This window comes from Galendromus occidentalis, unplaced genomic scaffold, assembly GCF_000255335.2.
Source record: "Galendromus occidentalis unplaced genomic scaffold, Mocc_1.1 scf7180000077284, whole genome shotgun sequence".
In the NCBI taxonomy this organism is placed as follows: Eukaryota; Metazoa; Arthropoda; class Arachnida; order Mesostigmata; family Phytoseiidae; genus Galendromus; species Galendromus occidentalis.
Window position 1 is genome coordinate 501,641 of NW_003805272.1, and position 65,162 is coordinate 566,802.

Sequence of the window (65,162 nt, forward strand, 5' to 3'; positions counted from 1 at the left end):
TGCCGTCGTTTCCCGGGCTCCTGCTCGGCAGAGTATTTAAGCGAAGTTATTATATATGAATGAATGGGTGGGTAGCTGTATAGATGGATGGATAGGTGAACCGGCTCGCTTGGCCAGGCGAACGAACGTAGAGCGAGCCGTAGTTTTGGAACCATTACGTCGCTGGTGCCGGCAGCGATGAGCGCCCAGCTCAGCTCAGTAAACACAGATGGGAACACAGACGTTTTCTGTCGAGGCTCGTGATGTTCTCTGAGCGGTAGCTTAAGGTTGCGATCACCGCCATGGTCGATAACTGCTGGTCCCGTCGACGAATTTACCAGCGGAGCGACCACATGTGCCCTCGGCAGAGGTTGGACTAACTTGGATACCGAAAGTCGGACATTTACAACGTGCTCCTAAATCAGGTCCAACCAATAATCTCGCTAGGCTTCCGACAGGCCGACGGCGCAGCGATTCTACGATTTCCGTACGAACCGAAGCTTCTGAATGAGAGACATCGGCGCTGTGGATCCGCCTTCCGAGAGTTCCACAGAGACCCTCTGGTCGGATTTTTGGGTTGACTCGGGAGAAATCAGATCATCCCTGATTGTGAGACCTGGGCTGCCCGATTCCTCTCGAAGCTTCGCGCGATTCGGCGATCCGGACCATTATTCGGAATCTTCATCACTGAAGTGTCACGGGGCACAGATGTCACGTTATCGTTCATTGTCCGGCGGGTTATCGCTTTCGCGGATCAGCCAGACGAAGGAGGAGTCGACCAAGTTCACAACTACGATAAGAAAAGGAAATGCACTGCTGCTGCTTTGATTTTGTGATAAAATGAAATTACAAAACTGAATATACTTTTACGAAACACTGCGCGAGCTAAGTGAGGTATTATCTGATTTTTGCCACCCTCATAGCTGTCAGCTCTCCAGCCGAACAATGGAGGCGAGGTAAATTGATTCACCCTGAGTATCTATTCTTCAGCGAGGTACAGCTCTATGATCATTAATGTTTTTTTTATAAGATGGTGTTAATATACCGAGACACTCGACCTTGTTCGGCATTCGCAACTAGCGATGCTAGCGAGGCGAGACTGAGCTGAATAGTCCTCAAAACTACTGGCCGGTAATTGGCAATTTTCGTACATTGGAGTGAAAAGGACACAATTCTTGAATTGGAGAGGCAGCTCTCGGGTTCGCGTTTTTGGTGCATCCTTTCCACCTCGTTGCATGCACGCAATCACTCCATCCCGGGCGGGAGGACTTTCCTCAAATCATGCCGAACGAAGCTCGTTCGGGAATTGGACCCCTTGTGGTGAATATTCTTCCGCAGGCAGGAAATTGTGTGATACCTGAATTGAAACCTCGGGAACGAATCCTCAGATACCATCTAAGGACGGCGATCAGGCTACACCGGGAGCTTGAGCGATCGTTTTTCGAATTTCCGCGATATTTAGCGTTTTTTTTACCGTGTCGAAGCATGGAAATAACTCGGTCCACTGAAGCAAAAAAATATCTAGGCGATTTCGAGCGACATCCCAGCATATTTTCGACAGCGGATCGTTTCCAGGATCGGAATCTCCGCCAAGAGTCCGAGTCACAGGAGCCATCACCCATAATCCGATCGGCCTCCTCCGGAAGCCTCAAACGGGGGACTACGGAACATGCTTAGTGTATCTTGGCATCAGACTCCTCGGTGAAACGAGTAATTCGGTTCGAAATGCCGGATCGAGAGCTCCGCGATTGCGTTCAAGAAGTTCCTTACTGGAATCGTCCCGGTCCGAAGTGAAACGCTTGTGCGGATGGTAATCTTGCGAGCTTTGCCCCACCCGGCATTCTGTCGACGCTGCGCTGGTGCCCAGGCCGAAGTCGGCTGATGAAGGCGTTCGGCTTTTGAGTCTTTCTGACGTCTGTTCGACGCTTCTCTTCGCTGCTGCGGCCGCCGCCGAGTTGCCGGAGCTGCAGTCGACGGCGCGGATGGACTAGGAAGTGGAGGAAGAAAAAAAGGAGAACTGTTCCAGGGTCTGCATCTTCGGTGCGCAAGAGCCAAAGTTACGCGGCCGCACTGCCATCAGCCGAAGCAGAAAAATCTTGCCCGAACCACGGCTGCTTGCGCACACACGCCAAAACTTCAACGTCTGACGTTGTTCTGACGTACGCGCGGAGAAAATCCGCCTGAACGTTTAGGCCGAGCAAAAAAAGCTATCTGGTTCGTTGGCCATTCCAGTCGAGCCGGTGCGCTATTGGTGAACGCCAAAGAGCAAGACCACTACCGCTTTCAGGTTTGAGAAGTCAAGAAAGGAACTTCGTAAAGAGAATTTCTGACAAACTCATCCCACTCAAGAACGTTCCGCGGCAATCATCGTTGAGTTTTGACCTAGAAGTGATTGAGATGAATCACTAGTTCGCTCGAAGCCGGGCACTCGGGTTTGCTGAAGCTTTGGCTGTGGACAGAAATGCTGAGGATAATCGGCGAGCTCTTCCCGACCCTTCGGGGGGGCCCTCGTCGAACAAGGCTCCAGATCCGGAGCGGGATATTCCTGAGTTCACCGGGAAAATGGCTGACTTCGCTTTGGGCAGAGGAAATATACGTGCGGTGGGAATTCCGAAAAAGACAACTCCCGCGCTAGCGCCGGAATTCCTCTTCTCCCGTGATTCTGTTCCACGTCTAATCCATTCTTATCATCTCGCTTCATTTTTTCCCTACGGACCCGACGTGGAATCTAATGGTACAATTAAAATCGGCTACGAGCGAAAAACGTGCGCGATTACGGGCTCTCGAGGGAAATTTAGGAAGTCTGAGAAAGAAAAACTAACGAGAGGCGTAGCAGCCGACCGCGTTCCGCCGGCAAAGAAACATTTTCCTGTTTTGGTTTGGGCGACTCCCCCACCTTCTTCCTACGTTGCATCGTGAGCAGGTGGCCAGCAAAATGAGGAAATTAGAGGGAAACACTTTGATTCAGATATTTTGCAGATTCCGACGATTTTTTTGCCTTAGAAGATTCATTGACTTCCGGCCAGCGACTGAGAATGCCCATGATCGCTCGGGCGATGGAGTGCCTGGACCTCACAGCATTCGGAGACCGTCTTAAAGTTTCTCCTCTTCTTCGATTACCTTTGTTTCCGCGGACAAGGCTTGTGACTTGAGCCTATTTGCCTCCAGAAAAAAAACTCATGATCCATCACTAGGAATGTGGAGGTACGATTCTTGACAAACCGTAGCTTTCGAGGCAAAAGGGATTGTTTCAGAGACTCATGTAACAACGTTACGCAAGAAAATCGCAGAAAGCGACTGTCCGGCCCCAGAAAATTTCGAAATGAGATAAAAACATAGAAAAATCCCGGCTGGGCATCCGGATTGCTGTTCAACGTAGCACGACGTGTTCTCTGTTAAACTGTAGCTAATTTGATTCAATCCTCAGAAAAATAAGCCGAGCGAATTTTCTCTGTTGCATAGCCAGTCCGCAAGAAATCGGAGACGGATCTTCAAGACCTCCGAGAATATTCTTGGGGCGGGAAATACCCAGTCAGTCTATGAAACAGGGAGAAACGGTCTCCCGACAATGGTCTCGCTCCTTGCATTCATCCAGTGTGGTCAAGCAACGACGGGCGAAGTAGCTGATGGGCGAACGCAGAAACGAACGTTTGTGGACGAACAATGATCACCAATTAGGAAGAACCTTGAGCCACGTTGTGGGTCATCTTCCTGAAAGAAGAGCAGGCGAGAAAGCGAGCCGGTCTGCCGAAGGGCTGGCAATCCAGCTTTGATTTCACTGTTGTGGATGCCACCTTGTCGGTCAGAAAAGGCTCCCCCTACAAGCGTTGGTCGATGCGTTTCTTGGACGACCGCAATGTCGAGCAATGTTATGACGACTATGACAGACAGCGAACGCCTGACCGTGCTTCCTCGGCCAGGTATTTCTTACACAAGCACAATCAGAAGACTGGAACTGCTGAGAATTTTTCGTTAGGAAAACACTTCTGCCTGTAGTCAAGAGACTCAGAGGTTTGGGAAGGAATTTCGCCAACAGCAAAAACGACTCTACATATTAGCCGTGTGCTCGGTTCGTTGACCTGGCAACTTCTCGGAAACTTCTTTCTCCGCATCTCTCTGATTGAATCCGCGGACTCCAATTGCGGTCCGTCGAAGAATCAACAGGGAAGATATCGGGCGGGGGGAGGGGGAGGATTCTCGGGGGGGAGGTGCTCCGTTCTGTGATCACCTGAGTCCTCCCCTAGTCGTCCTTGCTCCTCCGAAGCTGACCGACGAGGCACAGTCTCGATGATGAAATTTCTTCTGAGCGATCTGTTCTGGAATTCTCTCATGGCCGCCGAAGCCAAAGGACGTTCCTGCTGATCCTCTCGCTCGTTCACAGTGCTCTCAATCGGTCTCTTTGTCTACAAGTCCGCGTGTGAATCGCCAATAACGACGGTGGCGAGCCTGCCGTCGATGATGAGAACGTACATTTGTCGTCACGAAGCTGTACGAGCGTGTGAGCAAGTCAAACGAGGGGGATTTTTTTTCGCCGCGTAGGGCGAGATGTTTGTGTGTCCGGCCGCCGCGCCGCTCGCTCCCAGCGCCCACTATCCGGTCGGCTGTCTCCGTTTTACGATCACGATGTAGGGAAGCCGCCGGGCTGTCAAGAGGTTCCCAGCGAACGGCTTGCGAGCGATTCACACGAAACTGCAGTCCTATGGAAGGCTCTCAGAAGAATGATGGCAACGAGAACAAATTCTTCGGATGTGCCATCTTCCCAGAAGCCTGGATGTTATGGATCCAGGGGTGGTGAAGATTCCCTGAGCGTGATGAAGGAGCCTGGGCGAGAACGCAGATTTTCGACTCCGAGCATTAAGGAGCCCGGAATCACGGCAAGATATGAAGCGTAAAGCCATGCCTGTCGGCAAAGAGCAATGAAGCCGCCCATAGGAGTAATTCCAGGGCTCACAAGGAGTGGATAGGACGAGGGAGCGCGGTGCCTGCCAGCATGAGAACCCGTCCTGGCCCCGTAGGCCCGTCCTGGTAGCCTCGCGTCTTATTCTCGCTCGTATCTCAACCCTGCTGATCACTTTTACGATTCGCTGCTTGCTCCAGAGCAAACGTGCGATGAGATCATGGAGACATGAGAAATGTCACAGTCATTCCCATTGTGCGCTCCAGTGATGACCGCTTTCACCACCGACGCGATGGAATTCCCCACGGGACGGGGAGAAAAGTCAAATTCGAATGCTTCTCTCGGTGTTTCCCCGAGATTTCGTTCCATTCAGGCGACGATTGGAATATTCCCTTGACCAAACCCTCGTTCGACGCTCCCTTTGCTTCTGGAAGGGTGATTTGGCAAACGTATATTACTGAACCGATTTGATAGCAACCAATTGAGTCCAGCGTCGGAAAACATCCGGTAGTCTCCACGATACGATGTGACAGTTTCCATGAGATTCCAAGATATCGAAGGGGTCTCCCGTGGGAACGATGCTCGTTAGACCAGCAAAACAAACAATATTCACTACGAAACGATTTCCGCTACAGTCAATTGGAAGTAGTGTGCCGCGGCGAGTGTCATCTTGGAATGCTGGGAACACGCCGTCAGGAAGTGACTTAAACAAGACCCAGACGCGGATTTTTGTCCTAACAAACCGGCCGAGCGACAATCCCACCGGATTTCAGGAGCGATGAAAGTCGGAAAGAAAATCTCATTCGTCATGACTCATGACACGCGACGATATCGGCAACGAACCGCAGCACGGACGAAAATATTTCGTGTACCCGATCGCCGACACAAGCGCAAAATTTCTGGAACTGGATTAGCGCCCATTCCCATCGTGCAAGATGACCAGGATCTCGAGCTCGATCCTAGCTCCACGCGAGCTCCGGTGCGGCTCGGGCTCGAACAGGTGTCCGCTCGCGCAAGTGGCAGGCCGCTCGGGATTGTTCAAGCGGTAATTTTCTCGCGCGACCACAGACACGACAATACTCTCCTTTTAGAAGAAAACAGAACGAAGCCTTGTCAAAGTGAAAACGACCGAGAGGGCGGTGCTTTTCCCCTGATTCTCGTTGGATTTGGGTTAACGCGCCAATTTCACAGCGGAGAAGAGGGGGAAAAGTTGGAAAAGACACGACTGCCACTCTTCATTTCACATCGGCGAAACTTCCGAAGGATGACAAGAGTTCGGCCCGAAAAAGGAATCTGCAACACCGAAATCCCCGTTGGATCACAAGCGATGACTAGATGAAGATTACCGAGATATGAATTCGGAGATCACTTATCGCAGCTCGGATGATTGAATGCGTTTGTGACGAAGGTTTAGATCATCCATTTATATAATGATTTTCATCTCGGGGAAGTAACATTGGTGAAAAGGAGCGGAGAAGTCTTTTGATGGCACTCAAGGCGCGAGTCGGGCGCAGAGCGGAGTCAAGCTCATTTTTTGGGCCTCGACTCCGTGATCGATCGGGAGAAGAGCATTGAACACTTCACCGTTAGCACGGCAGTCGCTAAGTGGAAGCCGCGAATCAGCGTTGAGTCGATGGGGAAGCCGGAGCTTTGAAGAAGCGAACGAATCAATTCGGAATGTCGTTTCCGAGCTAAAAGTTCCACTTGCGGTCGCGACGTCTCCGCGTGACTAGAGCGTGACTGCTCTACAATGAAGCCGTCTTCTCAACCCTTGTCTACGTCGTCATCGCTCTCGCCCGAGTCGCAGCCTATAGCCAAAACCTATGCGTTTTCTGGCGCGCGCGTCTCGACGATAATTTGAACAGATCCACGGAATTTCGGAGGATCTCGGTCAGTCGGTATCTGAAGTACCGCGGAGCGTGACCCGAGTACGGGACCCCATCTCCTTGCCAGCCTAATATATCGAAGTATTCGTGGCGGTGACGAGGCAGAAGTCGAGCGCCCTGAAGAATGCCTGCGGTGTCGAGCCGCGGTCGACGAGCTAGCGATTCCGCGACCGAGGCTTGTCTTTCGCTGTTCCCGCACTTCGTCCAGTCATTCCCCGGTTGCGGGTAGCTCTCTGTGTCGTCTCAATCAGCCGTAACGTTCCCGTCAGCCGATTCCTCTGTTCCGATCTCTCCCAAGCATCAATGGTTCGCTTGAGTGGGTCTCGATTTTTCTGCAGTCTGCTCCGTTGACGTTTCCACAAACAAGCGAGGAGTTTAAGGGACAAACAGAAGAGAGGGCGGTCGATAGGAAGACCAAGAGACGAATGGACACGGGAACGGACAAATACACAAACCCATAGTCGTCGAATCCGCCGAAGCGACCCACAGAATGTAAAGCTAGTCTGTCGGTCTGTCAATGAGGTAGTCTGTCAGTGAGTCAGCTAGCCAGCCAGCGAGCCGACCCAGCACACGGACAGTCAGTCACCCGGTCAGACTAGTGGTCAGCACAGAAACAACGGTTCCGACTGCGGCTGCCGCCGTTAGTCGGCGGTGACCGATATCCGCAGTTCGGAAACGCCGGCTGCCACTCAGAGACCTTTGTTTCTCGCACTCTGCACCAACTACCGTTTTTACGTTTACCCTCCCATTTGTTCAGACTTGAGTCAGAGCGAATCTCGCTGCAAACGCGATCGAAATACCCAAGTAGACCGTGTGTTTTCCGGGAAACCTTGAGGGATTCGATTCCTCGCCGAACCCATAGCTCACTGAAGTCGGAATTGTAGACGAGGATATTCTCGATCGTTTTCCACGTGCGGTAATTGTTTCTGGTCAAGGTCTCCAGACACACCTGTAGCGGGTTGATCGTGAAAAGTGACGTTCATCGCATCTCGATCCTTCATTGCATGGTCTTTGCGTGAAGTGACCCCGAGATGGGCGCTGTAAGCGGCTTCTTGGATCAGTATGCTCATCGCTCGGTTCTGGGCTGGACCGGTTTGAATATCATTTTCAATCCGCTGTTAACGATCCTTTGCATAGCGCGGCGGTGGTCTCGTCTTCAATCATTCTCCTCCCAGTTTGATCCTGACGCCCCACGTCGTATCCTTGTCGCATCGGGAAGCCCGTGACTGGAATCGGGAGACGTATGATATGTCGAAAAGATTCTGAGTCATTCTACGATGCTGCTTGCCAATATCGGATGAATCGGATGGGGCGACGAGGAAGAGGAGTTTTTTCTCCGGCGACAGATGCCCGATCGTCATGCATACATCAATCGTGGGTTCGTGAGTAATATCCGGAGTGGACTCCGGCGACCATCCGCATGGCATGGATGTCTGGCACCCACTCTGGAAATGCTTGGAGGATTCCGAAATTAGGCTTTGAGCTCTCGGGTTGTGTCCAAGATCTCCGTCGATCCAGTCCCTCGCAGCTTACGGATACGTCGGGGCGTATACGTGTGTTTCGAATGAAATTGGCGACCGTAAGCGATCGTCGGTAGCAGTCGATAATTATCATCTAATAATTTTCACGGAGAGAAAGTCCCGGGGAATTCCTATAAATCCGCGGCCGTTCGTCATGGCAAGGAAGAACATCGAATTGAGCAAAAACGACCCTGGTGACAAACGCATTTTGAATGATAGAACTAATTGGGAAGCTGCAGAAAGAGGAACATTCCTCAACATGATATGATAATAAGTCGCCGCATCGGAAGCGACGAGGAAAAAACAGTCCCCGGCGGTCGTCGCTCCGCCGAAACGCTTCCATTGCTTATATAATAGGAACGCTCGGATGGGCGTTCTGTGGGACGAACGTTTAACGAACTGCACCACTTCAATGGTTAATGGGCGCGGTTCATCCGCAACAATGATAACATCACTGTTGTCGTTGACGTCGCCGACATCATCACCATCATCATTGAGTCATAGTGATTTCCATCAACGCCATCGCTCCAGCGTTCGAAGACGCCGATATGGTTCTCACGCCGGCGCTGTCGAAGTCGCTTTTGTTGAACCCAAACGAGCGATCTGTCTCACGTTTGTTGAAGGAATTCCAAGATAGGAACGAGACATTATCTCATAGAAATATAATCTATGACATTGTTGGAAACTCTCCGACCCGGGAGCGACTGGGACTGGAATTGGCTTGGAGCCTCGCTTCCTGGAAAACATCCCAGAGCTGTGTTTAGCGCGCGAGAGCCGGCAGCCCACAGCGCCATTCCCCCTTTTTTCCCTCCGTCGTTTAGCGGTGAGGAACTCTCGGCCTAAATTCATTTTGCCAAATGACTTCACTCTCTCCAGCGAACCAGCGGATTGAACTCTTGACTGGGGCTCGCTCGTCGGGTTCTGGGTTCTCAGCACAAGCGATCCGGACCAGCCGCCCAGTTGCTTACGGTCGGTCCGTTCATACGAGGGTATTCCGATCGAGTTCGTAGTTTTTAGAGAATTCGGGAATTTTCTTTCGAGCAGGGAATCCATTTTCCGTCCTCATGCCCGAGCATTGATGGCCAGGCTTCGGTGCGATTAAATGACTCTGAATGGAGAATATATATCGGTGATTGGAGGAATGGATGGAGCGGCTCATGGGACGGCCACCACGGCGAATGACCAGCGGACAACAGAGCCGGGATGGAGCTGGGGGCCGGATGCTCAGATAGGAGGGCTGACCATCCGGTGTCAACAATGAATGCCTTGGCACCGAGACTCCAGCCTTTCGTGTTACTACGCCGGCCCCAACTCAGCAACGTCAAACTCGCCACCCAGAGACTTAATGGGGACGAGCAAACAGCTGCGGATAGATTCCGGTCGCGTTGACGCATCGACGCCGACGTAAAGTCAGCCTTCGAATCGTGTCGTCACAACAGAACTTGTCCTCTAATCCGTGTGGACAAACGAGCGCAGGCCCGGGATCAATGAAGGGACACCACCGGAATGACGGTGCATTGTTGGAAAATCTGTGGGATAAGCGGGAAATACTGGCAATTTGAAATATTGCGAGAATGTGCGGTATAAAACCCGCACGTGGGTCCGCGAGGCAGTCCGTCTGATGGCGCTTGACGGACCCGAGCACTCGAAATGGCAGCTGATAAACTTCGACGACAGATACACTTAATGCTGGATGTGGCATGGATTTCGCTCCGAGCAATCCTTTTCAACGTCCCAGAGAGAATTCCGTCCGCGACGGAGGAAAACTCAGAAACTTATGCGACGTTTCGGCGAGAAGTCGCTTTCTGAAGTTTTTTCACCGTTTAAGGTCCCGTTGGGGACAAGTCAAACATGGGGACATCCAGCGGCTTGTGTAGATGGATTCTTGAACACTCGAACCTCGCTGGGAATGAAGTTTCACCGCAAGCAATATTTTTTCCTCGATTTTTTTCCACGAGATGTCGAGGAGAACCGCATTGCCGCGATCAGCTGAGCGAGAATAACTGAACAAAAAGAACCATAGGTGGTAACGGCATAAAAAAAACTCAAGATGTAAATAAGAAATGTCATTCGCTCTCCAGGCGGATCTTCCGTTACTCGCATGCTTCGCAAGCATCTCCGCCTCTCTGCCTTCCGAGAGGCTCCTGAATGTACCATTGAATATGTCATGAATTGATCGGGCCGTCTAGACAAGGTGCGAATGGACTCTTGGTTGTGAACAGTTGCACCTTCAGTCATTGGTGGACAGTGTGAGACAAGGTCATTGCCTCATTTGATACATGGCCGTTCGGACCGGGTTTTCAGTCCCTGATGTCATTATCGGCTTACCTAAACGCGACGTTGGGGACGAGCGAAAAGTCCACAGTCTGCGAAAACGGAAGGGGGCGGAAAAAAACGAATGAGCAAGATTTGTACACGATGCGACTGAATACGAATCTTGTTCGATCTATCTCTGATTTCGTCATCTGTGCTTTGTGCGTCGAGATATTCTTCGTCATATGGCTGCCACCGCGAAAACTACGTCAAACACTTCTACAATGTACCGCTATTACAGAGACCTTACCCTAGACGGAGGAGCTGGTCGTCAGCTCTGACCAATTCATATGGAAGAACGAAAAAACAACACCGGAGGGATAACATCTCATCCCGAAACGGGCATCGCGGGGCCGACCCATTGTTTGAAGTTTACAATCACGAACCCTGAGGCTCGAAATTGAGACCATGATTTGCCGGTGTCGTTCGATTGTCTTTGAGGCAAGACATCGAAATGCATATTTCCGAATTCGACGGATTCGGTCATCCGGAGGAGTTTTGCAGGATTGCTTCGAGTGTTTCCTAATCAGTGGTCTAACAACATGGAGCAAACCCCTTGTTACGTAGAACATGTCGGAAGGCACTCTACAAGACGAAGCCGCCTTACTATGTGGAATATTTCCTGAGACAGCTGATGATCTCACAAGTCCCATGACTGGTCGATTCCGTTGATGAGTTCGGAGAGATACGGCATTTCAGGAACCGGAAAGAGCCTGCTGCGTCTCTGTCTCGCACATCCCGTGGCGTCTTCTTTGGTTGTCCATTCATATGGGCAGCTCGTTCAAGCCCCTCCGCTAGGTGCGCTCCGCCAGAGGAGTATAATATTTTCCACAAGACGTGACGGCTCTAACGATCGCTCGCATTGGCAGTCTGAGAAAAAAGATCCACGAGGTAGCCGATGTAGGATTTCCTCAAGCGCGGAGCTTCGTTCGTTCGGGGGAGAGAAACATGGGAAAATTCACACTGTTCGCGGAACTACTTGTTCGGTAGCGATTTCTCTTCTGAACAACTAAATTGAACAATAAACGGTCTAATCGAGGTAATCCGATGCAATTATCTCGCGTCGACGAAGATCGACTCCCGACCATTCACCGATTTGCCCACACTTCTGCTTGCCGTTGCGTCGCCGAGCAAGTCGCCGGCCTGCCTACCTGCCGGTTCGCCCGTCAGTCCGTCTCTCCTTCCGCGCGATGGTTCCCACACCCACCCGGGTAATTTTAGATAGTTGATCTACTTTGGCGACTGGGACTCGGGTCCACAGCGTGCGGCAGGCGCCGACCGCCTCGACTTCCACAGTTCTCTGGGACTTAAGTCGAGAAAGGACCGACCAGCGAGAAACTTCAGGTTGTTCCTTGAAATCATCGAAAAAAATGTTGCTCATTCTCGCGTGTCACCGTCCGCGACTCCGAATTACTGCCGATTCAAGCTCCCGAGCGACATCGATTTCGTGATCGTGACGGAAGTCAACACCGATTTATTCATCCTATTGTTTGTGATGACTCAGCGCCTCCGGGGGCACGATCCCGCAGGATCGCGATTATCAGAATTCTAATCCGAGCTTTTGTTTCTTTTCAGTCTTCTTTCGAGGTCGCTTCGTTCGCTTTCGAAGCTCTCGAAATCGAAGCATAGAGAGAGGAATTCGGGCAACGAGCACTTCGCGTCGGGGTAATCTGTCCGGGTCGTTTGAGTGCTTGCACTGTAAGCTCCATCATAAACGACACGGGTATGCAGAACCCGCAGCTGCGCAGCCAAGCGTGTGCACGGGGCGAGCGCCTCCGATCCATCCCTGAGGTCCCTTCAGGCCAGCGGAAATTGAAAGCACCGGCCCCTCCGCCACCGAAAGTGACTTCGAAGAAGTCTCTCAGTCCCTCGTCGTCGTCATCATCATCATCATCGTCGTCGTCGTCCTCGTCAACGGCATCGTCTCTATCCCCGTCATTGTCGACGTCGCTCGCCACAACCTCAATCCTTTCGACTTCGGCCCTCAGTACGACTTCAGCGAGCTTATCGTTCACACCTGGTAGCGCGGTGGTGAACAACGGTGTTAAGAAACGCTCTGCACCGAAACGTCCGTCGAGCGAAATCGGCGAAACGAATTGCGCGGGAATGCGGAACGTCACCTTGAAACGACAGCAGAACTCCCCGCTGGGCTTCTCGATCCGAGGCGGTAGAGAACACGGTACCGGTATTTACGTCAGTCAGGTGGACCCGAAGTCAGAGGCAGAATCGGCGGGAATCAAAGCCGGCGACCAAATCCTCAAAGTCAATGGCTTCCCAGTGGATCAGTTCGTCCACGCCGAAGTGTGCATGATGCTTAAACAGAACAACGTAATCACGTTGAAGCTCACAGGCACTGGTCTGCTACCGGTTAAGGACCGCGGCGACGTGGTTCTGAAACCGGTGGCTAACGTGGAAACCAGTGCTTCCGTGAACATCCCGGAGCCTCCCGTAGAACCCGACTTCAGTAAAGACTGTCCGCCGTCGGCGCCCACGGTACCGCCGGCACCGCCCGCTCCGCCCAACACAATGCGGCCGATACCTCCTCCGATGCCAACCCATATGTTTGTCTCCGAGCTCCACTCAGTTGCGCAACAACTGCGCAAGCTTCAGATCACCAAAGATATCGCCCTGGAGAACCCACTGCTCAAACAGGTGGCCATCAATCAACTGCAGCACGACAAGCTGATGTCGGAATTCAAAGAGGCGCACCGGAAAATGTTCGGCCGCGGTCAGAGTAGTCGATTCCCGGACGACTTCAGCGACACCGACAAAACAATCGAACGTCAGAAAACCGAGCGCACAGAAGTTCTCTGCATGAAAAATTCTACCGCCGAAGCTACGCAGAGCAATCTGAGGTCTTCTTCGGCGTCGAGTTTGTTGTCGCTGAAGACGGACAGTGGGCGAGGCAGCACGTCACCGAATCAGCCGAGCAGCGCTTCCAGCAGTCCAGCGTCTTCGATTGTTGGCGAAGGATCCTCACCAACGAGGAAAGCGGCTCCGCTCTTGAAAGCGTTCGGCGGTGTCGGCGGGGTCCAATCGCGACACTTACGTCGAGAATCGTCGAATCTTGAGCTGTCCACCCCGAACAAGACTCAGAACGTGAGTCGTCCGCCGCTTCGACGGGAACAATCAAACTTGGAATTGAGTTCGCTGCAAAGCGAGATGCCCGAGACGAATCCCGCGCCGAAAAAAGTCACCAAACCCGAAAGCGAGACGCCAGCGCCCCTCGTCACGGCATGCCCTTTCGGCAGTGCGGGTCGACGGGACGCGGGCAGCCCTCTAGAGAAACAGTTTATAGTTCAAGATAAAAATATCAAGAGGGACGCGTCGACGCTGATTATTCCAAAGAGAGACTTCGAGAAGGTCGAGTTCAAACGGGACTTCACTTCGCCGGTGGATATTCGGGGTTTCGAACCGATTCCCGAGGATCCATTCACCGGAAATCGATCGGGTAGAACGGAAGTCATATTCATTCGGAATTCCAGAGAAAACGGTCGCGACATCGAGACGAGCTCCGTCATCTCGAGCGACGAGGGCTCGACGTATTCGGGAAGCTCGGGATGCGGAGAGTTGGTCGGAAGGCTCCGGAGGCAGTTCGAGGACCCTGGCAGCGACACGGATAGCAGCGGATCTGTGGGAGGGAGCGGGGGAAGCAATAAGTTGGCTTTATTCAAACGGAACTCGAGCGCCGTCGCCGCGAGCGGTAAAATCACCGTTAGCATCGGATTGGCCCCTTTGCCAAAGAACGCTTGTTAGAACGTAGTCGATAGTTAGTTTTGTGATTGCTGGATGGATGGATTGACGAACGAAAGAACGATTCATTGATCGACTGGAGGAATGAGTGAGTGAGACTACGCACATTCTGCGAAGCAGACCGACAGTCCGAGTCGTCTCCGGGCGGCAATATTCTTTTTGTACAGGGAAGCAGCGGTAGACCCTAGCCCTGAGGTCCGGAGGGAATGTCAAATTATCATATCCTCGAAAATGTTGGATAAGCTGATTCAGATTCGATTTTGTGGCAGAACCGTCAGATGCCTCGCGGCTGCGTCATCGCTGTAATCATCGACATCATCATCCTCAACATTCTCATCGTAACTTTATTAGCATCGATCGCGTTGATGTCTCATACACTGAATTCTGAATGGGAATAACTTGCACGTTACAGCTGTTTGGAGAAAAATTCCATGTCCTGCTCGAGCGCGAATTCAATAAAGTGAAGCTTAAGTCAGTCAGGAGCGGCATGATTCGTTCTCAAACTGAGGAATGATTCCGGAGATATTCGGGGGCCGGGGAATATAGGTACATCCCGCGAGCGGGAAAGTTTGTCTTTCCGAAGCCTGCCGTCTGATTACGTCGCTTCTAGAGCCATAGTATCCAGCGACAGACTCCACTGGAGCTCACTCCGAATTTTCAAGGGGGGGTCACCCTCACGGAACAAGAAACGCGGAGTCGCAGTCTCGAAATGTCTCTCTTTCTCTCCTCGATTACTTTCTAACTCACGCGGGATTTAAATCCCCCTACAATTATTTCATGAGATCTCGCTAGGGAATTAAAATCAAGTTGAAGTCGTGTTACAGTCGATCCTTCGCCGGCTTCTCTAAGAGAATTCTTGTTCGTCTGGGGGGAGCCAGAACTCCACCGCGAATTTTTCGCCCAAAAATTTTGAAAATGTACGCTGCCGGCGCGAGACTGCGAAAAGATTGGGAGTTCGCTATTCCAATCGACGGAGCTGTCAGAGGCAGGTGGGGACCATCGTGGAAACAGTCTTAATTCGGAATTGAGCGGAGGACAAATCAACTGCTCAATTCAAGCGCTGAGCATTTCTCGCCGCCCGGAGCTCACCAAAAGTGAAATGATTCCGATCGGAATCGATGGGGGTTCCTGAGGACCCTCAGGTGACTCAGGGTCAGAACATATGAATCGATTGAAAATGCATAGATAGTCGCGGATCGCGAACCGTCGCGTCGAAGGGATTCATGGATGAGATCCCAGTCACGGTCTGCTCACAAATACCAAATAAGCACCTACTCACAAGGCCTGCAATCAGTCGGCAAGCCGACGCCGCTCGCCGCTGCCGACTTGCTTCAATTCGCTTTGAAAAAATTCGCTATATTCTCGGTCCTTGCCGGATCCGAGAGTCCTGCGGAACGAGAAAGGTGAGCAAGCTCTACTCATGGAATGATTTTGGAATATGTACCAACTCCGCTGTCAATTCCGCGCGGAGCCATTTCTAGAAACGATAACTTCGTCGAGGACGAGGATCTGGAAGAAGCAATTCACAACACGAGTGAATCTGATCGGAAAAAGCGAGTGGATCGATGCGTATAAAATCCTGATGACCGTAAAACTCTGGGATGGCAAGCAGCTGGAAGCCGCCGAACTCCAACAGACGGCGAGCGATGAACAGCATCATTGTCGTGACCCAGTGAACGAGATGAGGAATACTCGGACGGAAGCAAAATTTTGATAAAGTCGTCGCCGCAAAATGATTGACGAAACGGAACGGAAAAATAATCGAGGACATTCTCGACGCCAGCGCCGCGCCGGCCGTACGGGAAAGAAGTTGTGGTGCTCCCTATCGACTAGCTCACTGCGGAGACATTTTCGTCAGAAGCTTTTTCTCTTGAACAAGGCCTGACGAATCGTTGAACGTCAGATGCTTATCACCATGAATATACGGAGGGAGTCAGGCGATGGACTCTTCCCGACATTCGATATCACTCGAGTCACGTCTCCCCCCTCCCCGTAAAATTCTCGATCGACGCCAGATGCCATATCATGAGCCCGAGGAAGTGATGCGTCTCCTCATCTGTTCGCGGAGAGACTATTTTCCCTCGATAATTTGTTTCGCTTCTGAAAGGCGATCGTGCAGAGCCCCTCGTCGGCATCTCCCATTGAGAGGTCATTCGGGATGATCATGAATCCTTCCCCAGGAATTTTCCATCGATCGTCCCATCCACTTCCTGTCAGCCAGGAATTCCATTTTCCAAAGCTGCGAAATCGAGGAGTTCTCCCTCTCTACTCTCGCGATGTTCGTATTCTCACCTACCTGGCGGGTCGTGCACTATTCTGCGAGCAGGTTCTCGACCACCGACTCGTTCGATCACGGTTCGTAGGCAGGGACACAGGGTCTTCAGCATCACTGTGAATTTGGAAAACACACTCACTGAGCTTATGATTTCCGAATGGAGGACTGCAGTTCTCGGTCAAGGAGTGGCTGAGTCGTCATCGAGAATGGGTACAAGCCAAACAGTGATGGCTGCGGACAAAGCTCGTCACAAGAACCGGAAAGGAAATTTACTCACTACTAAACTCTGTGGGCGGCTGAACGGCAGCAGTGGGCGAAGCGCCAGAAAATTTCGACGCGAGTTCTACGTCGTTATGGGATTTCTAATGGTGAGGGCAGAATTCGACCGTACAAGGGTGGGGAAACTTGTATCGGAGAAGAGGGATGATCGAGTTCGACCACGGGGCTCTTGGAGACGATATCAGTCCTTACCGTTGAGGAACCGGCCAGACGGCTCCCCCTTAGCTTGGTGGTCAGTTGAACGGAACGTCCGGGGCATGAGCCTATGACCGCGCATCCCACCAGCATCTCTCCAACTCAACATTCCCATCCTCGTCAGCGGTTTACATGCGGAGCCCATCTTTCGGAACGGGTCTCAGTCTCGCTGGTCTATCCCCGCAGTCCACGAACCCGGCCATTTTCTATTTCCTTCCGACGTCTACGCCAGTGGCTGACTGCGGCAGCAGTTCACGTCCAATCGGGCTCCGAGACACCCTTATATCGTTCCGACCACCGCTCAAGTCCGGAGCAAAAACTTGGTCCACAAGGATCATGGATTTGATGATCCAAGTTCTGGAAGCAGTGAGTAGTCCGCTGCCGTTCCCCTGTGGACTCCGATTTCGAACGGGCTTGGGCGAGCGGCGGAACGGTGCTACGTATGCGTGAGTCCACGGGCGATGAGTGCTTCAATAAGGACTCCCCAACGAATCGCAGGGGTATCACTGCTAGCTCTGCTCTCAACTAGTGCCATTACTGTCTCGCAGATGTATGTCAGCAGAATACCTCTTCGAGTCGGCGCGTTCCATGCACTCACGGGCGATCAGCGATCCCCGACCCTCCTGCATCTAGTCCGAGGATCAGCAATGATACATATTTTCGAGCAGGCTTGGGATCCTTAAGGGAGAGTATGGTCGGGATGCTCCGACTTACGGACGACCGCATTCAGTGAAGTACTGGTCCGATCAGTTGTTCGTAATAAACTAGTGGACTGATGGCGCACCACCGACTCTATGAGCCAACCCATGACCCGAGCACCACTTCCACGACCGGCGAACCAGACAGTCCGAGATAGGTAATCTTCCTAAGTGTTCCGCGATAGTTTCGAACAGGAACTAATCCAACCTAGAGCTCCAGAACTGAGTTGAATAAGAGCGATGACTTCGATTCTCTTTCTCGAGCGGAATCTCACAGATGTGAGAGCAGGCTCACCAAGCTTCATTCAATCTCGCGATCGAGGAGAATTGTTGTGTCTATAAATATCATTAGTTATGATCGGAGAGGAGGCCCTGCACCGCATAGCATTTCTGTAAAGAGCGACTAGCCTCTCAAAGAGAATGTCGCTCGACGGATCAGTTCATGTTAGGTAATCGAACAAGCGTGGGCCCCGAAACAAATCGGAAAGCAACTTATAGACCTCTAGGGACATCTGAGTCGATAACTCAGGTTTTCGGGTGTTCAATCAAAGGGAGACGATAAGAAATGGATTTCCATATCATCCGTCGGATTGTAGACGCGCATCGGATCAAGAAAAGGACCTCTCGTTCCGGACTCGTTGAACCTGGGCTGTCTTATGCAGGCGAATTCGCCCGCAGACATAGTCTCAGATCATGACTCTGGATTCGATGCCCATGAGCACCTCCAGAGTGACTGATATCTAATTCTGAATCGCACTCACCGACACCTGCTGCTATTCCTCACTCGAGTCGGCAAATCTGCACGGGGAACGATGATTCCATTCGGGGCGTCACAAACAAGAGGCGGAATTCCAACAGAGGAAGAAAAAGAAAGTGGCCGAAGCCGATCGCACAGACCGACGACGAGAGAGTCCTTCAGAAAGAATCGTGAGATAGCTCTTCGCTTTCGGACTTCTGATGACCTTCCGATGCGTCGTACGCATAATAACTGACCAGCTGCTCCTTGAACGGCGCCAATCTCGGATTCTCTGCGCGGAGATTCGGACGAGCGTTGGCTGCGCGAAGTATCCTCCCGTGATCAGGCGATGCTCATCCCTTCCGAATTAGGCTTTCCAGGGAATGGCTCGCTGTACTCCCAGAAATTAGATGATGTTTGCAGAGGAACCGTATAGAACAGCGCATACAATACAACGATGATTTGTTTTGTTTTATTTATGTTTTGCAACGATGATTCGATGGAGACCTCCGTGCCTGAAGTCTTGCCCTTTCTACCCGAACTCTGGCTGCTCCCAAGAAGTCCTCGGGGCAGAAGTTCGGCATCGTCTCGAGTATCGTTGAGGGATCCCGGCCATTACATATATCCAAGCGTGTGGCGCTCTTCTTGAGACTAATACATCGTCTGGGTAGACGCCAATATGCTCGTGATATGAAGACCGCTCGGGCCACTCGGCCTTCCGTCGGCATGACCAGATATACGCTTCGATCTTTCTTGAGCGACCTAACTGGCAGCTAGAGCGAGGAAAGATTGATCACCCAGCAGAAATCCAGAACACTGGATCATCTTCGGATCCGTACGGAATCCGAACGTTTGATCGGAACAACCTGATCACGTAGTGGAGCATGTGCTCGATCCCGGTGCTCTGAATGGAGCCCGACATCCAGGGGTCGATTGTGGAAAATGTATACTGCACATACCGTATTTCTTCTTGTAGTGGGGTATGCTCTTCGATCAGAGCAAATACGGAAGGTTCTTTCAAGGAACGTCTTCTCTGCCTCCATGGAGAGAGAGATCGTCGCTCCACTCAAAACTCTTCCCCAGCGTCAGTTTCGCCCTCGAGATGCTGCATGATTCCCCGTGCTCTTCCCCGATGAAGAATTCCCGCCGTTTTCACAGTTCATCAACATGGAGCTCAACGAGGGGAAAGCCACCCTGAACCTCAGACTCAAGAATTTTCGCCGAAAACCAAAATTGTTCCCCTTGGTGGCTGGCCGCAGTTCTCGACGCCCTCTCCGAGTATGCGGTGGCTTTGCGAGACTTGTCTCCGAATGTTCAGTGCATCCTACACCCAAAGAGGCGCATCAAAACATTTTTTTTCGTCCAGGGCAAAAGATTACCTGCGGAGCCCCCCTGTATTGCTTCTTCACCGTGGAACACTTCCGGGTCTTCAGGTCTTTCCTGCAGTTTTCTGAAAGTCTGTGTCGCTCTCCCCTCTCGCCTGACGCGAGGTTTCCTCATCTCGTCAGCACTGCACGGCAGCACGGCAGTGATTCCCAGCAGTCTATTGCAATAAATCATCCGAGCAGGAACATCCCAGGCGTTCCATGATGCAGCGTGTCGGTACTGAAATCTTCTCCATCCTCTGTCGGACGCTTTCAAGAGGCGGAGAGCAGAAAAATCCTCGCTGAGGAGGTCGAGCTGGTTCCCGGTAGGGACTTGCTTCCGCGTGAATCGGCCAATTCAGCTTTCGAAACGATTCTCTTTCTTGCATCAATTAACCCCACACACCATTCCTCAGCCGCTCCAAACGTACAGGAGGGGATCCAACAGTGCGATCACCAGCCGTCGACTCTCTGTAACATGCGATTCATGGGGTTCAGGACCCAAATTCAACGAAGCTAGAGGCGAATCACCCCTTCCGGATCTACCCCCGCGTGCGCATCCTGCGTCTTCCTGTAATTTGGTGGAGAATGCTGGTGATCCTTGGGGTGACCCTGAACATGTCACGATCATCGAGAAAATGAAATGAAGAGGCATCGAGATTTGGGCAACCATTCATTTGGAACATTCGAAGTTACACACCATCACGTCAGTTTTCTCTCGGTATTTTCTCATTGTAAATTTATCAAAAAATACTCCGTACAGGTACAGCGGTAGATTCTCTCTCGTCTCTTGAGTTTATCTTATCGTTCGGAGAATAAGACACGGGGGCGATCGACAGCAAGCGGTGAACTAACGGAAGGAACCGATGCATCGCAGAGGGTATTACATATATCTACATAGAGATGTATAGACAACCATGGAATTCGATTTATAATAATGTGCACGGAAGGATCTCTCGAACTTCACAGAGATCCAAGTCAACAAGAGGAACACGGCGCGGCGTTGAATCGAAACAGCGAATAAACGTCGATGAGGTCGGCCTCCGAACGAGGCGCTATACAGTCGGTCAATGTTGCGTTTCGGTTTGGTTTCCCCGTCCCCCCGAGCGTCTGAGGCAAGATAATCGGCGCAAAACATTGAGCGATCCACATTCATCCAATCACGCTAATTTCTCGATTCCACCTCAATGGAGTCTGCCTGGAACGTAAAGTGCGCGGGCCACGCGGAAAAAGAGTCAAAGCAACCACCCACGCATTCAGACACACAAATACTTCTGGCTTCGCTCGTCGTCGTCGTCGTTTTGAACATGCCTTCCAACGGAAACACACCATCCTCGCACTTCAACAATATCAGGTACTCGGCTTTAGTACGACATATGCTGATGAACGGAACGTTTAATTGAGACTATGATTGAGCACGTCTGAGCCACAAGAGCGCGCTTCCTCTCCGATCCTCCGCGGATCGCCCGCTCCGGAATATGGTCGTGGATTACGACAAAAGTTTTGTTTTTGGTCCGAAGTTCTTCGTCACGAAACTTAACAATAGCGTTCGCATCCGAATCATGCGATTCCCCATGGTGATGACGATCTTACGGCGGATGAACTATCGGATGCATATGCGCAGTGTCTGCCCCCCGCGAAACGGCGATGTCGATGAATACTCCAAATCTCGTGCGCACCGTCATCGGAACTTTCCAAAAATTCAGTGCCTCAGATAGGCAACGCTTGTGTATAGAGACCATTGTGCCGCCATCGCTCACTGCGTGCCGACTGTGTCGTAGGCCGAGGGATCTCTTGCGAATACTAATTTTTTGTCGTAGTGCTCGATGATCGTTTGCATGCCCGGTCTTTGGCTCCGCGCAGATCCATTATGTGAACCTTAGCAGGCTTCGGACACACAGAGTCTAAGCTCCGAGATCGTTTCATGCCCGCACAAGCCCGGTTCTGAAATGAAAGTAATAGCAGACTTTAGTATCGAAGCATATTCCTATGAACCAACGGGTTCCTTTGCGGGGCAGTGAAATTTCCTAGCAACTCCGTCCAGGGACTCCCTCGAACATTCACCGTGACGGCCCTGGATTATCTCGCATTAGGGACGGATAGTTATAAATAATGAGAGATTGCGAATATTTTGATTCGGGATGACTGAATGTCAGCGATCGGATTAGAAGCGATCGATATCGACACTCTATCCCGAGCTACGATGAGTGGTTGTCGTTCCGAACCTCAGAGCTCAAAGTCTACATTGATGCTATCAGAGAACCCCTTGAGCTCATATATTCCCTTTCCGTAGCAGCTAATCGAGCGGAAATTCCAGCGCCGGATTCGAGAACGCAAACCGCGATCATGAACTACTTCACTCGTGACGTCATCGAAAGACGCTTGGAGTCTTAACAAACGCTAACCACCGACGATGTCGTGTGTTTTACGACGGTCCCGCGAGTTTGTCTCCGACATTTACTTGAGCAAATTCAAGCCCAAATTTTCGCGCGGGTCGACATCCTCCGCTCCGCAGCGAATGATTTTTTGTATGGAGAATTTTTCGATCGATCGGTCATTCTTACTTGATTCAGATGGTTGAGGGGTAATCGTGGTGTCGAGTTCTCCTCTTCGTCGGACTCTTCGGTCTGATCCGAGGCATCCGAAGTTTCGATAGCGATTGTCAACACGGAAATATTATCACTGCGAAGTTTTCTAGACCTCCACTTATTCAATGCGAGAATGACTAGTTCACTTGCAGCGTTCCTCCGTATGTCAGCTTCTTTGTGCTTGTCGTTGAACTCCATGACCTCTTGCATGACCCTGACGGTTTCGAGATTCGGAACCATATTGAACAATCCGTCCGAGCCCAGAATCAGACAGCGGAACTGTCCGCACAAATCGTAACAGTCGACGTCCGGCTGGGGTGACACAACGTATTCGGCGGTTTCCTCGTTGTAGCTCCACAGGTCCCCCAGCGAGCGAGCTATGCTCAGAAAAGGCACTTTATCGACGCTTCCGTGTTGGTTCGATCGTTTCCAGACGACCCTAGACACATTGAGTTTCACCACGACGGAACCTCCATGCGACATGATACGCTGGAACTCATCAACGTTGTCGGGTTTGTGGTCCTTGGTCAGAGACGTCGAGTCCCACAGATCACGGTTTTCGAGAGTACTCCCGATGATGATTCTGCTGTCCCCGACATGTCCCGTGTAGAGTTTCGCATTTCTCAGATCGACGATCACAATGCTAGCTGTCGTTCCAGATGTACTTCGATGCCCGGAGCCCGTCTTCGGCCAGCTGTCGGCCACTTCCGAAATGGCTTCCTGAGTTGCGAGATACCCGTCGGTGATCGCCTCCATCATGAGGCTCGGCGACTCGGAAAGAAAGCCAGGTTGTCTCTGAATGTTCTCGATGAGGTTGTCTCTTGCATAGACGGCGGCTTCTTTCCCGCCATGACCATCGAAAACTCCGAAAGCCATGAATTCCTCGTCATCGTAAACAAGCAGCTGGTCTTCCTGGTACTTTCGATCGCCCTGGATCGAATACTGTGTCGTCCTAAAACGGTACTCCGTTCCGTTGAATTTGAATTTCCGGCGTAGCTCGTTCGTTAATCGAATTTTCGCCCTGATGCTCGGCTCCTGGCATTTCGTTGGGGACTGCTCCACGGCTGCTGATGCAGCAGGACCAGCCGTTTCTCCAGTATTACTCATACCCAGCAAGCAGATGAAATCGAATGTGCACACAAAACCATTCACAACACGTTTCCCGGCACTTTCATTGAGGGGTTCTCGATTAGAGTCAAGACACGAGTCGAGGCTGCCACTTCGAGAGAGGTTTTAGTTGCTCAACGGGAATCCCCAGCTATCTAAACTACCCCACACTCGGTATCGAAGATCAACTCATCGATGGTTCGGTCGACATGATCATCCAACAGCACCTCCGACGACGGAGCATCCACCGGATGGATTAGCACAACACCAGATGCCGAGCGCGTTCGGAGCGTTTGTCTAGATAAGCGCTCCTCGCAGTTCCTAAGGATGTCGATGCTGCCGCTACAACTGTCACTAGACCTGGATAATGGAATCACAAAGATAGATTGGAACTGTCTTGATGTTGGTGTGTTTTTCCTGATACCCGTTCGACGACTGTCTGCTGCGTCGCCTGCTGCCGCCCCGCACTCTCTCTCTCATTGCTAGCCTTCTGCTACGGGAACTGGATCAAGGCTTCTCGCGGTCATGATGATCTGAGAGAACGCGTGCATCATTCGGGATTGACTGGTCCCGTGCCCTCTCTTATCGAACCCCTGGAGAGACGAGGCTCTGATTTTTCTTTCCTGAACCGGAACTCTCTGACTCTGGATCCAAATCCGGATTTCTCGGAGAGACCCCTTCTAGCTCCGGAGACTCGGACACGATCTACAACCTCCTCTGCGTCAGGATCAGTCGAACGGAACTCAGAGCCATGATAAGGCAGAATCAGCCATTCCTCCATACCGGATGAGAACTGATTCCACCCTATCCTAATCGAACGCAATCGGCGATCTTCTCATAGAAGCTCCATCCGATGATCCCACTCCATGCTTGAGTGTTGAGTGTATGGATCACGATCCACAGATCACGAGAACTCCGTTCACGGCAGCTGATTGCGACGCCGAACTACATGTAGCTTCGATTCGCTCCGACAATCCTCAGCACAGCGTACGTACATTTGACGTCCAAATGTCAGAAGACACTCATTGACTGAAATTCGAACTTGCCGCCCTGTCTCCGTGTTTTGGCGCCATTTTGACCCATTCTACTGCTGGAGCTGAACGAGAACATTCAAAAAACCCGGGCGCTGATTCCTCTCACCGGTCGGCGCGGCTTCGAATTTCTCCGTTGTAGTCGATGACTTGAGAGGAAAGGCACTGCCTTCGGACAGAATTTTTTTTGAGTCGAAATCAGAGAAGGATTGGTCGCTTATGGGCCATGGGGAATCAACTGTGAAGAGCAATCCTTTGAATTTTGAGGATCCAGAGTTCGTCAGTCAAGATCGGAGCTTTTCTGAGCTACTTAAGCCTGGGGAGCTCGTGAACGATACTCCGGAAAGACTCCGTCGAGATTGCTCAGAGTCATCCTGCCACGACTCGCAAGCTCCGATCAAGTCCGGAGATGAAACACTTGGGAGTAGAGCTTCTTTGGCATGGAAGAGCTGCTCCCGGAGTTCTTCTTGGACCCGATTCCACGATCCTCATGGGACTGCTTGACACTTGTCAGCGATATCGGACTTCGATGGGCTGATTTCTGATCACCAGTAACGATGCGCTGCGTATTCCATATTCGCTCCAGAATACGAGTTGTTGGCTGACCTATCTGAGGAGGCTCGGTGTCTTAGCTTGAGAGGTCGATGTATGTAGAGTCATATTGCTCTTTTTGGTGGGCTCGATCCACCGGATCACTTTCCCACATCCGACGCTCCTCAGGAAAGAGTCTGAGTCTTCCGGCGGAATTCCGGGCTTCCACGCTACAAGATCCCCCTATATACATTCCCGGACAAGTGAGTGGGCGAGAATGTCTTCGCCCATAAACATGATTCTGGTCGAGCTGCTTCAAAGACTGCCCAAAATCCTGAACAACTGTGCTAGCCTCAATTCTGATGCCGTTCGACTTTGCGGACCACAAAGTGAAGCCATTTCCTCACAGCATCCAATGCTGCGCTGTCGGTACGACAACTTCCCTCCACCTGATCACCTTCTTTGCCCCACGTATTAGGTCTCAATCATCTATGATTATCATCCTCGAGTTTTCGGTCACTTCCTCTGTGCACGATCCTCCCTGCAGGGGAGGCACTGACCAAAGAGCTACCTACAGAGAACGCGGAACCATCTGACGGACGTTTCACGGAGATGCAGAAACATGCGATCCTCGCATGCGGAGACTTCCGGAGGCTGAGCGTACCTCACAGAAGAGACTGGGCTCAGTCAGACGAAGAGCACCCCGGAGATGATTATAGGCGACACCACTTAAATGTTCGAAAAAAAGGAGAAATAAGAAACATAGACACGCTAGACGTGCGAATCGCGAAACCGCAACCGTCAACGACCACCTGGGCCATCGTCCCTTATAAGTACAAGGGCCTCTTTCACATCTTAAGTGTTCTACAATCACCTTATGCGAGTCATTGCTCTGTTTCTTGCTCAGAGACTGCTGAATATGGGCCGGTGTATGCCGAAGCTCGCCGAAACCTGTGAACCAGCACCATGAGTCCCGTACACCCGATTGGCGGCGACCGGCCCGGTGACGGGCGCGCGGCTCGTCGCAGGACCGTTCGGGCGCGGGATCGCCTGTTCGCGAGACATTTGGCCGCGGGACCGTTTGTACGCAGGACCGCTGGGCCGCAGGACCGTTACAGCTTTCGTTCTCTCCGGAGTCGAGTATCCAAGCGCTTCGATTCCCAGCGAGAGCTTAATCTTGGTCGCAGGAGCAAAGGTTCTCGTCAAGTGGAACGTCCCCAACTTCTTCGGGAAAGCGTGCATGCGACGATCGACGGCATCAATAAAAACACGCGAAGTTCAGCAACATCGAAACATTTGAATCGAAGTCCAGAGCTAGAAATCTTCCGAACCCCTTTGTATTATAATCACCTAGAAGGAGGATGTTCGAGCATCCGACGATAGTCAAGTCTTCCCGCGGGGAAGACAAGCTTTGCCACCAGGGTTTCATGTATCCCACAGTTTTGATAAGGCCAGTGCCGATCAGAGCACCCAATTCTGGCCTTGTCAATTCAGACGGACATACAAGGTTCGTTTACACCGAGAGGTGGCCACCGGTGAAGTTATCGAGGTCTCCGGATCACACAAAGATCCCTCAGATGCGGCTGCCGTGGAGGTAGCTCATGACTCTTGAGTCAAGAGACTCCAACTCATCAAGCATGTGCAGAGCGGGGCGTCTACAGCCGTGTAGATGGAGTTCCTGCCGCGTTGTACTCTGGCCAAGCTAGTGAATCGTGTGAGGAAGGTTTAAACCAGTGCGCCTGCTCTACCGCTGGACCACGGCAGGAAAACGATCCTGGCCGAATACGCAACATACGAGTCGGCACCAGGACACTCGGTATCGTTTCTGATTGGGGATTCCGGGTAAGGCGATGAAGATTGCATCTTAACATTTGGTCTTCAGACCGTAGCTGAGTGGATCGGTCTGGTAGGGAAAATATACGTCGACGGGACATTCAGTTTATCACCAAAGCTCTTCCAGCAGGCATTTGTTGTTCTCGCACACTGGTGGGGCTCCCTCTTCCCCGTCTGCCACGCGCTCCTTCCGAATAAGAACCAGGCTACATAGACGCGCATGATCCTAGTCCTCCATACCGCTTGGCCCAACTTCAATCCGACCGAAATCTCTTTGGGATCCGAACTCGGCTTGGTCAAGTCCTTCAGGACCACTCCCCCCAATGCCGGGATGAACGGTTGTTTGTTCCGCTTGGTTGGAAACGTGGACGGAAAGTGGACGAATCTCGGCCCCATGGAACGCTTTAACCAGGACGCGGAGCTCATATTTGTTCATGAGGAGAGGGGCCACGGCCAGACGGGGCGCTCCGCCATGAGTCTCATACAGAAGCATCCAGCGTCCTTCCGACCTTGCAGTCGCGCGCGTATCCAGGCCTATCCTCCAGTCAGAAAGCGACAATGAGTCGCCTGGAAATTCGGTGAAGTCGTCTGGAAGCGATGGGAGTTCTGAATTCACGGCGTTTCCAGGCTGTCAGGAGTTTATTATGGCAATTTCTCAATCGTCGAAGTACAGATATCGGGTCGTCGAGTCAGTATGCTGGATGCGAGATAGCGACTGGGGGCCACTAGGAACTGGATGGGAACTGGACACTGAGAGTGTTCGAGAGGGAGTACCATCCGAGACCTTCCTGCGAGTACCTTGCTGAGATCTGACCTCTTTTTACTAAATGTACCGGGAGCCTAGGCTGAGAATGTGGAATCTGGTCTCGCTCGACCCCATTTCTTGTACCCTGCCTACAAGGGAGAAGGTTCATCGCTCTCAGAGGCGACGGTTTCGGAAAATGGTGTCACTCATTCCCTTCGCGAGGAGGCTACCGATGGAACGCGTCTTCAAGCACTTGCAAGTATTCACGAGGACACTCAAATGTATGTATCGGAGAGTGCGAGATTCCCTATTTTCAGCTAATTGTGGGGTTCCAGTTTCATTTCGCGAGGAGAGGGCACACCCCAGCAAGGTGATCCAAGAGCCCGCCAGAGAAAGCCCTATCTCCTCGACGGCTGTTGTACATGCTCTTTGGTGAGAAGAAGAGTTCGCCCAGAATTGCTGCCCAAACTTGCGGATGAGCTCGACAAAACGCTCTGTATCTCATATTCAGGCAGCGGGTTGGCGAAACAGTCTCGAAAGATTTCCAGTCGGGGGTAAATCCTCAATCATCGCCGCCGGCAAAGGCCGATGCTCAGGAAGCCGCTCCGCACTCATCTTCGTCCATGACGAGAGTATTCTGTTGATTACTTTTGCCAAGCTGCCAAAAGGAAGTTGTGTACTCCATCCTCAAGAACGAAAGGATAACCTACGGCCTTGGCCATGTCTTAAACGGACTCTCCCATTTTCGCAGAGAATAATCGAGAACCTCAGAGAGGGGAACGCACAGCTGCAGCAGGAGCTCCGGCATTCCGAGTAAATCAGGAAGTATTGTTTGCATTGGCGGATCGTCACCGGAGCGGAGAGTAAATAAAGCCTTCCCAGCCTAACTCTGGATTCACGTTCCAGGGTCTGAAAAATCACACGCCTTAACTCCTTTCCGTGAACTCGTCCACCGGGATTCCTCCTGAATATGAGATAGGTTCGCCGCGTTCCGTCGGGTCTTCTTGAATTCGGACCGTCGCGTTGTGGTATCTCTGCGAGATCGTCGCTTTTTGTTCCGGCGGTATGACCATCCTTCCGCCGTGCACTCCGTCGCTGATCCGGTCGGGTTCTTCTGGTGGTCGAGACGTCGGTGAGCCCGATCGAACATCGAGGTCTTTGTGTCACTCAATTTCCACGAGTTGATGGACCGAACTCGCGATACTTCCCCTCGGCTTCTGAGTCAAACTCAAAGGGCATTGTGTGATTAGCCTACGCTCCATATACGCTCTGAAGTACTCTTCTCAGAGCCATTGGTTAATTTCGACTCGGAGAACGTAAGGTGGATGCCCGGTTGATCCATTGGTCCCTCAGATCGCAGAGCTCTTCTTTCACGAAGTCCTGTTCCGTTCCCGGGAGAGCGAAAGCCATCAGTCTCACAGCCATTCTATATTCTGACAATCCGAATCGATTCCAAGAATCCTCGGCATAGGCAACGCGAAAATTGAAAGGGTTCGAGCTCGGAGTTGATCCTTTTGAGGGCTCTCCGCTCTGAGGATGAAACTCTGATGGGTCTTAGAGTTCCAGAAACCTGGTGTCGCCTGACTGCTCCGGTCTGCGTCGTCGGCAGGAATTCGACTCCTAAGTGATAAGTGACTATTCATGTTCCGGCTTTCAGACAGCGCTGTTCGAAGACTGGGAGGTCTTTAGAGTCCGCTCAGAGAAGTGATCCGGAATATCTCGCCGAACTTTTCCTACCGCTTCGTTCCCATCAACGCTCCGTGTCAAGCCATGGCCTTTCCCCTCCCTTCACGCCAGATATGTCTCCGGTCGCTGAAAGACAAGAAGGAATATACGAACTAACTTTGTCGTGCGCGCCTCGACAGGGGGTGTCTGGATGCTCCGAGCAAACGCAGTCGCCATCTTTGAACGGTTGGCTCTCCGAGCATCATTCATTTTCTTAATTTGTAGCTCGCAGCGATTCCACTTGCGTAAGTTCATCATCCTTTTCTTGGCATCGATGGTCGCTAGCTAAGACGAGAATGCGCTTCGACCGGGCGAAGATGTGAGTGGCCCCGCTTGGAAGATTTCTCCAGGATCAATACATCAAACGAAAGAGAGTTCCATTTGCGCACATCTTCGCCGATTATTATCCGCTCTCCTTGAGGTTCGCCGATATTCTTGGCGGGAGCCCCGAAAACAATAGTGTACATCGAGAGACCATCCACAGGATGAGAGAGGCTTCCCCAGACCTCTTCTGAACGCAAATGGGGCTGAAAGATCCCCTGCGGTGATGTGCAGCAGGTGATTAGACAGATTTGAGAGAGGGGAACTCTTCATTGTCCAATTTCGGATTATCGTTTCTATCAACGTTCCGATTCGTTTGAGAATAGGTGTCCCATCTGAATTCTCCAAAAAAAAGGAAGGACATCCCGTTTCACCGCGAACTTCTGACTCCCCTCACCGATAAATTCCATGACTCCTAATTTTATTTTACGCCTCGATCGCAGGAAAATGTGAGAGCCCGAACCTTTTCGGCGACTTTCTTCCATCGACATGGAGAAGTTACGCGCAAAACAGCAGCGCTCATGGAACGAAGTCACCGCCCGGCTCCGCCAGCTGAACGGAGGGAAGCGTCCTTATGTCGAAAACGAAGAACGCGAGCAGTTACTTCGGTGCCTTGGAGTCTTACAGAAGAGCATAAGGATCAAATCAGCACAAAATATGATTGAACGATTGGACAACATCACCCGTCAGCTCGGACTAAAATTAACCAAAGATCGGAAGAGAGTCACCGACAGCCAGCCCGTAGAATTCGAAGTCTTCATCAGCTCGGACATGTTCTATGTAGAAGTCATGATCGAGGCGAGTGGGCACGTTCGCGACGTCAAAATCGCTCACCACGGCGATCCGATTCGGTGTCCGGAGCTGTGCAGCGTGCTCCAGGCAAGCGATTTCGCAGCGTTCGGAGCTCATCTCGAAGGACTGATAGCTATTTATAAATTGAATTGTGATAAATCCATCAAGCAGAAGGCCTACGTGGCCTTGCAAACCCTCGAGAGAAAACTGCTCTCCATGGCGAACCATCAGAGCGAGATCATCGACACAAACGATCTGCTGTTCAGGTCGGCTGTCGGGATCCTCGTCCCCCGCATAGGCGGATTCCCAATGCAATTGACTTATTTCGTGTCTCCATACGACTTCGTGACCGAGACCGGCGAGCGTCTTCCGTCGACTCCTGAGTGCATTACGAAGAATAAAATCGGACGACGTGTCTCGATCTCGATCGAGAACGCCGAGCGGGTCCGAGCGCCCCTCGGTCACGGTCTTAACGTGCCCAGTTCCCTCGGACCGTCTTCGATCGCAGCTCCCAAGTCGCAGACTTTCCCCGTTCACGGAGCGTGTTACACCATGAAACTCTCAAGTGCAATGGCAATCGACGTCGAATGTCTCTCAAAGATCGTAGCCATCACCGGAGTCGAGTCCGTCGTCGTGGAGAGCCAACCCCTCGTGAAACTCATCACGAAAAGAAACCATACCGCAGCCTTCCACGTCAAGCTCCCCGATCAGGATCACAGCTACTACATCGCTGACGGAGGACGAATGGGCTCCATCGTAGAATCGATTCAATTTACTTCGTCGAAGCAAGTCCCTCCGATACTCGATCTCTTACGACATCAATGTTTTTTCAATTGTTTGATCGAATCGTGCGTGCGCGACTACGATCCGGAACCCGACGAGATTCGACCAGAGGTTTTCGAAGTCTGTCCGAATGGCCTGAACGCGGTTTGCGTCTCGTTCGAACACCCGCTGGATTGCGAGAGTCTCATGACTCTGGAGCTTCGCTTCGACAACATCCTCGATCCTGATCGTCACTCGATTTTTAAGAGCGACAAAACCAAATGTTTCACATCGGACGCACAGGTAGCGCAAGCTCTGCAGATGAGCTTCTCAATCCCGGTAGTGATGAGGAGTATTTTGAATAAAGCGATGGCCATCAAGAAATCCGCAGAGTCGCTCAAGAAGCAATCGAGCGACTCGTCAATGCTCTCCTTCGACGCCACCGCCGGACCGCAGCCGCAACAGGATTCCTTCTACGATCTCGAAGGCTCCAACGACAACATTTCCGCAGATTCCATGCGACAGAAACTCTTCGATTTGGAAAACTTCTGTCAGCAGGGGAATCCGAGCTTGAAACCGTCCGAAGAAGACCTCGGCTCCGGTCCGGATATCGGCTCTGCTCAGCAGCAGCAGCAGTATCGACACCCCCAGCCGATGGAAATCGTTGGTCATCCAGGGAAATCTTCGGATGAGCATGAGTCCTTCGATTTGATTGATGATAGCATGTTCTTCGATGCGGCCTACCCAACCACTCGCGAGCCTACCAACGAGGCTCAACGAAACTGTCTCGATCGCATGGAAACTGAACAGATCAATAATCACGAGAGTCAGTCGCCTTCGGCGTCGGGCGACCGATTCCGGTACAACGCCACGAATGTTCCTCTAGCTCCCCCCCAATTCGTCGACGCTAACGTTTCCTCGATGGGACGGCAGTTCGATCCGAACCAAAAAAACTTGCTGACTGGTGGGGATTCTAGTGAATCTCCACCATTGAGCAAAACCACGATACCGAACACGATCGCGGGAGGCGCAGTCCTAAGTGCGGTGCCAATGAAAGCGACCGACGAGCGGAGAGACTCAAAATCTTCGAGCAAAAGCAAGAAAAGCTCTTCCAGCCACGGAAAAAAGAAAGAACGCAGTTCATCGAAAGATCGTTCCTCCACAAAGTCTTCGGGATCTTCGTCCAAGTCGTCCTCGACGAAATCTTCGTCTTCGAAGGATAAGAAAAGGAACAGCGGCGAGGGCAGCGCTTCTCGTTCGAGTCTTGTTGCGGGTTTCGAAAGATCTCATCAGAACTTGAAAAGTGATTCATCCTTGCCGAACAACAAGCACTCGTCATCGGCGGACAAGCAGTTCACGGTCCGCCAGGGCTCGTCGGCGCAAGGGATGAAAATAACCATCGACAAGGCTCGAACGCCTGAGTGCGAATCGAAGAGTTCCTCGTCGTCGAAACATCATCGAAGTTCTTCGAGGTCTAAAAGTTCCGCCTCGACGACCCAAGCCTTGAGACAAGGTTCCTCCTCGGGCAAGCTTCCGCCAAAGCTGCCAGTCGGCGTACCGATGGTCGTCGACGACGAAAACGATGCCATTGATTTGGTGGAGAAAAGGTTACGAGCGCTCCATGGCGACGAGGCTACGATGAATCATTTCGCGGCAGCCAGAGCTTCAGCTAGCAGTCCGTCGGTCAGCAACAGGTTGTTCGAAGATGCCTTCATGGAATAGTATGGGTCGTCCACGTTCACGGGGATCCGATTTTCTATATACGCATGTCCTAAGCTCGGAAGATGAATGATGTAAATTATTTGTATTCATATCTGCGAGAATAAACTATGCTTCTATCGGAATTGGAAAAACGTGACTCTCTTTCCTTGAAGGTCTTGCGACCAACTCAGGCTTTCCGAGAATTTCGATCTTCCCTCTTTCAATCTGAGACCCATCATGTATGTATCGATGTAGAGCAAATTTTACGCATGCTGGGAAATTTTGCCTTTATTCCTGCAGAAGCTATCATCGCGCGGGAGGTTGTGTGGCCATCGATCCCTGCTGCCGGAGGGATATTCCTCACGGAAGTGCAGGTACTCGGTCTTGATCCTCCTGGGCACATTTGCTCTATGGATCCGTCCTCGGACGCAATGTGAATAAGAGTGCTCGGGACGTCAGACCTTGGCCGTGCGGTACAGCCCAAAAAAGCTCGCTCAGCCAATTCATTCCTTTTCGAACCCGTCTCCCCGATTTCCGGTTCCCTCCGCGAATTTAGGCGTCGGGGTGGGCAGCGCTCGCTTCATCGCATCGAGTGCAGATTGGAAGGCGTCAGTTAGGTAACGTTTGATGGAGAAATCCAATCCTTTTTGAATATTGTACGTCAAACAATCTTGGAGGAGAGATTGCTGTTTCCCCTGCAGATCGAGAGCCTTGAAGGTATTCCTCTCGAATTTCGGTTTGTTCAGCCTAGAGAGGGTCGGGGAACAGAATCATTACTCTCAAATTGAGCTCTTCGAATCCATCGAGATATATCGCGATAGGCTTATTTGGGAGCTCGGGGAGCACACAGCTCGCTCTGGCATCTCCGATCCCTCTCAACAGCATGCTGCTCACTGGTTTGCAATCGCGACTTACATCATTGAAATGATTTCCTCCACATTTTGCTGCGCTGACGCGTCCTGACAGATTCGGACATGGAAAACGAAATCTGATTTCGCTTTCAACGGCACCTTTGAAACCCTTCCCAGGAAATCGTAGCCTGAAACGGTCGCCGAGTACTCGACCTCGATGGGCTCCGTTTCGATCAAACAAGAGAACTGAAAACGGAGCGAGCTTAGTTTTTCAAACCATTCGTCGTCATTCACGTAGAATCGGTCTTCCGTCAAATATCGAAGAACTGTACGCAAATCATCGTCGCCAGGAACAGGAAAGTCGCGCGAGTGCCGTGGTACGATTATATGTAGAAACTCACGGAGACATGACCCGCAGGATGCTCTCGGGTCGATCTGCACTTCACTGCCTTGAAAGTGATGGGACCCTTCACAATGCCTTCTGTGACAGAGGCGTTGAGGTCTCTTCCGACAGGTGCAACTCGCCCAGTGTATTCTCGAAGGATTATGCATGAGAAGTTGTTGAGATTCGATTCCGATTGAATCATATGATGACGTAAATGATCCTTGATCAGGGACCTCATGTATTCTTCGGCTTCAAAAGCGGTGTCTTCTGCGAGCACGAGATTATGAATTCGATATTGGCGAGCGCTTCTTGGTGCGTTCCCCTCTCGACCCCGTCAATATCAGTCATAAGATTCACGACCGGCATAGATAGTGATCATCGTCCGGACTCACCGAGTACACTGTCTGCGATTGCGCGCACGGTCGAAATCGCCGCAGCGTAGGTCAGGAGGATTTCCAAGTTCCTCATTTTGAGACGTGTGGGTTCCGTCCTCAGCGACTTGAGAATGAACACCAAGGCTCCTGATGGAATAGGCCTTGTTTGATTCCCTCAGCCGGACTTATTCATACCGCTGCTCTTTCTTCTAAGCTAATCAACTGAGCGGACCGTAAGTCCCGCGAGACGTAGTTCTCTGAAACGAGCGAAAACCATTCCAAGTATGATGACGCGAAACCGCCTCGAGCACTGCTCACTCAGCCATCAGGAGTGATCGTGACTCGTTCTTTCTGATAGGATTACGAGAGACCATGAGTTGGAAATTCTTTCTTAAGAATTTGGAGCATTCGAGGATCCCGAGATGAGTACGTGAGACTCCATTCCTCGATCAATGTTATTTCGTGCATAGGGGAGTGATTCACTCGCTGAGACTGTTTCGAGAGAATTGGAGTTTCTCAGCTGTCGGTTTTTCTGATCCCAGGCGGCGCAATCACTAAGTACAGTCGATGCTTCGAGGAAACGACTCCGAATACCCGCTCGCCGATCTCGAGAGCGAACCGTCATTGCTCCGTCGGATATTTTCGGCCTCGCATTGTCCGATCCGATCGCTCTCGGCTATCGAGAAAGAATTATTCTAGTCTCTTGGAAATGTTATTTTATTCACGCCAAAGAGGCTCTCTGGGTTTGCTCCAGAATTTATGATACAAATACTCTTGAGGCTTCGAGACCGCCGTCGGAGTGACCAACTGGACCCTTCATCACTCAACAGTCTATGATTGATCCGATTCCAAATGCGGTTCCGGAAGGTCGCGATCGCTCCGGCTCAGGGCGTCGCCCAGAAGGCGGAGGAGGTCCGCTTCTAGTGCTTTCTTCAACTCCCGTCGGATTCCCGAGTCCACGCATTGAAGCAGACGAGCTCGACGAGCAGAGTTGAAGCCGAAGGTCCCCACTTCGAGGTCGAAAGTTCGGGTGCTGAAAACCGAATCGTCTGACTTTCCTTCTGGATAAAACACGGGGAGGCGATCACAGGAATGCCTTCTTTGTTCAACTCACATCAAGGGTAGGATCTCGGCGATTTTCGGCCGCTCAGGAAGCGATTGCGTCATGGTGACGGTATAGAGGTGCTTCACCTTGGCAGTAACCAGTTTACTGGAATGTGTGCCCTTCAAATCGAATCCAGTAACATCTGCCTGGTATTTAACACGGAGTTGCTCAAGCACCATCGTGCAAGTCAGCTAGAAAGAGAAGAAGGCTCGAGTTCATAGACGATCTCAACATCGTCAGCGATACTGACGTATCTCAGAGCGTGCTCATCTTGAGCAACGGAGTCCACGGAAGGGGAAATCAGACTCTACACTCACGGAGACGCCATTCATAGGCTCTTCCGCTGACGGCCTGCAATTCAATGTCTTCAAGGCATCGACTCCCCCGTAAGTTCCGGAACTAAATGTGGCTCGAATGTCTCGGTGAGTCGGGAAGAAGCCGAGGAGAAGGTCCCTGGGGATGTAGCAGGAGAAGTTCTTCATGGGATACTCATCTTGGGCCAGGGACGTCGGAAGGTACTTCTCTAGCACGTCGTTCATGAATTCTTCGGCTTCAAGCTTGGCGCTCTCGAAAACTGCGGAGAAGACGTAGCAAGCGTTTGAAACTTCAGTAATCAGGCAGACGATCGGTACATCCGTAAAATCCTCAATACCCTGAACTTACGATCATCCTCTTGAGCGAAAACGCTGCAAGCCAGGAGAGCGAACAAAGCGATCGGAAAGCGAATGGACGACATGCCGCGAGCCGTGCCAACCTGAACGAGCTGCAATCCGCTTGTTTGCAGCCAAGAGAATCGAGCTGTGCTTATCTTTTCAGGAGAAAGGGAGATTTTGATGACGGAATCGACATTCTGTGTGTTTTGCTCTCGGGCTACTCTCCGTAATTGTCGGTGTCGTCGGTGTACGTGATACCCCGGATTCTTGGGGAGGCGATCGGAGTGATCATGTCGAGGTGAGACTGTCGATCATATGGACTGGTATACGGCGATTCTCATTTTGGGACTAGAGTTATCGAAACTTTTCCGCTTGGCCGATTCCGATCCTTCAGTGTGATACCTCTTCGACGCTAATGCGATTCAAGATTCGATAAGAGCACGGAGTCAATCAATACGAGGCTTGAATATGATCGATAGAAGAAAGATTTTCGTACCGAACGGAAAGTCCGGAAGGTAAACGCCAGCATATCGCACGGTATGTGATCGAGGTGTACCACCTTATCTGATCCCTCATGTGATCTCTCATAATTCGATTACTGCCTCGATGCTGGGATTTATCCATGGTGAGAGCACTTGAGATGTTGAAGACCGATAGCTATCGATCTCAGGCGCTGCGCCGGCGCTGCTCATCACCAATGGAAGAAATCAAGTACACGATCGCGCTGCTCATTTCTCGAGGTCCCCTCACGATGCCAGTTTCAACTCACGGAGGGCAAGAGTCGAATTTCCAAAGAGTGAACAGAACCCGTCTTCATGTTCTCGATTTTCTTACAAAGGCCAAAGGAGGCGTCTTCATTGAGTGAGGTAGAGAGGGATTCACTGTCTGTTGACCTTGTGACTTTCTTCCTCGAGCGTGACGGTATCTCCATCGTCCGTGACATAATCTTCCCCGACCGAAGTATCATCCGTCGCGGCCGTGAATGCATTCCCTCCGACCGTAGATTCAGTCTCTCCGACTGTGGATTCATTTCCTCCGACTGTAGATTCATCCCCTCCGACCGTGGCATCTTTCGCAATGAATGGCTGCGGAAGATCTGCTCCATTTCGACTCAGAGCGCTACTCAAGGCAAGGTAGAGATCAGCCTCGATGGCTCTCATGAGCTCTCTGCGCACGCCGGAAACGGCGCATTCTTTGAGGCGTGCGTGACTGAGTTTGTCCAGACCGATTCCCCCGAAGTCGAGGCTGGGCTCGACGTCACTGGAAGCCAATGGAGTAGTTCGAATCCGCTCATGCAAAGTTTCACCGCACAACTGCCGGTATCTGACTGGTACAATACCATACACACATTTCCGGCATGATCTGGCTGACGACCACGTCGTCCGGGAACGTCTGAGTGAAAGTCACGCCGTAGATCGCGCTCTTGATGTGACCAACGAGCAGTCTCCGGGCACGCCTGCCTCTTTTGTCGAGTCCCGTTGCCAGCATTTTGTAGGAGAAAACCAGGTGGTTCAGCTTCAGCGAGCACAGCAACTGAAGAAATAATAGATCATCGAAACTGCTCCATGAGGCGAGACCTAGAATTGCCGGAACCGCAGTAAAAGAAACATGTTCCGGTTGAAGAATCAGGAGATTGTGGGAATGCGACAGAAATAGGTAATTGATATTTCGGATATTCACGGAAAGAGTATCGAGGGACGTCAATTCGGAAGGGCCGCACTCCACTCTTGTCAGGTCTTTCAATCCGTCATAGCCTCCGTGGCTGAACCTTGCGCGAACATCCTCAGATCGGGAACCGTTGAGGCCAAGCCCATGTCTCGGTGTGAGACACGAGAAATCCTCCAGAGGTGGCTTGAGCCCGGACAGGCGTACCGGAAAATGTCTGCCGAGCAGCTCGTCCATGTATTTCTCGGCATCCCGTTTAGCATCGCGGAGCACTAAAATTGAAAATTTCGTGGCTCGCTTCCCTCTCAGCTCATTCATACCTTCGTATATCGGGAGACGAGTAATTTTCCACGAATCTGACTAACGCTTGATCGTTTGAGCGGCAAGGTCCACAGTTACGAAGGTCGCGAACGCTACATAGAAGAAGAGAGGAGTCATGCTGCGAACCTCGAAGATTAGTCCTGTTCACCGGCCAACGGATACAAACCAGCCGCGCGGAGCTTGCTCACTCCTTGATGGAAGATAGAATGCGGGATGCGTCTGGAATAGAATATCCCATGAGTCCTACCATGCGGCGATTATCATCGAGAGACCCTGGTCCCGCGTGATGGTACCGACCGACAAGAGCTCATGATGATGACGAGACAAGTCCGTTCGAGCAGAGCATACCCAGGCTCAGAAGGGTATCCCATGGCTCTCGCGAATAAACGGATTCCGACCCAGTATTCCTTGGACATGACGACGTCGGAACCCAGAGAAATCGCGATCCTACCCGGAATCGGGAGGCACCAGAGTTCTAAAGTCTCGTTGCGATCCGCGTAACGAGACACCTCAGCGGTGGAGGCGATTCGCTCTCCCGTCGGTCGCATCGGGACCCTCGGACCTTGTCGCCCGATCCGGGCTCATGCGCCTCCGGGATCCTGGAAGCTAGATGCGAGCGATTGACTCCTCCTCTTCGACGGCTAATTCCCTCAATCCGCCAGAGTCATCGGATCACTTTTGTCGAAGTCGATAAAAACGCACAGAGTACAAGAAGCTCACTGACGAGACATTTCGCTACGGCAGCCGACGCATAGATTCGAGTTCCTGACTCCTGATCCGTTTACGGCCATCACGGCATAGTGTATACAGGTGAAGTTTCCCGAATCTACGCGACGATCCGCCGTGTGCTGGCGACCCCCCTTATGGAGTGGGCGAAGATGTCATAAAGGCCTCCGAGTGCGAGACACAGTCGGGATCGGCACCCGGCTTTTCTTCTCTCTCTCTTTTCTCTCGGCAATCGGTGGTGTTGTTGTTGTCTTATCCGGTGTAATCATCACTGCCTTGAAATTCCATCAGTGTACAATAATGCTACGCAAACGACGGACCCCTCCCCGGCGCTCGGGATTTCTTCAAATGATATCCTGATAATTTCCTTGATGCACCTCAACTCAGAAACCGACTCGGAGGAAAGGAGGGAAGAGGCTCCGCGATCAATCTACAATCCCCTATCCGTACATATTCCCAATTCGGACTCTTCTGTCGGGACACAAGTTAGCCATCGGTGGCATGCGATAGTTCGTGGGAGTCTCAAAACTAGCCAGGTGAGTTCAGGTTCCATCCGAATTCTCCTTACTACAAAGGCTTCTGACTCCGCGACAGCCCAATTTAGCGTGGCCGAGCCCTTATCCGATGTCTCCGGACCTGCTATCGATTTTTATGCCCAATGACAGGTCTTCGGGACGTTGGAACCATCACGTTCCGGCGTTGCATCGGAGCGCAGCGATATCAAGCGGAAAACTGCCAAGCTCCATTCGGCTCCCTCCACGCGATTCGTGGAGTCGCGGCATTTTCGAGCGCTGATCACCTGACGCAAAACAGAACCGTCATGACGACGAGCGCTTCCGAGGTAGGCATGAATCGAGCTCCGAAATAGTTTTCTCCGCAATCCGCCCGGTATTGCGTGGATATAATTCTCGACGTCTTCGGCGTTCACGGCTACCGACCACCCCGCCGTCATTCTCTGTCGTATACCAAGCCCTGTCAAAAGTCCCTGAATGAGGCGCTCCCTTCCAGTCGCTGAACTTCGACAACTTCGCCAAGTTCAAAAAATGGAAAGAAACGTTGAAGACCGATAGAGGTCTTCAATTCACTTTCCAATGGTCGAGGGTGCAGAATGGAGCTCAGTACTGGCGATACACTTGCAAGCACATCCGAATAACGGAAAAGGTTCGTGAATTTGAGAGCATTATTCCCCGCAGCAGAACTTCGATCACCGAGAGATTTGCCCGGTCCGTCCCGTGCGAGTTTTCCCGCTCCATGTAATGGCCGTTCAGAAGTCTCCTCCACTTTCGTCGCCTCTCCCATGCAGTCGCTCCTTCAGGAGGTCGAGCGGCCAAGACCTCAAGCTCGTCCCCGGACCCTTCGATTTTCTTCTCCTTCCCGATTTTCTGCCGGAGGGACTCGATGTTTTTCTCATTTCTCCGTTGCCCGCAGGATCCCCACAAATTCGCCTATATGCTGGTGGCCATTGAAAACGATGGAAGAGTTCAGGTTGAGCTCAACGCTCCGAACATACACCAGGACCTTTTTCCGGGAGGATCCGCCTCCTTCAGTAGGGTAGAAACGGGCGAAATGATAGGAATAGAAGAGACGGAGGTCGATGACGACAATGTCTTCGTGGACGGCATTCCTTGCGTAAGTCCCTTCTGGAGTCGAGTATCCCACCCTCGTCTCACGAGTTTGGTGCATTCTAGAAGAAGCTTCGGCTCAACTGCTTGTTTCATGCTCCGCAGACGACCGTACAAGCGCAGAAAGGGACCGATGTCCTAGGCGACGAGGATCCCGACTTGAGAGACAACGCACAAGATAGCAGACACTCAGTCCATTGGGTGAAGAAACTCGTCAGAATCGAGGAATCCAGAACGAATCAGTCCGACGACGATGAGAGCTGTGAGCCTGTCGTCAAGCATGCGCGACCTTGGGTACGCTGAATCTCAGGAATTATTTCCAAATCCGCTCAAGATTGCATTAAGCTCATCCAAGCTAGATCTAAGAAGAAGATGTACACTCTATCGCAAAACCAGAGGAACAACGAGAAGTTTTCTTACAGGAGAGCAATCCGGCTGACACGAAGGAGACGATGCTCCGTCCGTCCGTTGAGATCGGGGTCGAAGCTACAGCGGAGCGTCTCAAGTCGGAGGATGCCGTGAATACTAGTCGGCTGCATGGAAAAGACAGCGCGGGGACTTCAGACAATATGTTGAACAAAGTCGTGAATTTCTCGAAACAGTCGATCGACTGTGCTCCATCACTGGGAAATTCGAAACAGGTAGCGCGGAAGCGGTCGTCAAATATTTTCATACAGAAAATAGTAAGGTTTTTCTCTGCATCCGCTCGCTCGCAATCTGTAGGTCCTTCGGAGAGATACTGATGCTCGGTGCGGAATTAATCTTATCTCAAAACGCACTGATAAGCGGGTCAGGCGTGGCTTTCGACGACTACTCGGAAGAGCGAAGGAGTACCTATCCGGAACCCGAGAACGACTTATCGTTGTATCTCTGAGCGAGTGCGGGAATCATTGGGTCGAGTCCTTGTGCGAAGTGGAGATATTTGTCCGTCGAGCATGCTTGAATAGACCGGGAATTGTGTATCTGTGAGGTAGGCCGCCTCCGTGCTCGGTCGAGTCGCACGAGCTGCCGATTGAGGAGTCACCTGATGCAATGAATTCGATGATCTCATGGCAGATCACCTGAACGAGTCCCATACCTCCCAAGCAACCCTGGGCGCGGGCAAGCGCGATCCGGCAACGAGTCGGATTGGACTTTCGGAGAATGCACGTGATTAGCCGTGGAGTTTGGCGAATCCAGCTCCGACCGCCAGGGGATCAGGATAAAATGACTGAGGAGAATCCTCGGAAGTCGCGCTCTTATTCAATTTAATAAACAAGCCTTGTTGACTTTTCGGAGCCGAAGCTTTCGCTGAGAGTTTTCAATAATCGTTCGGCGGCATCAGGCGGATCATTTTGAGATGAATAAGTTAGGATCAATTTATGAATTCATGAGAGAGTCGACTCTTGCAACTCAGGAGGGCGTGTCGTATCATAAAAAAGCTCCGGTGAATCGTAGGAAGACCGTGGATTAAGGATACACGATGAATGATACCCTCGATCTTGAAAAACTCCCCACCATCGCTCTCGAGTGATAAATAATGAAAACCTTGAAGCCGGTGAAAACGAGTCGTAAGGCCAATAATCTCAAACGAGGGGGAGGGTTGACCTCTTCTGATCAGTTTGAAGTCTGAGCCTTGCGTCACAGGAATCATCACCTCCCATGGATATGGCGACTTCCGAGCGATTCACGCGAATGTCTGCCTTACTATCTTGCTCTATTACTTTGCAGTTGACAAGGACGCTCACCTAGGTGCCAACCATTGCGGAGACCTTCCAGACCGAGTCACGGAACCCACAGTCGCACCCTCAGAACAAGCTTGCCTTGGGCTCCCGAGAAAATCAAAAGAATGAAAACGAAACTTGAAGTGGTGTGAATGATGACTGAGATGCACGGGATACTTCCGCTGATTGCTAGTCAAGAAAACGGGAGAAAGAGAAGGAATGGGTCCTTGCCGAATAATAAACCTATTTTCATCATGAAGCTATCTAAATGCATCATTCCTTCCATGTATGTCTCAAGCAAGAGTCCTGGCTCTGCTCTGCGAGGCATCGTAGGTAGGCACCGGTTATACTTTTCACGTCCGTAGCGGGAATACACCGCATTCCATCCTACAGCTCGAAGTGAGCCTCTGGGATCGAGTAACACACGGGAGAATTCTCATCGACAAGCTCTATATATTAAAAGGATTCCGACCAAACATAATCTACATCGGAAGCGGGGGACTCCTCCATAGATTTAAGATCACAGCCGGATGGGGAAGTTTGAGCGCTTCACAGACGATCGACGTCGACTTTGATGTCCTTGACGGGCTCCAAGACATGGTTTTCCTTTCGCGGTGCCCTACGGGGCAGCAATTTCCGCATCATTGCCTTCTGGATCGCAATTATGGGTGCTTCGATGAAAACCGTGGTGAACAACGCCAAAAGGCTTGAAAAGATCAAGACCGCACAAGCGTCGCGAAGCTGCAATGAAGCGTCACTCGTAAGACAAGGTACATTGCTTTTCATAATGCGTCGCTGCGAGGAAGTAGGTGCGCTCATGAATGCGTCCGTGCCACTGAGAGAGAGTCGACGACCAGCGAGGCCGTCAGATCTTTCGAACTTACGATTGAGTAGTGCGACGCCTCCTTGCGTTCATGAGTGGCTCGGTTGTTCATGTACAGCACGTAAGCATGGCACAGATATACCGCGTAGGAGATTCGTGACAAAGGGACCCATTGACGAATACTGAGTAACTTGTTCAGCGCGTTGGCGTACCCGGCTTCGCAGGCGAACATGATCCATCCTGCAATATTCAGGTAGTTTGAGTACCAAGGAATCGGGAGGGGGGCGGCACTCCTGGGAATCAGCCGTAAGACGGGTATAATCTTTTTTGTTAGGATGACTGCTCACCGATATTTGCACTCCATAAGATCCGTTGTAGACTGGCGTAGATGACGCTCCATAAGATACCGGGTTTTGACAGAATCCAGAATCGCGCCGAAAAAACAGCAGCAACACCCGCGAAAGTCGCAAAAATCCAGTACATGATTCTAGATGGCTGTGGGAGGGCAAGCGTGAATTCAGTTGCGTTGGAAAACGATGAAATCAATCGATCGGAGAGGGTATCGTGATCTGACCGACCGTCGGCATTCCCTTATACTTACCAAACTGACTCTATTCCCCAGGCTCTTGTTGTGCGACACCGCAAGGAAGGCTGCGAGTGACCCAATAGTATAACTCGCCAGGTGTGTACACCAGTGGAAGTAGACTGTACGGGCTACCTCGATAGCGAGTGGTCGGTCTTGGCCCAGTGGAATTATGGGTGGTAGCCCTTTGGAGAAGGAGAGATAGGCATTCCGACTCGCCGAAAGAACTGAAAAATACATTCCGTGAGGATCTTCCACGTTCCTCGATGATAATTCTTCCGTTCTCCTTTTATCGGCTGGCTCAGAATAGTCGCATGATACTGACCTATAGCCATTCCGTGAAAAAAGATTCCCATCCTAGGTTTCTTCCATATAAGCATGGACAGGGGGACTTGTATAGCGAATAGCTTCAGATCCACGCCGACGTACCAGAAGTGAGGTAGACACTAATGAGGGAATAAAACGGGGAATGAATGATGCATGAATCATGAATCGCTGCATAGAATCTCGAAACCTCATCGGTCGAGGCTACTAAATGTATCGGGGAGTTCGAGAGCCTCAGAGAGATCAAGCAATCGCTAATATCTGGAGGAGTAAATTGGGACGTCATCATACGGAAGCTACTTACGGATGATTCGTCCCTCAAATCGTAATCCGCGACGAGAATGCGCCACCAGTTCTGAGCGCAGTCTCTCGTCATTGGATCGTTGAGTAAAGGCATCAGAGGACCTTCGAAAAATATTTCGAAGAGAAATTGATAACTGAGAACCGCGATCGCCAAGGGGACGAGTCTGAAAAATCGGGGTCGACCGTTACGATGATATATGTCCAGACGTTCCTAGTCGGAAGTTCGCGGGAAGTTAACCCGGCGTTTCGAGCAATTGAATGATGATGCGTTCATGACGGCTTACCTCCAATACCGAAGGACGTATTTCAGGGGAATCGACGACCAAGAAGCTTTCGTATCAGCCATGTGGTATGTTACGAGGAAACCACTGAGGAAAGAGAGGTACGGTTGAAAAATATGAAGAAGATACCTTCCTCGGGGGAATGAGACGAAGACTTAAGCGAGCTTCTACAAGCAACCCCTCCACCGCGCCAGCTCACCTCAGGCAGAAGAACGAGTCGACGACCAACCATCCATTCGAAATCGGCTGGAAGAGCCAACTCCGCAGGGCTTTCTGCACATGCACGGCATTCGCTGTGGATAGAATGGAAGACTTATATTTTCGGAAATCGGACTAGACGGAAGTTCCCGTCGGCCGCACCCTCAAGAAATATAAGCGTCGAAAATCGAAACATACCAAGGGAGTTCATCTCCAGATAGGCGTACGAATGGCTCATGATGATCCAGAAAAGACTGCATATCCTCAATCCATGGATGAAACCGAGGTTCCTGCTCCTTTGTTCTGACGAGAATAGCTTTCCCAGAGTGTGTTCGATGGCTAATGCTTGGAAGGGTGCTAAGATCGCTGCAAGAAAACCATTTGCTCGCTTTAAAGCTCGAAGGAGAAGGCAGGCGGATATGTCTCGTACCCTTTTTCGGAGTCCAATGGCTTCGGTGGTGAATCCGGGAAGCTCCGGAGTCTCCGTCTCCCTCGAATGAAGGGCGAAAAGCACATGCCCTCAAGAAGAGAAAAAACCTACCTGGAGATGGTCGATCGGTCGTTGAACAAAAAAGGTTCGCGAGGCTCACGAACGCCGCCATGGACGAGACGAGGGTTAAGCAGCAACTAAGGGGTTTGAATTAATGCGTGAGATTCGATATCGGCCGCATGGGTCAATTCTTATATTGTGCTGAACTCGGATGAATTCAGCAGAAGCTGGACTCGGTTATCTGCGGGCCACAGAACTCACATGGTAATCCATTGGGCTCTGCTGAGCGATTTGCTGTCCTCTCTCTGCTGACAGGCAAAAACCGTGCCATTCAGCATTAGCGTTTCGGTGACTAAATTTTGGATGAAAATTGTCAGTGGGGCTATTCCGCCTTCGTCTTATACCATTGATGAAGGGGACTTGATTCAAAATTAAAACCGAAACTCACATTTCCCATAGATTGTGTTGACGTCGGATTCAGAGCACGTCGAAGGGACGCAAAGTCCCTGTCGGAAAGATAGCCAATACAATGCTAGACTCTCGGTCGCAAAATGCTCGAATAGAGAGCCACTTCGGAAACTTCCCGGATCGATGACACCTTCCCCGCTGGCGAGCAAGGTTGTTGGTCTCTCGGGCAGCGGGAGACGCATTTCAGCCAGGCAGTATTGCCCCTGAAAATATTCCCTCATCAATATTCGAACGGTCCCTCATTGGAATCATCACTGGGGGCCTGCACTACGGGATAAAAGAACTCTAATCAGCGGAGAAGACTCCGTAAACTCACCCGGAAATAGAAATCTCCGTCATCTTTGCGCACAACCGTATCGAGGCATTCTTCGAAGTTACCGAAATCCGCCATAGTGCCGTGAATGATTCCGGAAGATAGTTTCCCAGACGCGTCTATGACTGCGAATCAAAATCGGTGCCTTAGGTTTCCAAGTGCTCTCGTCGTGAGAATCGGAGCTCCTCTATGGCAAAAAATAAAAAGTGCTGGAATCCCGCGACTCAGGATGAATGGAGGAAAATCTGAAAAAACTTACGCCTGTAGTACTGTACTTCCAGGTTCCGAATTCCTCCCTGTAGGCGATTGATGCTGCCCAAGCACCGGGGATCAATATCCATCTCCATGAGAGCAGGTCCGATGAGACGGAAAACATTTTTAGAATGTTCTGCGAGTGTGGTCTCCAGCCGAGACTGAATATCGAGCCATTGCTTGGTGACGTTCTCTTTCGAATCCACACCGGCCGCAACGCTCAAGGGCAAGCAGAGGATCAAGGCGATGATCAGCTTCATGTTCGGAGCATCGAGAGCTTCTGACCGAGACTGGAGCAAAATGCCCAGATAGCTGTTTCTCGATCTCACGTGATGGTATCCTCCGGGAGAGGGTTTTCAATCGTCGATTCACTCTTTCGGAAATTCGTGGGGTGGATTTCATCTGGGGCTGATCGTTTCAGAAAGTCGAGTCCTTCCGAGGGGTGAGCTCAGTATTCTCGGAGAGCGCGGAATGCAGGGGCGGCGCCGGGGCTAGCACGAGGTTCAATGTGCTTTCGAACCCTCCGAATGAGACTTGACCCTTCCTCGAATCACGAGTGGGATTATCGAATCTTTCTTGGGAGATGTCTATGATTGACGTCGATCAATACTCTTCTGAACGTGGCTAAACTTTGCGGCTGAGCTTCAAAAGTACGCGCCGCGCCGGAAGAATTCGAACTTCAAGCCATCGAAGGCCAAGCGAGTCCTTGGGCAGAGCGTAGACTTTAGTCTCAGCGATCCCGTCGATCGGGAGGAAACTCATCATTGGCACCACGGCATTCTGATTTGATACAGAATGTCATCGCTGTGCAAGGCCGTGGCATCGATCCATTCGAGAGGCTCATCCCTGGGCGCTCTCTTGAATTTGGAATGATTCCGAATGTACCACGTAGAACGAGACGTGGTAGGTGAACATTCTTTCTGGAAATTCCTGAATGAAGTTGTGTCTGTGATGATAATAATGATGCATCCACAATTTGGAGAGAGCAGAGCGTATGCTCCGGAGAAAACCGAGCATTGACTCTATCCGCTTCACTGAATTAAACCATAGCCGACGGCAGATCCTCCACCCCTTCTGTGAGCTGCGGCAGGAACACTGCGAGAGCGAATTCCGCAGGGTCCTCGTATCTCTCGCGCTGCGGTGGGAGTGAGCCGGGCGATTTAAGATGAGTTCGATACGTATTGTGAAGTCTCCTCCTTTCTATATTCGTTCTACAATCCTGTACAGATTCAATTCTTGGAATCACCAAACCGTGCCATCTTTATGATGGCGAGAGTTCGAATGTTGTTCCGGCGTGTCCGCAGATCCCACTTGCATTCTCAATCAGAGGGTAACGAGCTCCAGAGACGATCCTATCAACGAATAAGTCAAGTCGATGCTGGATGAGGCCTTGCGGGGAACGCTTAAGTGAACGCAAATCCTTTTAGAGCAAGCGCTGCCGGACGTGAGCGATTCACCCGATGATATGTACTTCATTCGCTCCCGGGAGCTACGTACATTCTTCTAAACGAGATTGGGGCTATCAGATTCACAACGTAGAAACGAGATGCGGTTTCTGAAGCCTGTTCGATGCGTGAATCCTGATGCCTCGGAGTCCAGCATACGGATTGATGCTGCGAATGCCTCCTCGATCGTCAGGATCCACCCTCCATGCTTGCGCTATCAGATTAGAATGCCCCATCTCTGAATATCAGAGCTCCGAGACTGGAATCTCCTACCGCCAGTCGCGAATGTGTACTGCCAATGCTCGAGCAGGGTCCGTCTGAACGACGAGAATACCGTTAACTCTTGACCCAATGTCCGTGACGACTGACATAGAGATGCCTGATTCGAGCAGACGAATGACTCCGCCCGACCGATTTCTCTTGATTGAAGCATCGGGGGCGAAACTCGGCGATTCCTTGTAAGCAATAGCGGAACAATTCTTAGAGCAAAGGCGACAATGTACGCGGGAGCGGCAGGAGAAATAGAATGGGTGTCTCTCCGGGCGCACGAGTTTTCGATCCGTCCGTATTCTGAGAATCGATGATTGAATATGATCATTCCGCGAGCTCAATCAGTGAGCTAGGGTCCATTCGGAGGGATTTTTCTCGCTGAATCTTCCTTGGCAAGACTCAGACATTCAATTTCAGGATTTCCCGCCTTTTCCAGCTTCATCCAGACATTGAGCGAGAACGCCCAGCAAAAAACGTTTCCTCAGATTAACTCGTTTCGAATGAACGAAGTGACGGGTATTGTCTGCACTCGCGACGTACCAGAAACAATGGCTCCCTGAAAATATTGTTGTCTTGCCAATAGAAAGCGCTTGCTCACGTCGGAGAGAGATCCTCTGACTCAGTCAGTGTGTCAAGCTGTCAGAGAGGCCCCAAACCGGGTCCCACGGTGGCCGTACAAACCTCGTCAAAGGTTCGGAGGGCTTCCCGTATCATTGAGCTGCTGCCGTTACTCCGCCGACGATTCAACGGTACCGAGCCGATTGGCCGTCGGCCGAAGAGTCGACCATGGGAGTCACGAAGCAACTCACCAGGCAGGGAGTACCAACAGTTGCTGAATGGAGTGGGCTAAAATGATCTGTTCTTCCTCCACCGTGATCTACTCGGACCTAGCCGGACCCCAAGGATTGATCACTCATTGGACCATCGATCTGAGAATTACTTCCCTTGATTGTATCTGAGCGGATCAACCGATGAATTTCCACCGAGAGCCACATGATGTAAAGAGATTCTGTAGAAATACTCCGTCTGTGAGTATTGAGTGAGTTTTTTTGTCTCTCCGCTTCATCACCGGATACGATACCTAAATACCATCTTTCACGCCTTCTCATCGTGAGTGCAGGCCATCGCGGTCGCGGTCTCGCGACTTCGACAATCATGAGGGTACGATTTTTTCACGGCGCGCCAACGACGATTAAAGGCGTTCAAGTTCCGATGAATTGTCAAGACGGGGCTCGCTTCCCCATCAATAAGAAGCACTTAGCGAAGCTTCTCAACGATGATCATTGTTTGCCGCGCCATGCGAAAGGATGGGGCGGGCTAGATGCCAGCGAATGGATTCTCGTCTCTCCATACCAGGGAGGCGCTCTCGCGGACTCCCGCTCGAACAGTGACAGACCAAACTCGTAACAACAAGAGCTTTCCGTACTCTGGACTCCTGAAATACGGTGGAACTTGATCTTTGTGGATTGTGGGCAGAGGAATACTTCGTGTTCTTCTCGGATCCGTTCATAGCGCTCGGAACCGCTCCCTTCATCAGCCTCGGACTTCGTGGCCGAATTCTGATAGCGGTAAGTGAATAGAAGACAATCACACATCATGAGGAGAAGAGCGTGAGAGGGAATCCGCTAGCCGAGTCTGCTCCGTCTGCCTGAGCGAACGAGTATCGAGCCCCGTCGTCGCCGGGACCACTTCCGCTTCTGGGGCCAGAGCTTGACCTCACACCTCGGAGCCGAATCATGAGAAAACCATTCGGAGCGTCTGTATTGCTTTCTATCAGCGAGCGACGGCAATTTTCGGAGATTTCCTACCGATCGAGTCTCCGTCTGAAAGCATGATCGCATTCAGGGGGCTCATCGACTTTCACTGTCAGTTTTGCTCGTAGGAGAATGAATATTCAGAGCAAGAATATCCCGAAAAGGAGTGGCGACCGGTCGAGTTGTCGATACCCCTCAATCGCGGGGAACATTCATCGACGGCAGCAACATTTTCACTCAGTTGGTACAGGAGTCATTCATATCATCTTCGCTACAATCCTGACAATTGCCCATGTCCGTCCGCTTGAGTTTATGCACTAACTTCGAGACAGAGGGCTTCCGTACATAGACTCACGATTCCAAATCATGGACATCATTCCAAATCAACAAGTGGCTCATATACTGCAATCGGTCTCCACTGTGCTCACTCTTCCCACTCAGTCAGTCTCAATGTCCAGTACCAGAGAACGCCAAGCAATCATTCTGATGCGTAATGGATTGGAATTTTTTTGTCCCACGATCAGCAGTCTTGGCGACAATCTTCAGACACGCCTTTGTTTATGACCAGAGCGGGAAAGATCAAAGAAACCATCACGCTTCAACAATAAACCTTCCGAGGGCCTCCGAAACGAATCGCTGAATGAACGTAAACTCAGGCGCATCCGGTCCTCCTTCGATGAATGAATGGCAACGAAACCACCCACACATCCACAGGAACCCTCCATTCATTCAATGGAGCGATCTTGCTTTGCCCTGTACCATGCAGTATGAGGGGAGGATTCCCATTGTGCTCCCGGAGATGAGCGGAAGGGTGCAGGGCATAATTTAATCCGGGGAGGATCCCTCCTACGATCGGAAGATGTCTTATCAAAGATTCGAATATTGCGAATATTCGAACGCGATCCCGTTTTGATTCCAGATACTGAGGACGATGACAGCCTGGCTTCACTGTCTTTTGGGAGTCGCGGTTCTGGGTGAGTCAATGTATGTACAGAAGATTATATCCTATCCTTGTTATGACAATCAAGCTGGTGCTCCAGACCACCAGAGATCCAATTGCCCCTTCAGCGCCAAGGATGTCTCCCGATCCCAGTTGTCGATTGGAGAATGAGAATCAGTTAGAAAAGTCACCTCCCAAGCTCCGTGGGTTCATCTTTGAGTGACTATCCTGAGGTTCTCTGAGGTGCCGCTCCTCTCGAAGTCGCATGCCTCGGATGCTCAGGCCACTCGAAGGACGCAATACGCGTCGCCAAATGACTCGTTGGAGGGATTGGAAGACAGTGCGTATCCTCCTGGAGTCCCCATAACACCCTCGTCGCGTGGTGTCGAGAGCACCGTCGTTCGTTTTGTTGGGTTCGAGGACAGCTGCCGGCCGCTCGACTCGCGCGGCACTAGTAGTTCGGCTTTGGTCTGCGCCAGTTGTCCAATTGATCTTCCAAGGGAGTGAGAGCGCTCGGCGCGTTCGCTGGGAGAGCCGTCACGATTGTGATAACAAATAACAAGGCAGAGGGTCTGAAGGGCTTCCACGCTTCGGTTACGACATCCGCGATCTCGCAGGATTGCTTCAGGTTCTATCCGATCGAGGTGCGAGGCCATGGATACCGCTACGTACAGAAATGGTTCCCGTGTGCCTCCGGGGAACGAGGATGCACCTCCGGCAAGCATCGAGGTCGGGCAGGAGCCTGGTCACGGCAATCGCTGCTATTGGGCACCCAATAAGATCGGGCTGTATTCGATTCGGAACCGCTGCCTAGAGTCCCTGTTCCAACGGTCGGACAGATGGAGTCTTCCGGAGCACTAGCATATAGTCCCGCTTTGTTTTGCAGTCACCGGGACCTCGACAGCATCGTACCAGCGACAGCTGCTGGTGGATTTGCTGAAATACTACAATACCAATGAAAGACCCATGAACTTGATCAATCAACAGCCCTTGGAGGTCCGATTATCCGTACAGCTACAAAAAGTAATCGATGTGGTGAGTAAGAGACGTAGGGGCTGAGGCCGATGTTTTCCGCCCCTTGAGATGATCTTTAATTGATCGATGAGAACTCGGATATTGATGCTGATGTCGGCAACGTGATCTCTCTGATGGGAAAGCATTCGACGATCATGATCTCATGTAATTCGTATTTTGAAAAACTTGGCCAAGAGTTCGCTGAATACTCACGCTCGGGCATGATAGGACCTGTCGGTGGGCGAGATGAAGACCAGTGTCTGGCTCTCGATGACCTGGTCGGATTATAACCTGGCGTGGACACCTGCTCGCTACCACAACATATCATCTATAAACCTCCCGGCGGAACAGATTTGGACGCCCGACATGAAGTTTTTCAATGGGTATGGGTCCTTCAACTCGTACTCTTGAATGAATCCTCAGTATACCTCGAGTTGTAACAAGGATTCTGACCCCTCAGAATTACACCTGAAAAAGTTGAGCAGACTTTGACCTTCGTGTCTGCATCGGGTCGGGTGATGCTGGTACAACCACGATCGCTTAGCACCGTGTGTCAAGCGTCCGGATTTCTCTACCCCTTCGAGTCGATCTCTTGCCCGCTCGTAGTCGGTTCCTGGACCCACGATGCGCGGAACATCGATATCAAAGTTGATAAATCGACGCTGGGAGAAACCGGGGACGTCGGGACGTGGCAGGTCAAAAGTGAGTCCTTTGGGGGAGCTACGATCCTTCTGTATGATTCGGACCTCATCCTGCCTCCCGAAATCGGTCATGTCATGCGTGAAAAGCTCAATGAGAATTCGATCGAGCCGACGAGTTTCAGATATCGAGAGCGAAAAAGTGGTCAAGGTTTACGACTGCTGTCCACAACCGTACAGCTCTGCCGCTGTTACCCTGCATCTGCGGAGACGATCGACTCTGTTGCATCTATTTCGGATTCACATACCGCTGATTTGGGTCGTGATTGTTTCATTGCTCACATTCTGCATCCCTTGCGAGAGGGTAGAGATCAGAATAGTCGCAGGTTGGTCAATTGTAGTTTTCGAGGTCACGAGATCTTGAGGCTCCTCGATACATATGTATGTTCAATCTTCGAGATAACGCGAGAAAATTGCTCTGGGAACGCGACAGGTATTCTCCTCGTTTGCGGGGCTGGATGGTTCCAGTCCTCTGCTCATCTGCCGAGCTATTTCACCGTAACGCACATATTTTGCGCCAACATGATCGTGGCCCTATCATTATCGATCGCTATCAACTGCCTCCAAATGGCTCTGCAGGAGAACAGTATGCCGCAGGGAATGACCCAAGCATTGCGAATACATGTGAGTTATGTGAGAAAATGCGAGACAGTCGAAATTCCTGCGCCATGATAGGTGTCCCGGAGAGAACGAGAATGACATTTCTGTTTCTGCCGACAGTTGGGCAAAGCCTTGGCGTCCGATTTCGCTTTGAAAATCGCCATGATCTCCAAGGCGGAGATCGAGGGACCTCCACGAGATAAGGTATACCCTATCCATATTCCCCCATTTGCTCCAGAAGACGAGGCGCGTGGGACAAAACGGTTGAAAAGCGGGGCGTAGATGAAAAGAAGTATGAATTTCCGCGCGGATTACGAGTCTCACGCCGACTGTAAGGAAGACGGTAGTTCGTAGGTTCAAATGCTCTGTCGTCTCCCTTATGGCCAGCGTGGGATGCGTCGAACCTCTCACCTCGTTATGATCCGAGACGACAGAATCGGAAGCCTGATACACACCTATCCAATCTTTTTCGCAACAGTGCTCCCATAGTGGGGAACTTGCCCTAGAGGCGTCGCACATGATCCCACGGAGAGCAGCGTCTTGACGGAGCGTACTCTTGCAGACTGGACCGGCAGCGATTGCTCAATTCTTGGATCGGATCGGAATCAACTTGGTCGCCTTCATTGTCCTCTTGAATTTGATCTTCTGTTGCATACTGCCCTGGATAGCCTCATAGAGAACGATTAGGCTCCGTTCAGCGTCCACGTTCGATACCGTGCTCCCACTGAGTCAGTGTCTACGGTGAGGAATCTGGACTCACCCACCGACGGACGTGACAGAAGTAGATCTCTCACCAAACCTGCTCCGGGCCGAGTAATCGAAGAGGAAAAAAGCTTATATATCGAATCCGAGTGGGATTTTACACGACATGTCTCATGTCACATGATGTGTGTAGGTATCATCGAATCGAATGCCTCGGCCGCAGCCTGTGGTCCGAGGCCCGTAACTGTATAATGGAATGTGAGGAAAATTTCGATGTGACTCTGATGGCGAAAGACTTCGAATAAAGCGGGGCATCACAGACGTTGGGCTGTGGGCTCTTAATTTCGTTCACAACACCTCGAAATCTTATTGAACAGTTGCGAGACCCAGTTTTCTTACACTTCCCATTCCCCCCAAGGTCTTCTACAGGATTACTGCGAACTTAGCTCAACTATGATTGGCATCGCATCCATGATGAGCTGTACGGTGGTGCTATGTCAGTACGACTCGGGATATGACTCGCTTGGTGACTTCTAGGCTTTGCGTGATCACAAACTTTCCGGAGCGCCGCGCTCCCTCGCGGAAGACCGTGGGAGACCGGAGTTGAGCCGACCCCGCAAAACGTTGCAGTTCCAGGAAGCGCGGTTCCGTGCATTGCGTACAGGAGGCATGGGAATGTTGCAGAGCGGGCTAAGTTTCATGTTTGCTGATCCGAATATTCTGCTTACGTGCCGAATGCGCAAGCGTCTGATGGTCTAAATACATCCCGGGGGAAGGATTCCGGATCTCCCCGCTGAGTTTCCGGACCTGAAGACGACAGACGTTCACCAGGCAACTTCTCGGTAATAGGCTCACATCGAAGGGACGGTAGCCTCGGCGCTCAGATCCGTGCGACGTATCTTTGAGGAGTGAGGAATTCCCTCGGTGGAGCGATTTCTCCCTACAGGGGGGATTCGCCGACGATATCGTTCGAACTTCGCCAGGCGCTCGATCGGATGAATAGAATCGTCTCTATTCTGTTGTCCTGATACACTTACCGTATTTCCTCTAATAGTGGGGCATGCCCGATAATTGTTCAGAGCCCCCAGATGGGTGCCCGTTGAATGGAAGTGCCCGGTTATTGGAGCATGCCCGTTCGGATTGGATGACCTATCAAGGGACTCAAGAAAAATCAAACTACAAAAAACACAAACTAATGCTTGCCTGTTTCTTATATTACAAAGGTCCCTCTCAGGACCTCACTATGGTTTTATGCATATTTCTTCGCTTACGCATCATCTAACAGCTCATCATCTGTGAGCTCGTCCATGTCCGTCTCGTTCGACACCCCGCTTAGGTTGCATTCGTTTCCCGAATCATGACTTTTTCGAGCTTCAGCGAGCTTCTGGCGACCGGCAGGTGTTTGTCCATGGGGTTTGAAACAGTGGATCTGGTCATCCTCCGAACCGTCGAAGGCGACAGTGATGCCGCACTGTTTGAATGACCTGACAATCAAGTCCTCGGGCAACTCCCGCCACGAATCCGCAATCCATGACAAGTAGATTTCCATTGGGGGAGCAGCCAAATTTCCGCCACGGGTCAAATGTTTCTCGCCGTGCGCCATCCATTCCTCGTCGCAACGGCGGATCCCGGCTTTGGACGGGGCGTTCCAGGAAACGTCTGGAGGTTGTACGAAGTTTGTTCGGATGGTGCCCGTCAAATAGAGGTTTGGGAGAGTGCCCGGTAATTAGAGCATGCCCGTCTGGAATAAGACCTGTCGAACCATGCCCGGCAAATAGAGCATGCTCGAGAATGAGAGCATGCCCCACTGTTAAAGGAAATACGGTAAGTTGAGTCGATGGAATGAGGATGACGATCGGATCCTGTGATAGCACGGGTCCGCACAGTTCCTCCGACTTCATGCCGGCTGAGCAAACGACATCCGTGGGCTCGACGGAGGCTGGCTATCATTGCCAGCCGACACTCTTCAAATTTCGAGCTCGATGAGGGACAGGCCTGAAGCCGTCATTATTGCTGCTGTCTCCCTGTCGAGGGAAGAAGTTTTGCCCGACTCGCCCTTCAACGGTGCTATTGGGAGCGAGCTGTGTGAGACCATGTCGGCTCCGCTTTGCACGTGTCAAGTGTCAATCCAATCCACTCAGATTCTCCTGCGTCGAAATTTCCGATCCGATTCCTTCGCGGACGATGCGATGTCTTAATGGAGTCGCTGAAGGGATAGCGGAGGGAGGGCACATCGAGCAGCTCCATTGAAATAACGAGAATCGGGATCGGGGCTGGTCGGAAACATGCTACTGGGGCTGCCTCGAAGAGGCTCCGGGAGCGTGATCCCGTCGACGTCGATGTTCATGACTGTCTGGAACGAGGATCGGCGATCTCGCTCGTGAGCACGGCCGAACGACACCATTGCATTGTGGTGACGGGAATCAGTCGTCCCGACCGCTGGCGACTCATTCCTCGAGGGTTTTTTCTCCTCGGACGGTGCCGTGACCTGATCCCGTGTACGAGTGGGAACCGAGCTCAACCCGAGTGTCTCGGGATTCGCTTCAAATGGAATCGTAAAGCAGCTGGTGTCTGTACCATATAAATCCATAGTGTTCCCGACATGTTCCCGTCAACGGCTATCATTTCCTTGCTCGTCCCTTCGTCCGTCCCTCGTTTCACTTACGGCAGGCGACGGACGAGTCTAAGTTTCGGAGACCGTTCGACTGGGATACCGCAGACGGACATTCCTTATGGAACATCCTGATGCGATATGCGAGGACTGAGATCTCTGATAGTGTCTCTCCCGTTGATACAAGGTTGCCCGGAGCTCTCTGTCCGATCGACGAGCTCGATTAATTGATCGATTGATGACATACTCGGTTAGGGGGATGGCAGGCACGATGTATAGCCATCTCCCAAGTGAAGCCGGTCAGACGGCCCGATATTCTACACCTCCGACAGGTCTCCCGTAGCATGAATCACCCCGGAGCGATGATTTCAAAGGGAGCGACCGCCACAGGATGAAGCCCGAGATCTGCTGGAATCTGAGCTCTTCTGAGAGCGTTCTTATGCGGAGCAGCACGGAGAGCATGACCACCTACATATCCCTCGGAGCTTCCAATCACGGGTGAAACCCTGAAGTATATGAAGAGTTTTCCGGGAAAGCAGCGGGTACATCGAGGGCAGGCTCATCCATCGCGGGGCAGCTGGGGGATCGGGCTTTGATGATCTGCGATACGCTAGTGATCTGCTTGCAGCGATCGATTTTGACAGCTGGCTCCGGTCCCACTTCACCTCTTATGCGGAAAGACTCCAGTCAGTTTCCGGAAGGGATAATATCAGCGTCTGCGATCGAGTTTGTGAGAGGAACTCTACATGTAATAATTTTCTCTATGAGATATCGAGACTCATGGAATTATCGGCTCGAACAGAATTCTCCATGGAGGGAACGGCGAGCTCAAATCTTGCGTCGGTGGGAAGGTGTCGAATTCATAGGTCCGCACCAACCCAGGTGAGAGTGCTCGACGTGGATCGCAGAGAGCAGGGCTCGAGATTCCAATGTGATGTCTTCGACAAGCACCGTCTGTCCTACCGGAGGGGAAAGAGAATCCGAACGCAGCAGGAATGTACGCTTAAACTTTCGTTCTCGCAGAACCCTTAGATCCTGCCACCCACACTGAAAGCCTCGGTCTTTATAGTCCTATTAAGTGCAAGGTTGGCTGTAAAAGTCATTTTTACGACACTAAGATATTATAGTAAGATTGTTATTCTTCTGTGTCGACTGCTAGCCGTTATTGGACTTTCTCTGCGGCGACTCCAGCCACGTTACACCAGAAGTATGACAGGTTTGACGGAGTCGGTTGTTGAAACGACGAACGAAAGGATAATATGCTACAGGGAAGAGCTCATCAACGGTCAATCATTCTCTCAGTCGCCGTTGCAACAAGGTTTTACGAGAGTTTTTATCCGAATGTTGTCACGCGGAGAAGAGATCGATAGCTGATGCTGTGACGTGACGTCCGGTCGGCCCTTGTCCTACCTGCCCTTCCATGTTATGAGGGGACTCTCGCACTGCTCGGCTTCGGAAAGGTCGCCGACTGACAGGGTCTGACTAGATCTCGACGTATTCTGTGTTGGATCGATCAATTCGGACTACCTATTCTAATACTCCCCGAAAGCGTTTCAAGTAGAACTTCAAGGGCATTTCAAGGAGGAGATCCTTCCAGACATGTGTGGGCAGGAGGAAGGATTTGAAATTACTTTGAATTCTCCAGAGTACAGTTGATGTACTCGCACGGCCCCGAAGCGAGTGGGATGATTTGTGCTGGGTATTTGTTGTGTTGGTCGGAGGCTCGTGGCCTCATATCTCAAGTACGTGCTTCTGTATTCCTATACGAACAACTCATCCTTACACGGAGACGTTCTTCCCCCGAGCAGGCCCCTCCCCCGCCTCGTCCACGAGCTGGAGGACTCTGCCTCTGAAACGCACTATTGTGAGAGCTCGGATGATTCAGAGGGATTCTCTCCGTTCCGCGACGCAGGAGAACTTCCGGGCTCCACTCGTCTTTCCTAACTACACGTCGACTCGGAGTGAGATTTAGGTGTTCTCGCATACATCCCGAGGCGAGTCGATTGTCGAGCTTCAGGGGCAGGTACAAGTGCGCCTGAAAAATGTACGAAAGCGAGCGTTCGCTAACATCGCGGCTCCCCTGGTTACCGTTCGCGAGAGACTCGATTATTCAGTCGGCATAATTGATCGATCGATCAGATCCAGACAAGCCGCGTCGCGACCGAGGACGAGAGCGCGGTCGTGACCATTAAATATCATCATTCCTATGGTACATATACATACTCCTATATATAGCTCCTCAGAGTAGTGTGTGTCGAGGACTTTCAGCTCGCTCGACTCATAAGGAGCTGGTTCACAGTTCAGAAATTACACAGGGGAAGAGTGATTCCGAGGCTTATGCGATTCTCTGGTCGGTTCTTCTCCCGATTTGCCGAAATGTCTCGGATGGACGAACACTCGAAGACTCGCGAGCTCATCGAAATTCGCTCTGAAGGCAGCCACGTACGCTTCAATGAGCCGGAGTCTGAGCAAGATCCGATATGACTTGCTCTACTTTCTCCGCTCAACCTTGAGCTCTCGGTGCGGCCGTCGAGGAGGGGAATCACACATTCTAATCCATGCAGTCTGCATTCGAAGTTTTTTCTGACTTTCCGACGGGTGCTTGGAGACCGAGTCCTCAAGTTCAAAGGCGGAAATCGCAGGACCAGGACTCATTCAACTCGGCTGTCCAACGCTCGCCTAATCTCACGGCGCTACGGATGTTCTCTGTGCACGGCTCTCCCAAGAAAAAGATCGAGTCAAGACCTTTCAAGCTCGCGAGTCGCGAGTGATTCGCGGGCTACGACGAGACGAGATTCATATACCGTACTATACCTGGAGCTATATTCGTTCAGGCGTAGTCCTTGAGGAATTCGAGCACAGAATTAGGATCCGGCAACGAATATCACATGCTCTTGGCGAGACAGAGCGGGAATCACCTCTCCAAAATTAAATGGGGCGGCTCAGTCCCACTCGAGCGCCTCTTTCATGACGGTGGTCGTAGCAACTCATATAGTTCGCGAGCTCTGACCTCCGATGCGAAGGACTAAACTCGAAGCCCTTCAGGAGACGTAGTACGTTTCTCGAGTCTGCGGACTTTTATATTGGTCCGGAGCCGGCCGCGAGCTCTGGTCATCACGTCACGCGGGCTGGGGAGGTACTCATACGTTACGAACCGGAACGTGAAAAACCCTCCAGAGCAGGCGCGAGAATTCCCTCGAGAAGAGACGGCCGAGGAGTGAGATCCAACTGCTCGTCATTTTTGCTCGTGATATTTTTCGGCAAACTCGACTCCGACTAATAAGACTCGCCCTGGGACAGGGGTGAGGAACGACACGGGTCACGGGTGACGTTGCGCTTCGTGCCGTCGGCTCTAAACGCGATATGCCCCCTTCTGCGGTAAGAGTTCTGCAGTCATACGTGAACATTGAGGAGGATATCTGACTATCTCCTAGAAGACATCCTTCTCGGAAATACTCAGAGATGAGCAGGTTGTGCAATAATATCGCGCCGTTGAGCTCCGGAGCTTTCGCGTTTGCTGTACCCGTGGCGACCGGATTCCGCAGACGACAAAATGTCGAAACTTGTCGAGAGCCAGTATAGAAGACAGCTGGTAAACATCCGATATCGATTTGTCGAACACGGAAGCACGCGTCAACGGTAATGACTTCGTTGAACTTCGGAGTTGATGGTGTCTCTGGAGATGTTCCCTGCGAGGATTCCATCCCCATGAGAGTGCGATTCTCGATGTCCAATTCTAATGACTGTAAACTGTCGAGGTTTCCGGGGCTCGCGATCGTTTAGAGGCTTTCAGCTGTCGCTCTAAGTCAGTGGCTCTTTTCGAGTCGGACTCTCAGTTTCGGCGATCGATCAAAAGGAGAGGACGGCGAAACACCAAGATTCTATTCAAGCCTCGGTCTGGTAGTCGCCGCTGCCTGCTTCAGTTGAACGATGGTATCTACGACAGCGGAGGACTCTTCACCGCACCTACGGAGTTCTTTCTCAATTGAGATTGCCTACACTTGCGAGGAGTGGCTCGGTTATTCTGTCATTAATTATCACGATGGAGTCTCGCTAGCATCATTCCTGCTGGGACTCGCGCTCGTGAAAAAATCACAACTCCAAGCGGAGCATATTTCACCGCGGTAAGAATTCGGGAGACGACCACTTCTCAGTGTTCAATAATATCACCGAGGGACTACGGCCCGCAATAATTCTCTCGCTCGAACATTGATCGAAAATCGGGTCCGGATCGTGTCGGCAAAGCGAATACCCATTCCGCATTACCTTGTGAGAGGTTAGCTGAGGCGAAGATTCCAGTTCAGGCTGGAAATCAAGAAAGTTGAATTCAGGAAGAAGCCGGATCGCGAGATTCCTGACGAGAGGCATTGCGACCTAGGGAAGGTTCGAGAGACTGGGAAGCGAATGAGCGGAGGATGTACTTTGTTGGGAAAGTACGGAAAACTGTCCAATGAATCGAACATGAAGCGCTGAAGCTTTCTATTGACAACGAGTATCGAAATATCTCATCAAAAGCGCATTTGGCAGATGGCGGCTGAAGCGTACAGGTCGTCAGACCTTTAGTTCGAGCTGCTTGAAGTTTCCAAAACTTTTTTCTCTCTGCGGCCGCTGATAGTCAGATGTGTGCTCCTGTTCCGGGTTGAGCCTCATATCCGTTAGAGCTTCGAGGACAAAACCTGAATCGAGGTGGTCGCAGCATAGAGACCTCGATGCGGGGCTCCTTCACGTCCTGCTAGGTTCTCTCTCATTTATGTTTTCTGTGTATGTTCGCAGCGATTCGATATCGAGTCGGTGAGCGTTCCAGGATACTCCGTCCTGACCACGGACGAAGGCCATCGACAGACTTCGCAGATGATTTGACGAGAATAATGTTCTGCTGAATTCGAATATATGAGTGCTCCCGTCTGCACTCACCCATCGGACGGAACGAGGAAAAACGGAGGGAGGCTTGCCGACTTCCATCACCAGTCGTGTTGCCCTAGCTCTAGTGCCTTTCGTTACTTTCCTCGTCCGACTCTCGAGCTCGACGGTACTGTGGGAAGCACGAAGGCTTAGAGGGTAACACAGGTTGGCACAGAGGAATACGATCTCTCCTCCCGGCCGATTGGTTCCCGACCTTTTCATCGGAGAAGGTCGATTTGCCTTGCATTCGAGCGAAATTTTTCGATCGACAATTCGTCTTCCTTTATTGAGTTTCGCTGTGTTACATCCAATCAGACGGAGCGCTTCCGAATATTCGGTTGGTCTCCGAATGTTCCTTGAGGCCGGCAGCCGACGGACTCGATGCGAGGGAAGTATGACCGCGACAACATGGGCAGGAAACATCAGCCTCGACCCGGATCCTTCAAATAATGTAAAGCTGGGGATACCACTTATTCGATTCCGAGCCGAAAATCCAGACACCTATGGCGGTTCCGTTGACCGACTTCAGCCGCCTGGGAGCTCGTCTCACATGAGCAGTTTTTCGGAAGAATCGGGAAGACGTTAAGGTTTACCCGATGACAAGAGCGGAAATTCTCCACCAAATGACGCCAAAAAAAGACCGTGTTTAGACCCCACCATGGAATCTCCGTTCGAAATGAGTTGTTCTCGCAGATTCACTCTGACCGATCGAATGAGCTTGCTGGAAATCATAGGCGATCAAAGCCGTTCCCCTGTGTGGCGGCGACGACGCCGACTCCACGAGACACGAAGTAGGTTCGAACAATGTTCCGCTCGGGCAACCGCCCACGTCAGGACAAGAGCTTCTCTCTGCGATGCCTGTTGAAATAATCATGCGATGACTCCCCTAGGCAATACCGGTACTTTCCGAAAGAATAGAGCCCTAAGAGGCCTGGAGAGGGACGATCCGGAGAAGTTATTTATCCGTGGAAAGTTCTGGTTTTCCGCATCGGTAGGGAATGATCGAGCTGAGCGAACGAAAACCACTGGCGAATAGCCGAACCGGAGAAACTCGATCTCGGGAGTTTCTGAAAAAACTCGTTCAAATAGGCGGTATCATATTTCCCCCTGAGGAAGAAGCCATGGATCATTCGTTTCCCTCTTGTCTTTCCCGGTGAGCAAAGCTCCCTGTTGCTCCGATCGCTCTTGAGAGCCGCGGAAGCGAGAGATATTATCCATCCTGGCTCCGCGTAGCTACCGTTCGCGAGCCAATCCACGAAAATCCAGGGTCTCTTCGCATCTGAAGCACAGGTTTCCGGCTCGATCGGGAGCTTGCTCTTCCGCTTTCTTGATCCGCTCCGATCAGATTCCGATCCTTATATTTCTCGCTTGTTAGCAGGATGCGTGTTTTATTCGGAGCGGGGAGCAGAAGATGCCGGTCGATACTTTCACTGCTGGGGTCTTTTCAGCTAATCAGCGTCACGCCGCCCCCGAGGATCTTCGCGAACCTACCGGTGAAGGATCACCCACCTAGCTCCTCTCTCTTGAGCTGTCGGTTGGAGCATCGCTAATGTTGCGAGCCAAGAATTATTAACTTGAGCTCGGGGTTGAGACGCGCGTATGTGAAAGGCCATTAGGACTATTTATCTGCTTGAGAAGATTCCATCGAAAATTTCCCTCAGCGTTGGATAACGCGACGACGCGACACCAACATGGTCCGACGCTGGTTCTCGGCAGGTTGGAATCCGGCTCTGGACCAGAGAAGAACTTTCCCGGCCGGGACGAAAATCCTCCGTTGAGCGCCAGCAGGGAGCCGGGAGTCGCGACTCCGCTCAATCAGAGAGCTCCGTAGTTTTTTTCTGAAGTACGATTCATATCACCCTCAGCCAGCCTCCCTACGTTTGGTCGCACTCACTCAGCTCCGTAGTGCGGTAATTGTCGACGGGAGTCGAATTAATCTGAGTTAGCGATTACGCCAACATGCCTTCAAACTTGGCCACGAACTAACCCAGCGCCGCTAACAAGCTCCGTACTCTACGCACTCGCGATGCGCTGCGCAATGATTTATGCGAGACACTTGAGAAGCAATTGGTGAGCACACCTGCGATAACAATTTCGTACCAAGTGGTCGTTGGCAGCTAATGCGGCTGTCTGCGCGCGTCGAGATGCGTGGCAAACGCATCGATGTCCCGAGTTTCCGGGAAGCCTCTTGTGAATCCGTGGGGAATGATAGATCGAGCTCGTTGAAAGCTCCCTGTGAGACATGCGAAATATTTTTCGAATGAGATTTCCTGTCCGCAAAGATTCGAGCTTCAACCATTGGGTTGAAAGGAATCGATTTGAGCTCGCAAAATCTTCGGGAGCCGCGGCAGCGAGAAAACAATTGTCGGAGCAGGACTATTCGAACTCGGTCGGATTTCGGAATCGGGCGCCGAGACTCTCGACTGACCGCAGCATCGGAAGTCAGCTCTCCAACTAACGATGAAGGTCGGGCGCGCTGACCACTCGACTGACTCGCTGTGGAAGCGCCTCGCCACAATCTGCGGCATATCTCCGGACGGAATGCCGGACGCTCGGGGGAGGCTCTTCCGGTAAAGTCAGGGACTCGCTCTGCTCAACGATGGAGCTACTGCGCTTGATCCCACTGTAGTCTAAATCCGCAGTCGGGAGCTGGTGTACCACGACATTTACTGAGGTGGACAGACTCAATTTTTTGCTCTTCAGAGTGGGATCCGCCGGCTGAGGTCACAGCTCGAAGAGTTGCCGTCGAACGAGAAACCGCAACGATACCGAGGTGTCATGGTGTATATTTTAAGCAGCATGAGTGCAACTCTCAGCCCTTTTCAGGAGTTGAGTTCCCGGATGACTTTATATATTGAAAGAAAGTTCTGTGGATACAGTCGCCGAGCCGACGCTCACTTATTCTCCAGTCGGGGAATCCATATTTAGCGATCGCGGGAAGCGTATGAAATGTAAATTCCCTCCTTGACTTTTGTTTCCTCCTTTCGGTCGTTGGCGATGGCAAGACGTAGCCGAAAGACGAGTTGATCAAAGGCGATCGTGCGATTCGAAAAGATTCCGAGGCCTTCTCGCGACTTTCTGGCCTTGGATTTCTTCTCGAGCCGATTGCCGAGATGCGCTTGCACAGTTCTAAATCATGACGTCTGAAAGTTTCCGCTCGCCGGTGAAGCCTTCCCAGCGACCGCCATTTGGACTTTTCTGGTTCACGGGTCTGGCCAGCTCTCCAAAGAGGGAATAAAGAACACGGTCCGACCGAAGCGCCCTTGATTTAGGAGTTCGAGAGCAACGATCCGAGTTCGAATCGAATCGCGTGGGCGCTCCTCGCGTGACATTGTTCCCGACCGGAACAAGCTATTCCGATCGAGGGAGAGCCCCTGGACGAGCACGATGAGGCCTAGGAGGACACCATCATTCGGAATGTCGGGACATCCGGAGCATGCGAAGATACGGAAGACCTCGACTAGGGGAATTATCCTCGAATATTTCGCTAAGCAGCTCTCTGATGTGTTCGAAGCAGAAATTCTCCCTATGTCTGAATCGTCTGCGAGCGGGGACTTCTCGATTTCTCTAACGAACTCTGGAGAGCGGCTCCGAGGAATTCGAACTCCGCCATTCCGACCCGGAAGATGGATACACAGGCGTATCCCGGATTTTTTTCGGCAGGGGCGGTCAATGTATTTTGGGGGGAGGGGGCGGTTCGGGTGGTATTGGAGGTATAGGAAGATCGAAGCATAACGCCCGTTCCCCCCCCCCCC

The 65,162-nt window shown here is 51.5% G+C and overlaps 8 protein-coding genes across 8 annotated transcripts; 4 read left to right on the forward strand and 4 right to left on the reverse strand.

Annotated features, from left to right (window-relative positions):
- The first annotated feature begins 12,320 nt into the window (after positions 1-12,320).
- On the forward strand, positions 12,321-14,423 carry LOC114828159 (hyphal wall protein 1-like). The gene has a single exon (XM_029111120.1). It carries the CDS (start codon positions 12,321-12,323, stop codon positions 14,349-14,351), a length of 2,031 nt encoding a protein of 676 aa, XP_028966953.1. The 3' UTR covers positions 14,352-14,423.
- A 6,132-nt stretch (positions 14,424-20,555) lies between these two features.
- On the reverse strand, positions 20,556-23,590 carry Pp2C1 (protein phosphatase 2C). The gene is made up of 2 exons (XM_003742118.2): positions 22,460-23,590; positions 20,556-21,839 (listed from the first exon to the last, which is right to left on the reverse strand). The coding sequence occupies exons 1-2, from the start codon at positions 23,588-23,590 to the stop codon at positions 21,699-21,701; spliced, it is 1,272 nt and encodes a 423-aa protein (XP_003742166.1). The 3' UTR covers positions 20,556-21,698.
- Positions 23,591-25,429: 1,839 nt separating this feature from the next.
- Positions 25,430-33,052, forward strand: LOC108864095 (mediator of RNA polymerase II transcription subunit 1-like). Its single transcript, XM_018639043.2, has 2 exons — positions 25,430-25,541; positions 30,231-33,052. The coding sequence occupies exons 1-2, from the start codon at positions 25,430-25,432 to the stop codon at positions 33,050-33,052; spliced, it is 2,934 nt and encodes a 977-aa protein (XP_018494559.2).
- A 242-nt stretch (positions 33,053-33,294) lies between these two features.
- LOC100908076 (uncharacterized) lies at positions 33,295-34,799 on the reverse strand. Its single transcript, XM_003742083.1, has 4 exons — positions 34,660-34,799; positions 34,284-34,534; positions 33,947-34,128; positions 33,295-33,778 (listed from the first exon to the last, which is right to left on the reverse strand). Exons 1-4 carry the CDS (start codon positions 34,733-34,735, stop codon positions 33,535-33,537), a joined length of 753 nt encoding a protein of 250 aa, XP_003742131.1. The 5' UTR covers positions 34,736-34,799; the 3' UTR covers positions 33,295-33,534.
- Positions 34,800-35,340: 541 nt separating this feature from the next.
- LOC100908216 (uncharacterized) lies at positions 35,341-36,495 on the reverse strand. The gene is made up of 4 exons (XM_003742084.2): positions 36,410-36,495; positions 36,064-36,320; positions 35,756-35,937; positions 35,341-35,674 (listed from the first exon to the last, which is right to left on the reverse strand). Exons 1-4 carry the CDS (start codon positions 36,480-36,482, stop codon positions 35,473-35,475), a joined length of 714 nt encoding a protein of 237 aa, XP_003742132.1. The 5' UTR covers positions 36,483-36,495; the 3' UTR covers positions 35,341-35,472.
- A 3,436-nt stretch (positions 36,496-39,931) lies between these two features.
- Positions 39,932-41,036, forward strand: LOC100901441 (uncharacterized). The gene is made up of 4 exons (XM_003742119.1): positions 39,932-39,952; positions 40,120-40,272; positions 40,540-40,740; positions 40,839-41,036. The coding sequence occupies exons 1-4, from the start codon at positions 39,932-39,934 to the stop codon at positions 41,034-41,036; spliced, it is 573 nt and encodes a 190-aa protein (XP_003742167.1).
- Positions 41,037-42,985: 1,949 nt separating this feature from the next.
- Positions 42,986-46,731, reverse strand: LOC100901584 (nose resistant to fluoxetine protein 6-like). The gene is made up of 14 exons (XM_003742120.1): positions 46,479-46,731; positions 46,223-46,344; positions 45,887-46,109; positions 45,700-45,790; positions 45,490-45,575; positions 45,147-45,314; positions 44,950-45,043; positions 44,754-44,837; positions 44,471-44,633; positions 44,168-44,288; positions 43,861-44,027; positions 43,607-43,754; positions 43,321-43,499; positions 42,986-43,177 (listed from the first exon to the last, which is right to left on the reverse strand). The coding sequence occupies exons 1-14, from the start codon at positions 46,729-46,731 to the stop codon at positions 42,986-42,988; spliced, it is 2,091 nt and encodes a 696-aa protein (XP_003742168.1).
- Positions 46,732-50,871: 4,140 nt separating this feature from the next.
- Positions 50,872-53,868, forward strand: LOC100901723 (acetylcholine receptor subunit alpha-type acr-16-like). The gene is made up of 8 exons (XM_003742121.1): positions 50,872-50,914; positions 51,767-51,915; positions 52,123-52,277; positions 52,355-52,596; positions 52,718-52,918; positions 53,026-53,216; positions 53,313-53,396; positions 53,755-53,868. The coding sequence occupies exons 1-8, from the start codon at positions 50,872-50,874 to the stop codon at positions 53,866-53,868; spliced, it is 1,179 nt and encodes a 392-aa protein (XP_003742169.1).
- The last annotated feature ends 11,294 nt before the right edge of the window (positions 53,869-65,162 follow it).

Excerpts from the sequence above, each read along its gene's own strand:
- LOC114828159 (XM_029111120.1), top strand. The coding sequence starts at position 12,321 with ATGCAGAACCCGCAGCTGCGCAGCCAAGCGTGTGCACGGGGCGAGCGC.
- Pp2C1 (XM_003742118.2), bottom strand. The coding sequence starts at position 23,590 with ATGAGTAATACTGGAGAAACGGCTGGTCCTGCTGCATCAGCAGCCGTG. Across the intron at positions 21,840-22,459 it reads CCCTCAACCATCTGAATCAA|AACCGGGCTTGTGCGGGCAT; the intron begins GTAAGAATGACC and ends CTTTCATTTCAG.
- LOC108864095 (XM_018639043.2), top strand. The coding sequence starts at position 25,430 with ATGTCTTCGCCCATAAACATGATTCTGGTCGAGCTGCTTCAAAGACTG. Across the intron at positions 25,542-30,230 it reads TCGACTTTGCGGACCACAAA|AGCCCGAACCTTTTCGGCGA; the intron begins GTGAAGCCATTT and ends GGAAAATGTGAG.
- LOC100908076 (XM_003742083.1), bottom strand. The coding sequence starts at position 34,735 with ATGAGGAACTTGGAAATCCTCCTGACCTACGCTGCGGCGATTTCGACC. Across the intron at positions 34,535-34,659 it reads AATCGCAGACAGTGTACTCG|AAGACACCGCTTTTGAAGCC; the intron begins GTGAGTCCGGAC and ends TCGTGCTCGCAG. Across the intron at positions 34,129-34,283 it reads ATCCTGCGGGTCATGTCTCC|TTCTCTTGTTTGATCGAAAC; the intron begins GTGAGTTTCTAC and ends CTCCGTTTTCAG.
- LOC100908216 (XM_003742084.2), bottom strand. The coding sequence starts at position 36,482 with ATGTCGTCCATTCGCTTTCCGATCGCTTTGTTCGCTCTCCTGGCTTGC. Across the intron at positions 36,321-36,409 it reads TTTCGCTCAAGAGGATGATC|TTTTCGAGAGCGCCAAGCTT; the intron begins GTAAGTTCAGGG and ends TCTTCTCCGCAG. Across the intron at positions 35,938-36,063 it reads AGCCTATGAATGGCGTCTCC|CTGACTTGCACGATGGTGCT; the intron begins GTGAGTGTAGAG and ends TTCTCTTTCTAG.
- LOC100901441 (XM_003742119.1), top strand. The coding sequence starts at position 39,932 with ATGACGACGAGCGCTTCCGAG. Across the intron at positions 40,273-40,539 it reads ACATCCGAATAACGGAAAAG|GATCCCCACAAATTCGCCTA; the intron begins GTTCGTGAATTT and ends CGTTGCCCGCAG. Across the intron at positions 40,741-40,838 it reads TCGTGGACGGCATTCCTTGC|ACGACCGTACAAGCGCAGAA; the intron begins GTAAGTCCCTTC and ends CATGCTCCGCAG.
- LOC100901584 (XM_003742120.1), bottom strand. The coding sequence starts at position 46,731 with ATGAAGCTGATCATCGCCTTGATCCTCTGCTTGCCCTTGAGCGTTGCG. Across the intron at positions 45,315-45,489 it reads GACCGATCGACCATCTCCAG|CGATCTTAGCACCCTTCCAA; the intron begins GTAGGTTTTTTC and ends GTTTTCTTGCAG. Across the intron at positions 43,755-43,860 it reads TGGGGAATAGAGTCAGTTTG|CCATCTAGAATCATGTACTG; the intron begins GTAAGTATAAGG and ends GCCCTCCCACAG.
- LOC100901723 (XM_003742121.1), top strand. The coding sequence starts at position 50,872 with ATGACAGCCTGGCTTCACTGTCTTTTGGGAGTCGCGGTTCTGG. Across the intron at positions 52,919-53,025 it reads AGAGATCAGAATAGTCGCAG|GTATTCTCCTCGTTTGCGGG; the intron begins GTTGGTCAATTG and ends GGAACGCGACAG. Across the intron at positions 53,217-53,312 it reads CCCAAGCATTGCGAATACAT|TTGGGCAAAGCCTTGGCGTC; the intron begins GTGAGTTATGTG and ends TTCTGCCGACAG.